At 37.6% G+C, this 72,089-nt stretch overlaps 1 long non-coding RNA gene across 1 annotated transcript; it reads left to right on the top strand.

Annotated features, from left to right (window-relative positions):
• Positions 1-39,654: 39,654 nt before the first annotated feature.
• On the top strand, positions 39,655-55,237 carry LOC116527005. The gene is made up of 3 exons (XR_004258343.1): positions 39,655-39,687; positions 51,885-51,891; positions 55,130-55,237. It is a non-coding gene; the product is annotated as an uncharacterized LOC116527005 (long non-coding RNA).
• The last annotated feature ends 16,852 nt before the right edge of the window (positions 55,238-72,089 follow it).

The raw sequence follows: 72,089 nt of genomic DNA, 5'->3' as shown, positions 1-72,089 counted from the left end.
CTTCATTAGCATCACTGTCTTTCCTGGGTCTTGAGACTGTCAGCTCATACTACAGATTTTGCCTTGCCAGAGTCCATAAACACATGAGCCAGCTCCTTTCATCTCTCCCTCGTTTTGTCTGTCTGTCCATTTGACTCTAAGAGTGTGTGTGTGTGTGAGATAATACATCTCCTATACATTCTGCTTCTCTGAAGAACCCTGACTGATGCTGTAAATTACATTTTATACTTTAAGCACATTTCAATTAAATTAAAACTTCAATTTCTTAGTTGCCCCAGCCACATTTTAAGTGCTCAATACTCATAGGTGAGTAGTGGCTACATAATAGTCGAGAGAAAGCATTGGCAAAATTTTTCTATAAAGGACAAGATAGTAAATATTTTAGGCTTTCTAGGTCATATGATTTCTGTTGCAACTACTCACTCTACAATTGCAGACCAGATGCAGCTGTAGATAATATGCAAATAAATGGGTGTGACTGTGGTTCAATGAAACTTTATTTACAAAATCTGACAGTAAGCCACATTTGTCCCAGCCAGCTGTAGCTTGCCAGCTAATGCTCTAAAAGAATTCAAGCAATTGGCTGGGCACGGTGGATCACGCCTATAATCCCAACACTTTGGGAGGCCGAGGCAGGTGGATCAAGAGATAGAGACTATCCTGGTCAACATGGTGAAACCCCGTCTATACTAAAAATACAAAAATTAGCTGGGCATGGTGGCGCGCGCCTGTAGTCCCAGCTACTTGGGAGGCTGAGACAGGAGAATTGCTTGAACCCAGGAGGCAGAGGTTGTGGTGAGCCAAGACTGCACCATTACACTTCAGCCTGGATAACTCTGTCTCAAAAAAAAAAAAAAAAAAAAGAATTCAAGCAATTTTCTGGCTTTATAATTCTATGATTTAAAGATAGCTTTTGCATTTCATTAAATAAAGTACTTGTCCTGAAAACTATCCTTTCAAACTCCCATGCAATTTTATTAGGTTTATCTTGTTTTATTGAATATCAAATAGACTAAACGTTTATAAAGACTAATGAAGTCAACTTGTATATAAATAGAGCATTTAGAAATGCTAACATACTCAAGAATATTGATTTATAATAAATCGACATACTAATTCCATCAATAATTTGGGTGTTGAAATTTCAGGTCAAATAAATGGGTTCTAGATAATCAAGGAATGGTCTGGTAAAGGACTAACAGTCTTAGCAAGATGGACATTGTATATGAGCATTAATTTTATCTGTTTTTCCTAACTTTTATTACAATGTGTCTGTAGAGTATTTAAAATTATGCTGCTTACATTACATTTCTGTTGGACAGTAATAGAAATACTCATAGTTTCATACTCAGCCAGTCAGTTTGCGTGACATCTATATTTATTTTACAAGCTCATGGAGAGCTGACACAAATTCAAGAGGCATGTGACTTATAGTTATCTGTAATTTGGTTGTTCTTGCTCCTGTTGTTTTATTTTTTGCTCAAATCAGGGAAACAAAAGTTATCTGAGAAGTGTCATCCTGGAAACAACTGAATTAATTTTTAATCAGTTAATTGAATATATATTTATTTTATATCTAACTATATATATAATAAATTATATATGCCTTAGATATAATGGACTACACTTTACTAAAGACATCTGACTGTAAAAAGCCATGACCTTTTGGTCTAAGGCATACTTTATGCCTTTAAATTTCATACTTTCACTATAAATTTCTCTAGATTGTCATTTTTACATTTCAAATTTAGTATATTAAGGTCTATTAAATATAATAAAGTCAATTCATTTTAAATAAACAGTTTGACTCACATTGGCATATGAATATACTGATGCGACCATTACCCCATCAAGATATATAAGTTAGGCAGAATTGTAGAGAGTCTCCCCCTTTCGCATGGAGAGCCTCATCTCCTGGCTATTCAATCAAACACTAATCAGGTATTTCTGTGAAGGGCCTTTGCAGATGTAATTAATATTAGTAATCAGCTGAGGGAGAGGCGCTTGGCTTATCAGGTGGGCCCAATTCAATCACAGAAGCCCTTAAAAGTAGAAGAGGAACGCGGAGCAGGAGGTCAGAGAACCGAAGTATGGGAAGGACTTAACTTAGCTCTGATATTTTGAAGCTTCAACAAAGATTCTTTTCTTGAAAGAGGGAGTCATAAGACACAAAATGCTTCTTGAAGCTGAGAATGACCACTGTCTGGCAGCCAGCAAGTAAATGGGGCTTTATTCCTACAGTTGCCTGATACTGAATTCTTCTGAAAATCTGAATTGACTTGGAAGTGAATTTATCCTCAGGGCTTCCAGAAAAAAAACATAGCTTTGCCAACACCTTGATTTCAGCCTCGTGAAATGTGGAGCAGAGAATTGGATAGCCATGTCATACCTACACAACTGTGAAATAAGTAAGTGTTGCTTTATTTTGCTGCATTTGTGATAATTTATGTCAATAATTGCAGGAAAATAATACAATATAGAGTGCTTTTCTCTCTTTCCTGCCCCACGGTAATAATTCTAGTTCATCTCTGTCTAAGGCAACCACCGTTCTACTTTGCTTCACTTCAGGTTAATTTTACTTTTAATAAGATTTCTTGGCCGGGCGCGGTGGCTCACGCCTGTAATCCCAGCACTTTGGGAGGCCGAGGCGGGTGGATCATGAGGTCAAGAGATGGAGACCATCCTGGTCAACATGGTGAAACCCCGTCTCTACTAAAACTACAAAAAATTAGCTGGGCATGGTGGCACGTGCCTGTAATCCCAGCTACTCAGGAGGCTGAGGCAGGAGAATTGCCTGAACCTAGGAGGCAGAGGTTGCGGTGAGCCAAGATCGCGCCATTGCTCTCCAGCCTGGATAACAAGAGTGAAACTCTGTCTCAAAAAAAAAGATTTCTTATCAATGAAATTACGTAGTATGTATATTTTGCCATTTGATTTACTTGACATATTTACTTTGAAACCCATTCATCACATGTATTTCTTTTTATTGCTGAGTAGTATTTTGCAGTATGATTATATCACAGTTTTTATCTATTTATTTGTTGAACACTTGTTTTCAGTGTTTGGTTCTGTCAAAGCTGCAATGAACATTCATGTTCAAATCTTTTTATGGACACAGAATATCTGTCTCAGGAAAATATCTTGTAGTGGAAGTGCTATGTCATATAGTTAACTTTTAAACAAGTGCAAAACTGACTTTTACAATAGTTCTGTCACTTTACATTCTCATCAGCAAAGTATTAAAAAAAAAAAAAAACCTCAGTAGCTCTATACCCTTGCCAATGCCTAGTATGTTGATCTTAATTTTAGCCACGTAGTGGGAATTAGAAAAATATACTGTTAAAATTATCTTAACTTACATTTTCCTGATGATTAATGATGTTGAATAGCTTTTTTATGTACATTGGTCTTTTTTGTATGTTCTTCTGTAAAATGTCTGTTCAAATATTTTGCCAATTTGTAGTGGTTGGTTTGTCTCTCATAGTTGCAATGTAAGAGTTTGTATTCAAAATAGAATCTCCTGCCAATTATATCTAAAATGCGAGTGTTTTCTTCCAGTCTGTGTTTCATGGTTTTATTTTTCTTAACCATATCCTTAATGAGCAGACTGTTGCCTATACCAAGGTTGCAAAGAATTCCAACCATATCTACTTAGAGATTGTATAGCTTTAGTTTCTGCATTTACTTCTATGACCTACTTCAAGTCAATTTTGTTATTAAGATAAGGTAGGTGTTACATTTCTTTCTGGGTTTTTTTTTTTTTTTTTTTTTTCCCCTGAGTGCCAGATGTTCCACTTTTTTTTTTTCCATTAAAGTAACTTGGCACATTTATTAAAAATCAACTGGCAATATAAGTTTCTTTTTTCTGGATTATGTTTCATTGATCTACATGTCTAACAATAGCACGCAGTTTCTATTAGCATAGCATTATAGCAAGTCTTGGAACTACGTATGGTGTCATACTTCTTTCACCTGTGTCGAGACTATTTTGCCTATTTTAGATCCTCCTGTACACATTTTAGAACCATATTCCAATAGCTACAAGTTGGAATTTTAATAAGGATTGTGGTGAATCGACAGATGAGAAAAAAATCTAACATTTTCACAATTTCAAATCTTTCTAGCCATGAAAATATTCCTTTGTTTATCTGATCTTTACTTTAGCTCAACTATGTTTTGAAGGACTTTTTGGTTCAGATACTTCAAATATTGTTTACTTCTTCCTAAGTATTTATACATTTTTTTTACTTTTTAATCTTCTAAATATTTATAGCATATGGAAGTTTAATTTCTTTTTGTTTATATACTAGATATTCTTGTAATTTGTTAAATTTACTTTTATCTAGTATCCTTGGAGATTGAAGTTTTCTTTCCACATGATTGTCAAACGCAAATAGGACATTTTACATACCCTACTCAAAGAGAAATGTATGGCTATAGTTTATTTGTTTTGCCTTATGGCACCAGCTAGTATATGTAGTATAATGTTGAATGCAAGTGAAAAAGGGATATTCATGCATTTTCCCCCCTGGACTTTAGAGAAAAACATTTGGTTTTCACCAACCAGGATGTTATCTTTAAGTTCTTATGGATGCCCTTTTCTTGATTGAGAAATTTCTCTTCTATTTCTAGTGTGCAGAGAGGTTTCTCATGAACCAGTAGTGGTTTTTACCAAATGCCTATTAAATTATTGCGTGATTTTTCTCATTTATTTTATTGTGAATTGCATTAATTGGCTTTCTACCTGTTAATTGAGTCTTACATCCCTGAGACAAACACTGGTTTATATTTTTATTTTTACATACTGCTGAATTTGATTTGTTATTTTCTTAAAGATGTGTGTGTCTATGTTGAAAAGCGATATTGGTATGAAGTGGTTTTTTTTCTTTTAGTATCTTTTATATATTTCAGTATCAATGAAATGCTAGCTTCCTAAAATGAGTTAGAAGTTATTCCCTTCATTAAAAAAAAATATATTTATTATACTTTAAGTTCTGGGGTACAAAAAATTATTCCCTTCACCACCATTTTGTTCAAATAATTTGTGTAAAATTGATAATATTTCATTCTTAACTTTTAATAGAATTCACCAGTGAACTTTTCTGGGTCTGAAATGTACCTTTGCAAAGGTTTGTTTCTTTGTTTAATTGCAAATTCAAATTTGTTAAAAAAAAAAAAAAGCAGTTTTTTTAAAAAAAACATTTCTCATGGTAACTTCAGTAATTTGAGTTTTTCAGGAAATTTGTTTAGCAAAAAGATTTATGATGTCATTAAATTGTTATAAGTAATGATGTCTTCTCTCAATGACATCAGTAATTTGTACTTTTTTTTTCATTGTCCTGATCAGTTTTCAGTGTAGGTAAAACCTGTTCAGTGTAGATAAAATGTCAACAGTTTTTTACCTGTTGTATTGATTTTTTTTCAAAACCAGTTTTTGTGTTTCTTCATTTATCCTGTTACGCCTGTATATCTAATTTTATCAACTTCTAATTTTATGTTCCTTTTACCTGTCAACTTTGGATTTAATATTTTCATTTTCTTCTACCTTACTAAGATAGAAATTTAGATCAATACTTTTAAATCTTTCTTTTTAAATGCAAGTATTTAAAAATATAAACTATCTTCTGTGCACTGTTTGAAGTACATCACATAAATTTTTACATCTTACATTTCACTAGCATTTATTAGAAACAAATATCTTTATTTGTATTTTTTCTTGGACCCATAGTTATTTGGAAGTATGTTTTTTTATTATCATGTATTTGGTGACTTTTTCACAAAATGTTATTCATTTATAGCTTAATTTGCTATTTAAGAGAAGACATACTTTGTATAAATTTATTTCTTTTCACTCTATTGAGTTTTGTTTTATGGCCCATAATGTAGTCTAATTTAAATATTTTGTGCATTTAAAAAGAATAAATATTCTGTAGTTGTTTGGAATGTCCTAGAATAAAATGTCAATTAGGTCAAGTTGACTGGTAGTGTTGTTAAATTCTCTTATATTCTAACTGATTTTTCATCTTTTTTTCCTATAAATTACTGAAAAGTATTGAAATATCTAATTGTAACGGTGGGTTTACCAATTTCTTATTTCAGTTCCATCAGTATGTTGTTTCATGTATTTTAAAGCTCTGGAATTAAGGGCATATACAGTTAGAATAATTATTTTCTTAAGGAATTAATCATTTTGTTATGACGAAAGGCTTTAAAAAAAAATAGTAACATTCTTGATTCCAAAATCTGTTTTTACAGATATTAGTATAACCACACCAGCTTTCTATTCAATAAGATTATCAAGGTATATGTTTTTGATTCTCTTGTCTTTCCTCTATTTGGGGCTTTGTAGTTAAGATAGATTTAGTTTTGTCTCCCTTTGTTCTTCAGTCAAATGTTTGACCTTTTACTCTGAATGTGTAGACTATTTAAATTTAATGTGTCAGTGCGATTTTTGTTTAAGCCTGTCATGATTTGGATTTTATGATTACATTCTATTTGTCTCATCTGTTTACTTTGTATTCTCTCTGGCTTTTTAAAAAATTAACTGATCATTTTTAGTATGCCATGTCATCTCTTCTACAAGCTTATTTGCTATACTCCTTTAACAATTTTTGGTGATTTCTCCGAGTTTACAAAATAAGCCTTTAACTTAACATAGTCTACCATTAATGTTATGCCAACTCTCCCATAGTCTGAGAAACTTATTGAGTATTTTTTTGTTTTTCCCATACGTTGTCATATGATCACGTAGGATTTTCTACATATCATAAACCCCTCAATGTACTGTTGTTGACTTTAAGTAGTCAAGTAATCAGTTGTGATTTTTAAGCAATAGAAACACCTATATTTACTCACGTCTATGCCACTTCTGATGTTTTCATTTCTTTGTGAGGATCCGAATTCTTACTGGCTGATATTTCATTAAATATGTTTTAACATTTGTATAGTCTGACTGCTGATGACAGATGTTTCTCAGATGTTATGCTATATTAATTTAAAAAGACCCAATGGAAACTCTATTAGGACTTCCAGAGCACTTTCTCTGCCTATGTCCTGAATGGTTTTGCCTAGGTTTTCTTTTAGAGTTTTTTTTGGTGTTAGGGCTTTATTATTGTTATCATTATACTTTAAGTTCTGGGGTACATGCACAGAATGTGCAGGTTTGTTACATAGATAAACACGTGCCCTGGTAGTTTGGTGCATCCATCCCCCAGTCATCTACATTAGGCATTTCTCCTAATGTTATCCCTCCCCAATCCCTCCAGCCACATACTGTCCCTCACCTAGCCTCCCCCACCCCCTGACAGGCCTCAGTGTATGATGTTCCCCTCCCTGTGTCCATGTGTTCTCATTGTTCAACACCTACTTATAGGTGAGAACATGTGACGTTCGGTTTTCTTTTCTTGTGTCAGTTTGTTGAGAATGATGATTTCCAGCTTCATCCATGTCCCTGCAAAGGACATGAGTTCATCCTTTTTTATGGCTACATAGTATCCCATCATGTATTTGTGCCACATTTTCTTTATCCTGTCTATCACTGATCGGCATTTGGGTTAGTTCCAAGTTTTTGCTATTGTGAACAGTGCTGCAGTAAACATACATGTGCATGTGTCTTTATAATTGAATGTTTTATAATCCTTTGGGTATATACCCAGTAATGGGATTGCTGGGTCAAATGGTATTTCTAGTTCTAGATCCTTGAGGAATTGCCACACTGTCTTCCATAATGATTGAACTGATTTACACTCCCACCAACAGTGTAAAAGTGTTCCTATCTCTCCACATCCTCTCCAGCATCTGTTGTCTCCTAACTTTTTAATGATTGTCATTCTAACTGGCATGAGATGGTATCTCAATGTGGTTTTGATTTGCTACTCCCTAATGACCAGCGATGACGAGCTTTTCTTCATGTAGTTGTGGGCTACATAAATGTTGTCTTCTGAGAAGTGTCTCTTCATATCCTCTGCCCACTTTTTAATGGGGTTGTTTTTTCCTTGTAAATTTGTTTCAGTTCTTCCAGATTCTGCACTTTGTCAGATAGGTAGATTGCAAAAATTTTTTCTCATTCTGTTGGTTGCTGGTTCACTCTAATGATGGTTTCTTTTGCCATACAGAAGCTCTTTAGCTGAACTAGATCCCATTTGTCTATTTTGGCTTTTGTCTATTTTGTTTTAACATATTATTATATGTTAAATTCTGTGGTACATGGGCAGAATGTGCAGGTTTGTTATATAGGTATACACGGGCCATGTTGGTTTTCTGCATCCATTCCACCGTCATCCTGAAGTTACCTCTCCTGAATCTCCCTACCCCCTGCAGTACCTCCCCTAGACATCACCCCACAGGTCCCAGTGTGTCATGTTTCCCTCCCTGTGTCCCTGTGTTCTCTTTTTTTCAACACCCACTTATGGGTGAGAAGATGCTGTACTTGGGTTTTGGTTCTTGTGTGACTTTGCTGAGAATGATTGTTTCCATCTTCAACCATTACCTGCAAAGGACACAAACTCATCTTTTGTTATGGCTGCATAGTATTCCATGGTGTATATGTGCCACATTATCTTTATACAGTCTATCATTGGTAGGCATTTGGGTTCCAAGTCTTTCCTATTGTGGACAGTGCCACAGTAAACATATATGCATGTGTCTTTATAATAGAATGATTTATAATCCATTGGGTACATACCCAGTAATGGGATTTCTGGGTCAAATGGTATTTTTAGTTCTAGATCCTTAGGAATTGCCACACCATCTTTCATAATGGTTGAACTAATTTACACTCCCACCAACAGGGTCAAAGCATTCCTATTTCTCCACATCCTCTTCAGCATCTGTAGTCTTCTCATTTTTTAATGTCACCATTCTAACTTGCGTGAGTGGAATCTCAATGTGGTTTTGATTTACAATTCTCTAATGATCAGTGATGATGAGCTTTTTTTCATATGTTTGTAGGCTGCATAAATTTCTTCTTTTTAAAAGTGTCTGTTCATATCCTTTTCCCACTTTTTGATGAGGGTGTTTGCTTTTACTTTGTAAATTTCTTTCTGTTCTTTGTAGATTCTGGATATTAGCCCTTTGTCAGATGGGCAGATTGCAAAAATATTTTCCCATTCTGTCTGATGATTCACTCTAATGATACCTTCTTTAGCTGTGCAGAAACTGTTTAATTTAATGGGATCCTACTTGTCTATTTTGGCTTTCCTTGCCATTGCTTTTGGTGTTTTGGTTGGGAAGTCCTTGCCCATTCCTATGTTCTGAAGGGTTATGCCTAGGATTTCTTCTAGGGATTATATGGTGTTGGGTCTTTCATTATTATAATACTTTAAGCTCTGGGGTACATGTGTAGAACGTGAAGGTTTGTTACATAGGTATGCACGTGCCATGGTGGTTTGCTGCATCCATCCATGGTCATCTACATTAAGTATTTCTCTAAATGTTATCCCTCCTTATCCCCCGACCCCCTGCTATCCCTCCCCTAACCCCCTAACGCCAGACAGGCCCTGGTATGTGATGTTTCTTGCCCTTGTCCATGTGTTCTCAATGTTCAACACCTAATTATAGGTGAGAACATGTGGTGTTTGATTTTCTATTCTTGAGTCAGTTTACTGAGCGTGATGGGTTCCAGCTTCATTCATGTTCCTACAAAGAACACGAACTTATCCTTTTATGTGGCTGCATACTATTCCATGATGGATATGTGCCCTGTTTTCTTTATTCAGTCTAACATTGATAGGCATTTGGGTTGTTTTCAAGTCTTTGCCACTGTGAACCTTGCTGAAACAAACATACATGTGCATGGGTCTTTATAATAGTTATTTATAATCCTTTGGTTATCTACCCAGTACTGGGATTCCTGAGTCAAATGGTAATTCTATTACTAGATCCTTGAAGAATCTCCACACTTTCTTCCACAATGGCGTAACTAATTTACACTCCCACCAACAGTATAAAAGTGTTCCAATTTCTCCTCATCCTCTCCAGCATCTGTTGTCTCCTAATTTTCTAATGATTGCCATTCTAAACGGCATGAGATGGTATCACAGTGTGGTTTGGATTTGAATTTGCTAAAGACCAATGATGATGACCATCTTTTCTTGTAAATGTCTTGAAGTGCCTGTTCATATCCTTCACCCACTTTTTATAGGTTACTTTCTTTGTTTCTTGTAAATGTTTTTAAGTTCTTTGTATATTATTGATATTAGTCCTTTGTCAGATAGATTGATTGCAAAAATTTTTTTCCCATTCTGTTGGTTGCCAATTCACTCTAATGATACTTTCTTTTGCTGTGAAGAAGCCCTTTAATTAGTTAGATCCCATTTGTCTATATTGGCTTTTGTTGACATTGCTTTTGGGATTTAGTCATTAAGTCCTTGCCCATGCCTATGTTCTCAGTGGTTTTGCCTAGGTTTTCTTCTAGGGTGTATATGGTGTTATATCTTTTATTAGTAGTATTATAATACTCTAAGCTCTGGGATACATGTGCAGAATGTGCAGGCTTGTAACATAGATATACACGTGCCATGGCGGTTTGCTGCATCCATCCCATGATCATCTGCATTAGGTATTTCTCCTAATGTTATCCCTCCTCAATACCCTGAGCCCCTGCTACCCTTCCTCTATTCCCCCAACCCCCAACAGACGCAGGTGTGTGATGTTTATCTTGCTGTGTCCATGTATTCTCACTGTTCAATACCCACTTATGGGTGAGAACATGTGGCATTGGTTTTCTGTTATTGAGTCAGTTTACTGAGCATGATGGGTTCCAGCTTCATCCATGTCCCTGCAAAGGATAAAATCCACATGACATGAACTAATCCTTTTATATGGCTGCCTAGTATTCCATGGTGTATATGTTCCACATTTTCTTTATCCAGTCTATCATTGATGGGCATTAGGGTTAGTTTCAAGTCTTTACTGCTGTGAACAGTGCCACAACAAATATACATCTGCATGTGTCTTTCTAATAGAATGATTTATAATCCTTTGGGTATCTACCCAGTAAAGGGATTTCTGGGTCACATGGTATTTCTGATTCTAGATCCTTGAGGAATCGCCGCACTTTCTTCCAAAATGGATGAACTAATTTGTAATCCCACCAACAGTGTAAAAGTGTTCCAATTTCTCTGTATCCTGTGCATCATCTGTTGTATCCATCTGTTGGACCCATGATCACCATTCTAATTGGCATGAGATGGCATCTTAACGTGGTTTTGATTTGCATTTCTCTAATGACCAGCGATGATGACCTTCCTGTCATGTGTTTGTGGGCTGCATAAATGTTCATATTCTTTGTCCACTTTTTTGTTTTTTTCTTGTAAACATCCTTTGGTTATTTGTAGATGGTGTATATTAGCCCTTTGTCAGAGGGGATTGCAAACTTTTTTTCTCCTTTCTGTTGGTCGCCAGTTCACTGCAATGATAGTTTATTTTGCTATGTACAAGATCTTTAATTTAATGAGGTCCCATTTGTCTATTTTGGCTTTCGTTGCCATTGCTTTTGGTGTTTTAGTCGTGAACTCCTTGCCCTTGCATATGTTCTGAATGGTTTTGCCTAGGTTTTCTTCTAGGGTTTATATGGTGTTGGGTCTTCTATTATCATTTTTATTATTATTATACTTTAAGTCTGGGATAAATGTGCAGAACATGCAGGTTTGTTACGTAGCTATACATATGCCATGGTAGTTTGCTACATCCATCCCATGGCCATCTAAATTAAGTATTTCTCCTCATGTTATCCTTCCCCAATTCCCTGACCTCCTGCTATACCTCTCTTATGCCCCCAACCCCTGACAGGCCCCAGTTTGTGAGCTTTCTCTCCCTGTGTCCATGTGTTCTCATGGTTCAACACCCACTTATAAGTGAGATCATGCACTGTTTGGTTTTCTGCTCTTGGGTCAGTTCATTGAGAGTGATGGGTTCCAGCTTCATCCATGTCCCTTCAAAGGAGATGATGTCCTCTTTTTATGGCTGCATCATATTCCATGGTGTAGATATGCCACTTTTTCTTTATACAGTCTATCATTGATGGGCATTTTGTTAGGTTCCAGGTCTTTGCTATTGAATAGTGCCCCAATAAACATATGTATGCATGTGTCTTTACAAGAAAGATTTATAATTCTTTGGGTATATACCCAGTACTAGGATTTCTGGGTCAAATGGCATTTCTAGTTCTACATCCTTGAGGAATCACCACACTTTCTTCCACAATGGTTAAACTAACTTGCAATCCCACCAACGGTGTAAAAACATTCCTATTTCTCCAAATCCTCTTCAGCATCTGTTGTTTCCTGATATTTAAATGATTGCTATTCTAACCGATGTGAGATGGTATCTCAATGTGTTTTGATTTGCATTTCTCTAATGACCACGGATGATGACTGCCTTTTCATGTGTTTGTGGGCTGCATAAATGTCTTCTAGTGAAAACTGTCTGTTCATATTCTTTGCCCAGTTTTTGATGGGATTGTTTATTTTTTGTAAATTTCTTCCAGTTTTTTGTAGATTCTGGATTTTAGCCCTTTCACATGGGTAGATTGCAGAAATGTTTTCCCATTCCGTTGGTTGCCTATTTACTTTAATGGTAATTTCTTTATCTCTAAAGAAGCTCTTTAATTTAATGGAATCCCATTTGTTTTCAGCATCTGTTGTCTCCTGATATTTTAATGATTGCCATTGTAACCGGCATGAGATGGTATCTCAATGTGTTTTGATTTGCATTTCTCTAATGACCAGTGATGATGACCGTCTTTTCATGTGTTTGTGGGATGCATAAATGCCTTCTTTTGAGAAGTGTCTATTCATATTCTTTGACCACTTTTTGATGTTTGTTTTTGGTTTTTGTTTGTTTGTTTTGTTTTTTTCTTGTAAGTTTCTTTCAGTTGTTTGTAGATTCTGGATATTAGCCCTTTGTCAGATGGGTAGATTGCAAAAATTTTTTCCCATTCTGTTTGTTGCTGGTTCCCTCTAATGATAGTTGCTGGTTCCCTCTAATGATAGTTTCTTTATCTCTGCAGAAGTTCTTTAATGCTAACCCATTTGTCTGTTTAGGCTTTTGTTGTCATTGCTTTTGGTGTTTTAGTCATGAAGTCCTTGCCCATGCCTATGTACTGAATGGTTTTGCCTAGGTTTTCTTTCAGGGTTTTTATGGTGCTAGGTCTTTTACTATTCTTCTTCTTCAAGTTCTAGTGTACATGTGCAGAATGTGCAGATTTGTTATGTAGGTATACATGTGCCAATGTATACCTACATCCATCCATCCCATGGTCATCTGCCTCAAGTATTTCTCCTAATGTTATTCCCCTTTATTCCTTTAACCCCCTGCTCTCTCTACACCATTCCCCAAACTGGCCTCGGTGTGTGATGTTTCTCTTCCTTTGTCCATGTGTTCTCATTGTTTAACACCCACTTATAGGTGAGTATGTGCAGTGTTGGTTTTCTGTTCTGTAGTCAGTTTACTGAGAATGATGGGTTCCAGTTTCATCCATGTCCCTGCAAAGGACGTGAACTCAATCTTTTTTCATGACTCCATACTATTCCATTCTGTTTATGTGCCACCTTTCTTTTATCCAGTCTATCATTGATGGGTATTTAGGTTGGTTTCAAGTGTTTGCTACTGTGAAGAGTGTTACAATAAACACATGTGTGCATGTGTCTTTATAATAGAATGGTTTATAATCTTTTGGGTATATGCCCTATAATTTGATTTCTTGGTCAAATGGTATTTCTAGCTCTAGATCCTTGAGGAATAGCCACACATTCTTCCACAATGGTTGAACTAATTTGCAATCCCTCCAACAGTATAAAAGCATTCCTACTTCTCCACATCCTCTCCAGCATTCTTTGTCTCCTGATTTTTTTAATGATTGCCTTTGTAATTGGCATGAGATGGTATCTCAATGTGGTTTTGCTTTGCGTTTCTCTAATCAACTGTAATGATGAGTGTCTTTTCATGTGTTTGTGGGCTGCATAAATTTCTTCCCTTGAGAAGTGCCTGTTCTTATCCTTCACCTATTTTTGATGAGGTTGTTTGATTTTTCTTGTAAATTTCTTTCAGTTCCTTATAGATTTTGGATATTATTCCTTTGTCAGATTGGTAGATTACAGAAATTTTTTCCCATTATGTTCATTGCTGATTCACTCTAATGAAAGTTTTTTGTTTGTTTGTTTGTTTTTGCTGTGCAGAAGCTCTTTAGTGAGATCCCATTTTTCTATTTTGGCTTTTGTTGCCATTGCTTTTGGTGTTTTAGTCATGAAGTCCTTGTCCATGCCTGTGTTCTGAGTGGTTTTGCCTAGGTTTTCTTCTAGGCTTTATATAGAGTCAGGTCTCTTATTATTATACTTTAAGTTCTGGGGTACATGTGCAGAATGTGCAAGTCTGTTACGTAGGTATACGTGTGCCATCGTGGTTTGCTGATTCCATGCCACAGTCATCTACATTAGATATTTCTCCTATTGTTATCCCTCTTAAATAACCTTACCTCCTGCTATCCCTACCCTATTTCCCCAACCCCAATCAGCCCCAGTGTGTGATATTTCTCTCCCTGTGTCCATGTGTTCTCATTGTTCAACACTCACTTATGTGTGAGAACATGCAGTATTGGTTTTCTGTTCTTGAGTCAGTTTGCTGAGAATGATGGGTTCCAGCTTCATCTATGTCCATCCAAGGAACAGGAACTCATCTTCTTTTATGGCTGCATAGTATTTAGTGGTGTATTCGTGCCACATTTTCTTTTTCAGCCTATCATTGATGGGCATTTGTGTTGGTTTCAAGTTTGCTACTATGAACAGTGCCAAAATAAACCGACTTCTGCATGTGTCTTTATTATAGAATAACTTATAGTTCTTTGGGTATCTACCAAGTAATGGGATTTCAGGGTAAAATGGTATTTCTAGTTCTAGATCCTTGAGGAATCCCACATTTTCTTCCACAATTGTTGAACTAATTCACAATCCCTCCAACAGTGTAAAAGTGTTCCACTTCTCCACATCCCCTCCAGCATCTGTTGTCTTCTGATTTTTTATGGTCACCATTCTAAGGGCATGAGATGGTATCTCAATATGGTTTTTATTTGAATTTCTCTAATCACTAGTGATGATGACCTTCTTTTCATGTGTTTGCCACTTCATAAATATCTTCTTTACAGAAGTGTCTGTTCATATTCTTCACCTACTTTTTGATGGAGTTTTTTTTTTTTTTTCTCTTATAAATTTCTTTCAGTTCTTTGCAGACTCTGGGTATTAGTCCTTTGTCAGATGGGTAGATTGCAAAAATTTTTTCCCATTCTGTTGGTTGCCAGTTCTCTGTAATAATAGTTTGTTTTTCTATGTAGAAGCTCTTTAATTTTATTAGATCCCATTTGTTTATTTTGGCTTTTGTTGCCATTGCTTTTCATGTTTTACTCATGAAGTATTTGCCAATGCCTATGTTCTGAATGGTTTTGCCTAGGTTTTCTTCAAGGATATTTATGATATTAGATCTTTTATTATCATTATCATTATCATTATTATTATACTTTAAGTTCTGGGGTCATGTGCAGAACATGCAGTTTTGTTATGTAGGTATACATGTGCCATCATGGTTTGTTGTGTCCATCCCATGGTCATCTACACTAGGTAATTCTCCTAATGTTATCACTCCTCAATCCCCGAACACCTGGAATTCCTCCTTTATCCCCTAAATCCCTGATAGGACTTGGTGTGTTATGTTTGCCTCCCTGTTTCATGTGTCCTCATTGTTCAACACCCACTTATGGGTGAGATCATGCACTATTTGGTTTTGTATTATTGAGTCAATTTGGTGAGACTGATGGTTTCCAGCTTCATCCGTGTCCCTGCAAAAGACATGAACTCATCTTTTTTTATGACTCCATAGTATTCCATGGTATATATCTACCAAATTTCCTGTATACAGTCTGTCATTGATGGGCATTTGGGTTGGTTTCAAGTCTTCTCTACTGTGAAGAATGCCACAAGAAACATACGTGTGCATGTGTCTTTATAATAGAATGATTTATAATATTTTGGGTATATATCCAGTAGTGGGATTTCTGAGTCAAATGGTATTTCTAGTTCTAGTTCCCTGAGGAATCGCCACACTTTCTTCCACAATTGTTGAATTAATTTGTAATCCCACCAACAGTATAAAAGCATCCATATTTCTCTGCTTCATCGTATGTTTTCTTCTGATTTTTTAATGATTGCCATTCTAACTGGCATGAGATGGTATCTAATGTGGTTTTGATTTGCATTTCTCTAATGACCAGTGATGATGACCTTCCTATCATGTGTTTGTGGGCTGCATAAATGTCTTCTTTGAGAAGTGTCTGTTCATATTATTTGCTCACTTTTTGATGGGATTGGTTTTTTTCTTGTAAACTTCGAGTTATTCGTAGATGGTGTATATTAGCCCTTTGTCAGAGGGGATTGCAAACGTTTTTTTCCCGTTTCTGTTGGTTGCCAGTTCACTGCAATGGTAGTTTCTTTTGCTGTGCAGAAGATCTTTAATTTAATGAGGTCCCATTTGTCTATTTTGGCTTTTGTTACCATTGCTTTTGGTGTTTTAGTCATGAAGTCCTTGCCCATGCCTATGTGCTGAATGGATTTGTCTAGGTTTTCTTCTGGGATTTTTATGGTGTTAGGTCTTTTATTATAATCATTGTTATTATTTTACTTTAAGTTCTGGGGTACATGTGCAGAACATGTAGTTTTGTTATGTAGGTATACACGTGACATGGTTTGCTCCATCCGTCCTATGGTCATCTACATTAAGTATTTCTTCCCATGTTATTCCTCCCCAATCTACAGCCCCCAGCTATCTTTCTTCCATGCCTCCAAGCCCCCAAAAGCTGAAGTTTGTGAGGCTTCTCTCCCTATGTCCATGTGTTCTCATTGTTCAACACCCACTTATGGGTAAGAATATGCAGTGTTTGGTTTTCTGTTCTTGTGTCAGTTTGTTGAAAATGATGGGTTCCAGCTTCATCCATGTCCCTTCAAAGGACATGATCTCATCCTTTTTTATGGCTGCATAGTATTTCATGGTATATACATGCCAAATTTTCTGTATATAGTTTATCATAGATGGGCATTTTTTTTTGGTCCCACGTCTTTGCTATTTTGAATAGTGCCACAATAAATATACCTGTGTATGTGTCTTTACAATAGAATGATTTATAATCCTGTGGGTATATACCCGGCACTTCAATTTCTGGGTCAATTGGTATTTCTAGTTCTAGATCCTTGAAGAATCACCACACTTTCATGCACAATGGTTGAACTAATTTGCAATCCCACCAACAGTGTAAAAGTGTTCCTATGTCTCCACATCCGTTCCAGCATGTGTTGTTGTCTGATTTTTAATGATGGCTATTCTAACTGGCCTGAGATGATACCTCAATGAGTTTTGATTTGCATTTCTCTAATGACCAGTGATAATGACCGTATTTTTATGTTTTTGTGGACTGCATAAATGTCATCTTTTGAGAAGTGTCTTTTCATATCATTTCCCAACTTTTGAATGGGGTTTTTTGTGTTTTTCTTGTCAATTATTTTCAGTTATTTGTAGACTCTGGATATTAGCCCTTTATCAGATGGGTAGATTGCAAAAATTTTTCCCCATTCCTTTGGTTGCCAGTTCACTCTAATGACAGTGTCTATTGATCTGCAGAAGCTCTTTAATTTAATGATACCCCATTTGTCTATTTTTGTCTTTTGTTACCATTGCTTTTGGTATTTTAGTCATGAAGTTCTTGCCCATACCTACATTCTGTATGGTTTTGCCTAGGTTTTCTTCTAGGGTTTTTATGGTGTTAGGTCTTTTATTATTACTATTACTATTATTATCATCATTATTATCATACTTTAAGTTCTGGGGTACATGTGCAGAATGTGCAGGCTTGGTACATAGGTATATACATAACATGGTGGTTTGCTGCGTTTATTCCATGGTCATCCACATTAGGTATTTCCTCCAATGTTATCATTCCCCAGTCACCCAACCGCCTGCTGTTTCTCCCTTATCCCCTTAATCCCGACAGTCCCTGATGTGTTATGTTTCCCCTTCCATTGTCCCTGTGTTCTCATTGTTCCACAGCCACATATGGGTGAGAACATGCAGTGTTGGTTTTCTATTCTTGAGTCAGTTTGATGAGAATGATGGTTTCCAGCTTAATCCATGTCCCTGCAAAGGGCACGAACTCATCTTTTTTTATGGCTGCAAAGTATTCCATGATGTATATTTGCCACATTTTCTATATACAGTCTGTAATTGATGGGTATTTGGGTTGGTTTCAAGTCTTTGCTTCTGTGAAGAGTGTTGCAATAAACCTACCTGTGCGTGTGTCTTTATAACAGAATGATTTATAATCTTTTGTGCATATGACTGTAATTAGATTTATTGGTCAAGTGGTATTTCTAGTTCCAAATCCTTGAGAAGTTGCCACACCTTCTTCCACAATGGTTGAACCAATTTGCAATCCCTCCAACAGTGTAAAAATGTTCCTATTTCTCCACATGCTCTCCAGCATCTGTTGTCTCCTGAGTTTTTAATGATCACCATTGTAATTGGCCTGAGATATTATCTCATTGTGATTTTGATTTGCGTTTCTTTAATGACCAGTGATGAGCATCTTTTCATGTGTTTATGGGCTACATAAATTTCTTCCCTTGAGAAGTGTCTGTTCATATGCTTCGCTCACTATTTGATAGAGTTGTTTGATTTTTCTTGTAAATTTCTGACAGTTTTGTAGATTTTCAATATTAGTACTTTGTCAGATGGGTAGATTGCAAAAATTATTTCCCATTCTGTTGGTTGCTGATTCACTCTAATGATAGTTTCTTTTGCTGTGCAAAAGCTCTTTAATTTAGCGAGATCCCAGTTCTGTTTTGGCTTTTGTTGCCATTGCTTTTGGTGTTTTAGTCATGAAGTCCTTGCCCATTCCTGTGTTCTGAATGGTTTTGCCTAGGTTTGCTTCTAGGGTTCATACAGTGTTAGGTCTTTTGCTATTATTATTATTAATATACTTTAAGTTCTTGGGTACGTGTGCAGAACGTGCAGGTTTGTTATGTAGCTACACATGTGCGATGGTGGTTTGCTGCATCCATCCAATTGTCATCTATTAGGTATTTCTCCTGATGTTATCCCTCCCAAATCTCCTGGCCCTTTGCTATCCCTCCCATTTTCTTTCAACCCATCAGGCCATGGTGTGTGATGTTTCCCTCCCTTTGTGCATCTGTCCTCATTGTTCAACAGCCACTTACAGGTGAGAACGTGTTGTTTTGTGTTCTGTTCTTGAGTCAGTTTGCTGAGAATGATGGTTTCCAGCTTCATCCATGTCCCTGCAAAGGACATGAACTTATAATTTTTATGGCTGCATCATATTCTGTGGTATATATGTGCAATATTTTCTTTATACAGCCTATCATTGATGGGCATTTAGGTTGGTTTCAAGTGTTTGCTACTGTGAGCTGTGCCCCAATAAACATACATGTGCATGTGTCTTTATAATTGAATGATTTGTAATCTTTTGGCTATATACCCAGTAATGGGATTTCTGTGTCAAATGGTATTTTCTAGTTCCAGCTCCATAAGAAATTGCCACACTTTCTTCCACAATGGTTGAACTAATTTGCAATCCCCCCAACAGTGTAAAAGCATTCCTATTTCTCCATATCCTCTCCACCATCTGTTGTCTCCTTTTTGATGATTACCATTCTAACTGGTGAGAGATTTTACATCAATGTGGTTTTGATTTGCATTTCTCTAATGGCCAGTGATGATGACCTTCCTATCATGTGTTTGTGGGCTGCATAAATGTCTCCTTTTGGGCAGTGTCTGTTCATATGCTTCACCCACTTTTTGGTGGGGTGGTTGTTTTTCTTGTAAATTTCTTTCAGTTCTTTGTAGATTCTAAATATTTGTTCTTTGTCAGATGGGTAGACTGCAAAAAATTTTTCCCATTCTGTTGGTTGTTGGTTCACTCCAACAATGTGCAAATGCTCCTTAATTAAATGCTCCTTGCTGTGCAAGTGCTCCTTAATTAAATGCTCCCTGCTGTGCAAATGCTCCTTAATTAAATTCCATTTGTCTGTTTTGGCTTTTATTGCCACTGTTTTTGGTGTTTTAGTCATAAAGTCCTTGCCCATGCCTATGTACTGAATGATTTTGCCTAGCTTTTCTTTTAGGGTTTTTATGGTGTTAGGTATTGTCATTATTATTACTATAATTATTATAGTTTAAGTTCTGGGGTACATGTTCCGAATATGCAGGTTTGTTACATAGGTATATACGTGCCATGGTGGTTTGCTATGTATATCCCCCCCATCTACATTAAGTATTTCTCTCAGTATTATTTCTCTACAATCCCCCTACCACTTGCTCTTCCTTTCATAGCCCTCCCATCTCCTGACAGGCTCCAGTGTGTGATTTCTCCCTTGCTGTGTCCATTGTTCAGCACCCACTTATGAGTGAGAACATGCAGTGTTTGGTTTTTTGTTCTTGTGTCGGTTTGCTGAGAATGATGGTTTCCAGCTTTATCCATTTCCCTGCAAAGGACATGAACTCATTTTTTTAATGGCTGTATTGTATTCCATGGTGTATATGTGTCACTTTTTCTTTATACAGCCTATCACTGATGTGCATTTCGATTGGTTCCATGTCTTTTCTATTGTGAACACTGCCACAATAAACATTTGTGTGCATGTGTCTTTATAATAGAATGATTTATATTTATTTGGGTATATGTCCAGTAATGCGGTTGCTGAGTTAAGTGGTATTTCTAGTTTTAGATCCTTGAGGAATTGCCACACTGTCTTCCACAACAGTTGAACTGATTTACACTCCCACCAACTCTGTAATAGCATTCCTATTTCTTCACATCCTTTTCAGTATCCGTTGTCTCCTGATTTTTTAAGGATTGCCATTCTAACTAACCTACAATTGTATCTCAATGTGGTTTGGATTTGCATTTCTTTAATCACCAGTAATGATGACCTTTTTTTTTTTTTTTCATGTGTTTGTGGCTGCATAAATGTCTTCTTTTGAGAAGTGTCTGTTCATCCATTTTGCCCACTTTTTGTTGGAGTTGTTTTTTTCTTGCAAATTTCTTTAAGTTCTTTGTAGATTCTGGATATTAGCCCTTAGTCAGATGGGAACATTGCAAAAATTTTTTCCCATTCTGTTGGTTGCCGATTCACTCTAATGATACTTTATTTTGCTGTGCAGAAGCTCTCTAGTTAAATTAGATCCCATTTGTTTATTTTGGCTTTTATTGCAATTGCTATTTTTGTTTTAGTCATGAAGTCCTTGCCCATGCCTATGTCCTTAATGATTTTCCCTCAGTTTCTTCTAGGATTTTTATGGTGTTAGGTCTGTGTTCTTAGTATTATTATAGTTTAAATTCTGGGGTACATGTGCAGAACAAACTGGCTGGTTACATAGGTTTACATGTGCTATGGTAGTTTGCTGCATCCATCCCCCCATCATCTACATTAGGTATTTCTCCAAATATTATCCCTCCCCAATCTCCCCATGCCCTGCTGTCTCTCCCCTAGCCCCCAACTCCAGCCAGCCCTAGGTTTGTCATGTTTCTCTCCCTTTTCCATGTGTTCTCATTGTTCAACACCCACTTATGAGTCATAACATGCGGTGTTTCATTTTCTGTTCTTGTGCCAGTTTGCTGAGAATGATGGTTTCCTACTATGGTGTTAGGTCTTATGTTTAAATCTTTAATCAATTTGGAGTTGATTTTTGTATAAAGTGTAAGGAAGGGATCCAGTTTCAGCTTTGTGTATATGGCTTCTCAGTTTTCCCCAACGCCATTTATGAAATAGGGAATCCTTTCCCCATTGCTTGTTTTTGTCAGGTTTGTCAGAGATCAGATGGCTCTAGATGTATGGCGTTGCTTCTGAGGCCTCTGTCCTTTTCCCTTGGTCTATATCTGTTTTGGTACCAGTGCCATGCTGCTTTGATTACTGTAGCTTTGAAGTACAGTTTGAAGTCAGGGAGCGTGATGCCTCCAGTTTTTTTGTTGTTGTTTTGTTTTTGTTTTTTTGTGTTTTACTTTTGCTTAGCATTGTCTTGGCCATGAGGGCTCTTTTCTGGTTCCATATGAAATTTTAGGTAGTTTTTTCCAATTCTGTGAAGAAAGTCAATGGTAGCTTGATGAGGATAATATTTAATCTATAAATTATTTTGGGCAGTATGGCCATTTTCAAGATATTCTTCCTAACCATGAACATGGAATATTTTTCTATCTGTTTGTGTCCTCTTGTTTCATTGAGTAGTGGTATACAGTTGTATACCTAAGTATTTTATTCTCTTCACAGCAATGATAAATGGGAGTTCACTCACAATTTGGCTCTCTGTTTGTCTATTACTGGTGTATAGGAATGCTTGTGACTTTCGCACATTAATTCTGTATCCTGAGACTTCCCTGAATGTGCTTATTAGCTTAAGGAGATTTTGGGCTAAGATGATGGGATCTTCTAAATATACAATCATGTTGTCTGCAAATAGGGAAAACTTGACTTCCATTTTTCCTAGTTGAATACCCTTAATTTCTTCTTCTTGCCTGATTGCTCTGACAAGAACTTGCAATACTATGTTGAACTGTAGTGGTGAGAGAGGACATCTTTGACTTGTGTCAGTTTTCAAAAAAAATGCTTCCAAGTTTTGCCCATTCTGTATGATATTGGCTGTGGGTTTGTCATAAATAGCTCTTATTATTTTGAAATACGTTCCATCAATATGTAGTTTACTGAGAATTTTAGCATAAAGCACTGTTGAATTTTGTCCACAGCTTTCTCTGCATCTGTTGAGTTAATTGTGTGGTTTTTGTCTTTGGTCTGTTTAAGAGATGGATGGTGTTTATAGATTTGCATATGTTGAACAAGTCTTGCACCCCAGGGATGAAGCCAACTTGATCATGATGGACAAACTTTTTGATGTGCTGTTGGATTTGGTTTGCCAGGATTTTATTGAGGATTTTTGCATCAATGTTCACCATAGATATTGGCCTGAAATTTTCTTTTTTAGTTGTGTCTCTTTTAGGTTTTTTGTTATCAGTCTGGCGTTGATCTCATAAAATGAGTTAAGGAGGAATGCCTCTTTTTGTATTGTTTGGAATACCTTCAGAAGAAATGGTACCATCTCCTCTTTGTACCTCTGGTAGAATTTGACTGTGAACCTGTCTGGTCCTGAACTTTCTTTGGTTGGTAGGTTATTAATTGCTGCCTCAATTTCAGACCTTGTTATTGGCCTATTCAGGGATTCAACTTCTTCCTTATTTAGTCTTGGGAGGGTGTAAATGTACAGTATCGATTTCTTCTGGATTTACTGGTGTATTTGCATAGAGGTGTTTGTAGTATTTTCTGATGGTAGTTTGTATTTTTATGAAATCAGTGGTGATATCCCCTTTATCATTTTTTATTGCATCTATTTGATTCTTCACGCTTTTGTTCTTTATTAGTCTGGCTAGCAGTTTATTTATTTTGTTGATCTTTTTAAAAAATCACCTCTCCTGTTTGAGGTGTCTGTCAGCCCCTGCTGGGAGGTGTCTCCCTCTAAGGATAATTGGGGGTCAGGGAGCCATTTGAGGAGGCAGTCCATTCCTTATCAGAGCTCAAGTGCTTCCCTTTGTGTGTAACCTGAATAACCTGACCTTTCTCTCTGGCTGTCCTTGGCATTTTTTCCTTCATTTCAACCCTGGTGAACATGATTATGTGTCTTGGCATTGTTCTTCTCAAGGAGTATCTTTGTGGTGTTCTCTGTATTTCCTTAATTTGAATGTTGGCCTGACTTTCTAGGTTGGGGAAGTGCTGGGAGATCCATTGCTTCCTTTAGAGCTGCCAGGCAGGGACATTTAAGTCTGCTGAAGCTGAACCCACAGCCACCTCTTTTCTCCGGTGCTATGTTGCAGGAAGGTGGGAGATTTATTTATAAGTCCCTGACAGGCTGTTGCCTTTTTTCAGAGATGCCCTGCCCAGCCAGAAGGGAGTCTAGTGACAGTCTCCTGCAGAGGTGTGGCTGAGCTGTGGTGGGCTCCCCCCAGTTTCTGTGTAAACTTCCCAGGGACTTTGTTTACACAGGCAAGGTTAAATCTCCCTACCGGAGCCTCAGCAATGGCTGACGCCCCTCCCCCCAGCAAGCTCCAAAGTCCCAGGTTGAGCTCAGTCTCCTGTGATGTCTGTGAGAATTTCAAGCCCGTGGATCTTAGCTTGCTGGTCTTTGCGGAGGTGGGACACACTGAGCCAAATCACTTGGCTCCCTGGATTCAGCCCCCTTTTTCAGGGGAATGAGTGGTTCTGTCTAGCCAGTGGTCTAGGCACCACTGAGGTATGAGAAGAAGAAAAAACTGTTGCGGCTAAAACGGCCACCGAATTTTGTGCTGGAAACCTGGAGCACTGGTGTTGTAGGCACTGGAGGGAATTTCCTGGTTTGTGAGTTGTGAAGACCATGGGAAAAGCACAATATCTGAGTCAGAGTTCCAGAGGTCAGAAAAAATCCCTAATAGCTTATCTTGGCTATGAGAGAGAGTTCTCCAATCCCTTGCACTTCCCAGGTGAGGCGACACCCTACCCTGCTTTGACTTGCCCTCCTCGGGCTGCACCTGCTGTCTAACCAGTCCCAATGAGATGAACCTGGTACCTCAGTTGGAAATGCAGAGATCTCCCCCATTCTGCATCATTCTCACTGGAAACTGTGCACTGGAGCTGTGACTATTCCACCATATTGGCAGAAATCCAGTCCTCCCTGCCAAGACTCTGGTTTCTCTTCACATCATATAAATCTTTTACCTTTTACTAAGGTCATTCTTGAATATCACAAAGCATTCTACTTTCTGGTTGGTTTTTGTTCTTGTGATCCACCTAGAGTTTTGAGGGTTTTTCCTTCCTACCTTGGATATGTTTATTGTCTGAGCAACTCTGATTAGCACAACTATCCTCGGGTGCCTATGTTTATTCCTCAGTATACTATGTATCTTAATTTTGGATTGCAAATAAGGACTGTCTTCAGTAACCCTAAACATGTATAATTTAAATGTGATGAGATATACACAAAATAATACATAATATCATAACCATCTTTGATCTCCGTTATGCCAATCACTAAATGAGGTAGAGATAAACTTCATGTCGTTTTCCATTTCCAACAAAAACTTCACTACTTACTTTAATATTCCGTATACCCATCTTTTATTCATCTTATGAAAATATACTGCCTGAAATTTCATTCAAACTGTTGGGACTACCTATAATAATCTTCAACACCCAGTTTCTCCAGTTACTAATTTTCATGCACATTCTAGTCAGTCAATGAGTTGAGTTTGTCTGTTCAAAGTTAATACCAATTCCTGTATATAAACCCAAAGCCTTATATTTCCTTCAGGATTATTCTACCTCCTTACCTTTTAGTATCTCCAGTTTTAATTCTCAAGTTTCTTGTCCATTAACTATAAACTATGCCCAAGTTTTTCTTCTTAAAACCGTTTATTTACCTGTCTTGTACTCATTTCTTTCTCATTCAAATATCTCAAAAAAGTTGTCCATCCTTACTTTTCCCATTGCGTTAACTCATATTCATGTTCAATCCCTGGTAAAAATGAAAGCCAGATAACTAGCTGACCCAAATACCTACTAATTAGTATCATAAGAAGAGTAGAGGTTCAAGAACTGTGCAGAAGACAGTTTCAAGATGCTACAATTTCTGAAGTGTTTGCTAAATTAGAAAACTATAATATGATTAGTAATTATGTATTTGCCATGTTCCTAAGCTCTAAGGAATATTTTTATTCTAAAAATGGAAAGGAATCCATTAACTTTGGGAATATGGAAACCATTGACAATATATTGGAGGCTATTAATCAAAAAGATGCTGCTACTTCTAGGAAGCTGTAGTAAACATACTTGTCCATGTTTCTCTCTCAATTACAACTTAAAACTGTGGTTATGATATATAAAGCCAATGTAAGGTGCAATAAAATGGAAAGAAGGCACATTGCCTAAAGAATGTGGGACTAGAGCAATGAAGTGATGAGTTCTCTGGGTATTTTTTGGCCTCATATGTCCTACCTGTGTCATTGGATAAGGTGACACTCTAGAAATGCTAAGAGGTGCAGATACAGGAAAATTAAAATGTTCCAATAAAAATCTGCTGTCTCTAGCCAAATAACTAGGAAAGGGCAGCCCCACAAGATGAAATATTAGTAGAAAATAACAACTCAGTGTTCAGTCCAACAGCAAAGAAAATACTTTGGAGCCCACCCATGCCAACCAAGGTTGGTTGGAGATCTTAGATTTTCACTCTCATGAGGCTATAACAAAGTACCCCAACACTCTTACTGTGGTATTACCAAAGAAGGCTATGTAGGGACCCAAAATATTCATCTTCCATGTCAAATTATAAGCACACTCCTATCCCTAACAATGTCAGTGGAGATAATGTGGAAATCCTGAACTTCCATTCATATTCAGCAGTAGAGAAGTGCTCCCTCTCTCACTGCTTGGGTGGAATTTGAGGAAGTCTAGTGAAAATCCAGGATTTTCACTATTACCAGGTAGTAATAAAGTCAACTCCTTTGTAGAGTCAGAGATGATATGAAGAACAGGAATTCAGCAGTAATGAGGACCTCCCTCCTTCAAGCATCACCGATGGCCAAATGTAGGGCCTAGACTTCTACTCCTACCTGACAATGACAAATCGGTTCTCTGCTCCCTTTCCTCTGTCAGAAAAAGCCAGCTAAAAAATCAATTAAATAAGATTCAGAGTATCACATAACGTAATTTAAAAGACCGATTTTTAATGAATCATTTGCCATGTGAAGAGCCAGAAGAATCCAAGTGGAATGGGGGAGATGGGAGCAAGTAGGAAATAAATAGCAATATTGAAAGGGCAGACAGGTCAATTATATCACAAAGTTTACAGAGTTGCCATGATCAAAATGATTCAACTAGGAATTATAATCCAGCTTAAAAAATAGAAAATTAAGTCTCACTAGAGAAATTGAAAGGCTCAGCAAGTAAATATGAGATATAAAGAAAGACCAAATTGAAAGTTCAGAACTGAAGAAATAAATAACCAAAATAAAATGTTTAGCAAATGGGCTAAACTTCAGAATAAAGAGGACAGAGGAAGAAAGATCAGTGAGATGTAAAATAGAACAGAAATGATACAACTTGAACAACAGATAAAATAGGCTGAATAAAAATAGGTAATAACATACAGTTTCAAATAGCTACAAAGATATTGAATGCTCCCAATACAAAGAAATGATAAATATTTGAGATGATGGATATGCTAATTACCCTGATCTGATATATACATTGTATGTATCCAAGCATCACAGTATACCCCATAAATATTTAGAATTATAATTGTTAAAAACGGTAACAGGGATCTGTGGGACTATAACAAAATGGCATTCATGTCATTAGAATACTTGGAGAGGAGGAAAGGATGAGGCTAGAAAATATGCAGAGATAATGACTGAGAGAAAAGGGACACCCAGAGCATCCTGCTGCTGAGCCAAGTTGGCTGACTTGATGCAGCCAAGAAGAGCTTTCTTCACTGAGAGACCAGACCATCAGGAAGACTAGCCCACTCTGAGCAGATCTTTAAAAGAAGGCATTGAGAGTAGATGGAGGGAGGTTGCAGACCTTGGGCTGGAGAAAGAAGGAGCTATGAACTCTGCACAAAGTTTCTGAGCACCAGGACTCATTCCTGGCCCTGAGCAGCTTCTGGGGAAAAGGTTCACTCTCACCACAGACATCCAGAATCCTAGCTGTGGAGACCCCACAATCCTCATGGACATTTTAGTTGACAGAGCTCCTCAGGGAGTTGACAGAAACAGGATTCCAGCCTGTGCAGAACCCAGAGTGTTGGGTGCCAGAATGTTTGCATTGGAGCACAGCCAGGGTTACCCAAACCTAAGGCTTGCCACCCTCTTCAAGGTGGCATTGGCTTTTGTTGACTGTCAGATCTGGACAGAGCAAGGTGGTCTTGCCTTTGAGATGGGGCCAGTCTGATCTTAGTGCCTCATTGCCTGCCAACCTCTTCCAGGGTGCCTTCCTGGCTGTGCCTGCTTATAGCACAGCCTCAATGACAAAACAGGGTACGTAGGCATGAGGACCAGCCCAGGACTGTGAGGTTAAGTTGTTTGGATAAAAAGACTACAGGTCCTGGGTCTGGCTCCTGTGTAAGAACTCTAACAGCACAGCCTTTTATTTTTGATGTGTAAAAAGAGAAGGGTTGAGAGGAGTTGGGGAGTGCTAAAGTAGAAGCAGTCTCTAAGGCCTTTTTTAGAGAATGAAAGGAAGAATGGGGGAAGGATTTTTTGTCTACGAGGTCAGCTAAGTTTCCTTTTGTAAATTCATAAAGTGGTTTGGTTAGGGGGCAAAATCTGGCATTCAGAGGCGAGAGTATCCTAGGAAGGAGAGAAGCTGTTGTTTTGTGGATGGGGCTGGGGTTTGGGAAATTAACTGGATATGGTTGGCAGGGAGATTAACTGGATATGCTGGTGAAGGATAATGCCAGGTGGGGAGGAAACTTGGGCTTTAGAGGAAAACGTTTTTGTGGTCAAAAACAGAATAGTGAGTTGTGGAAGGGGGTATGAAAGAAAGCAGGGTATAGGGTTTTGGTACAACCACGTAGATGGAAAGTACAATCTGATTGATGAAGCAGAGGTCTTGGACTAGTTTGTAGGGTTTGCCTGGTTTTTGGACAGCTAGAAGAAGGAAATTGTAAGGAGAGTTTGTAGGAATTCAAAGACGGGTTTGTTGCAATAGACGGGTGATAATAGCCTTTAGGCATTTTAAAACCAGTTGTGGGATGGGGTACTGGTGCTGAGCAGGGTAAGTGTGGTTAGGTTTTAAGGGGATGATGAGAGGTGAGTGACTTGTAGCAAATGAGGAATTTGAAGGAAAACAGAGAGCGGCGAAAGACTTGTCTCCAGTTCTCTAAAGGAAAACAGGGAGGGGTGGAGAGACTTGTCTGCTTTTCTCTAAAGGAAAAGAGAGAGAGAGGGGGAGAGACAAGTCTCAGCCCCTCGCCTTCTCCAGCTTTATGTAGTTGCCCCTGCTACTTAACTCACACCTCGGAAAATCTGTTTCTTCTGTTTTCTAACTGTCCTCGAATTCACTGTACTCATTTACTTCTACATGCCCTGATTTTGTTTAAGTTGCCGGTTTACACTTTCCCTCCAGACAATTCACTCTTAATCTCACTCCCATTCTCTGCTCCTAGCAATCATGTTAATGAAAGTGAGTGGTTACTTATAAATACCACATGCTTTCTCATACACCATGAAAATCATGAAAACTCTCCCTCCACACAGTTACCCTACCAAACCCGCTACAACCTTTAACAGCCACAGCCCTTGCTGGCTCCTTGGCATTTGGGTCCAAGACCCCAGCCCCTCAGGACACTTTCTCACCTTTTCAGTTTACATTTTCAGTTCTGTCCAAGCCAAGGACCTTTTTTTCCTCTATGGTTCTTATTCTTACATCTGCCTTCCCACCAACTAGACAGGCGCTTATACAGTAGTTTTCCTTACTGCCAAAATTCAGTTTGTCAACAGAAATGGAAGCCTCTCTGTTCCCCTTGTGATCCCAACACAACATAAATAGATCCTTCCATTGATCCCCTTACTTGTAGGGTTAGGAATTATTACTGCACTGATCTCAGGCATAGCAGACCTTACCATTTTAATCATCACTTTCTGTAGCCCCCCTAATGATTTCTCTGCTCATATTGCAGAATTAACTCAATCACTATCTCTTCTTCAAGCTCAAGTAAATTCCCTAGCTGCAGCTGTCCTCCATAACTGAAAAGGTCTTGATTTGCTGACTGCTGAAAAAGGATAGTCTTTGCCTATTCCTAAATGAAGAATGTTGTTTTCATGTAAGCCAGTCTGGCCTCAATGCCATCAATAAATGAGAAGACAGAGCCCAAAAGCTCACTAATCAGGTAAATGGTTATTCTGGACCTGGCTGGATGACTGGATACTCCCTAACTGGGAGTCAAGGCTTCTTCCAATCCTTAATCCTGTGATACCCATCGTTCTCTTCTCTTATTTGGACCCTGTGTTATTCAATTAATCTCTCAATTCCTACGAAATTGTATGCAAGCAATAACCTATCAGTCAATACAACAAATTTTCCTTCTAACAATGCCACAATATCAACCCTTTCCCTGAGATTTTCCAGCAGTCTAAATTCTTTCCCATTTTAGTTTTCTGTGCCACCCCCAATCCTGCTCAGAGAAGCCCTGAGAAACATCACCCCAAGAACTCATCTGGAGTGTCCCTGCATGTCACAGAGGTTAACATGGCATCCAAGAGGCCATCAGTCTGCCTGAAAGTCCTTACATTTCTGTCTTTTTATATTAGTAATATAAAAGAAAAAGAAATGAAGAGTGGAGGGCAGTGGAATATTAGGAAGGCAGGCACAGAGGGGTGATGGGGTGATGTTTTGTCAATTATTTCTTTTTCTGTGCAGAAGTTTTTAAATTTGTTGTAGTCCTACTTGTTGATTTTTGCTTTTGTTGGCTAAGTTTCAGGTGTGATATACAAAAAATCATTGCCAAGGCCAGTATCAGAATTTTTCTCTTATTGTTTTTCTCAAAGTTTTGTGGTTTCAAGCCTTACGTTTAGAGCTTTATCCATTTTGAGTTGATGTTTGTGTATGTTGTAAGATAAGGGTTCAATTATATTCTTTTACATGTGACTGTGCAGTTTTCCCAGTACCATTTATTGAAGAGATTATATTTCCTCACTGTATGGTCTTGGTGGCCTTGTTGAAAGTTCTGACATTGCATTCCATCTGCTAGGAATGTACCAAAAAGAAATGAAATCAGCACCTCACAGACATACTTGCACGCCCATGTTTGTTGGCCACATGGTAAACAGTAGCCAAGATACACAACCTGAAAGAAACACAAACACTCCATAGAAGGACAAATACTATATGATCTCACTTTTATGTGGAATCTAAAAAAAAAAAGAAGTCAAATATGTAGAAACAGAATAGAGTACTTATTTTCATGGGTGAGGAGAAGGAGGAAGGGGATATATATAAGCCAAAAGGTACAAATTTGCAGTTAAATATGATGCATAACTCTAGAGATTTATACATGAGGATTATAGTTAATATTGTATACTGAACATTTGCTTTAAAAATAGATTTTAAGTGCACTCAGCACAATAAAAACTTTTTTTTTTTTTTGAGATGGAGTCTCCCTCTGTCGCCAGGTTAGAGTGCAGTGGTGCAATATCGGCTCAGTGCAACCTCTACCTCCAATTCCCTTGCCTCAAACTTCCCAGTAGCAGGGATTATAGGTGCATGCCAGTACACCCAGCTGATTTTTGTGTTTTAGGAGAGATGGGGTTTCACCATGTTGGCCAGGATGGTCTCAATCTCTTGACCTGTGATCCACCCACCTCAGCCTCCCAAAGTGCTGGGATTACAGGCATGAGTCACCACATGCAGCTACAAAAACTTTTTTCTAATTGAGGTGATGTGATGATCACATCAAGTGATGGATGTGTTAACTTGTTTGACTAGTAATCATTTCATTAATATAAATCAAAATATATTCTATACCTTAAATATACAAACAAGACATAATTTTGAAGAAAAAAATCACTAGAGGTAAATAAAAATGTAATTGTAGAAAATAGTCAAGCATCCCAGAGGAAGTAACAGAAAAAAAAAAAAAAAACGCAAATATAACTAGAAAAGAGTCAATAAATGGACAGGCTTCTGCCTTAATGTAACAAAAATTAAATAAGAATGGTGGAAATATATCAATTAAAAATATATAAATCATAGAGAAGATTACAAAACATCAACTATATGCTGTCTGCAAGAATTTTATAAATATATAGGCAGATTGGAAGTTTGAGAAATGTATCATGCAAACGTGAATAAAAGGAAAGCATGAGTATCTACGTAACATAAAAACGTAGACATCAGAACAAAGAAAATTGCCATAGACAGATTATACAAAGTTGTAAAGTCTAACCCTCAAGAATCTAAAGTAATCTTAAATGAGTATGTACCAAATAAGAGCTGTAAAATGAGTGGATCCTAATAGGATCTAACAGACATTAATAGAATACTACACCCCCAACCAACAAAAAATGAATATACATGACCACAGAACGTATACCACAATAGATCATATCCTGAGTTATAAAAAAACTTAATATGAAATAGTTGAAATCATAAGGTGTTTTATCTAATCATGATGAAATCAAACTCTAAATGAATGATAAAAAGCTAAGAAGAAAATTCCCAAAAACTTAAAAATAAATAATGCACTTCTAAATAGTTCATAGATCAGGAAGAAAAATAAATTACATTGAAATAAGTAAAAGGGAAAATACAGCACAACAAAATTCATGTCATAAAACTAAAGCTGTATTAAGGGGGAAATTTATAGGACTGATTTTATATGTTAGATTAAGAGGAAAAGTCGCAAATAGGTAATCTAGAATTCCACCTTAGAGACCTAAAAAAAGGAAAGCAAAATCAACCCAAGTTATGCAGAAAGAGAAAATAACAAAGATAAGAGCAGAAACCAATAAAATTGAAAATAGAAGAAGGTCAATGAAACAGAGCTGGTTGTTTGAAAGTTTTAATAATTTCAAAATTATCTGGTAAGACTGACAAAATAAGGTAAAAACTACCAATATCAGGAATGAAACAGTTATAACTATAGAACCTGCAGATAAAAAGTGGGTAATAAGGGGTTACTTTGGGAAGTTCTTTATGACTATATCTGACAACTTAGATGAAATGAACTACTTCTGGAAAAACAAACTACCATATTTACTCAGTATGAAATAGATAATTTATATGGATAACTCTGTAACTATTAAGAAATTTGAATAATTTAAAAATCCCCCTCCCAAGCTCAAAATTTTCAGTCCCACATGAAATCACTGGAGAAATGTACCAAATGTTTTAAAAAAAACTGCTAAACCCAGTTTTAAACTATTTCTTCCAGGAAAAAAAAAAAGGAGGAGAAAATATTTTCCAGTTTATCTTATGAATCTAGTATATATTTGATACTAAAATAGAAAGACCGTACAAAGAAAAAGATTAAATATTAAAAAGATTAAAGAACAATGTCACTTAAAAATATACAGAAAATATTTACAAACCACCCATATTTTTATAAAAATATATAAGAATTAGAAATAACATATTAACAAATAGAATTTAGCAATACATAAACATAATTTAAAATCATGATAAAGTATTATCTGTTTCAGGGTCCAAAGCTGGGTAAATAGTCAAAAAATTAATCTATGCAAATCACCGTGTTAACAGGCTATAGAAGAAAGATTATGTGATGATATCAATTAATGCAGAAAAATCACAATCAACCCTGATTCATAATAAAAACTCTCAAAAAAGTAGAAATAGAGAGTAATTCAACTTAATGAAAAGTGACTTCAAAATATCTACAGGTAACATTTTATATATTGATGAAAGACCAAATATTTTGCCCTAAGACTGTGAATAAGACAAGGATGCCTTCTATCACTTCTCTTATTTAACATAGTTTTATGAGTCTCTAATAGCACCAGAAAAAAGCAAATCAAAGACATTCAAATCAGAAAAAAACAAAACTTTTCTAAGTTTCATATAGTACACTTGTCTACAGAGAAGATCCCACACAACCTACAAAAACATTTTTAGAGATAATAAGTGAGTTCAAGTTTGCAGGGTAGAAGATAAGCATTAAAAAATTTTATTTTATTTCTGCATGCTAGCAAGAAATACATGGACAACTAAATTCAAAGCATACCACATATAAATAGCTTAAAAATGATTCTTCGGTGTAAATGTAATAAAACCTGTATAGGACTTGTATTCTGAAAACTATACATTCATGAAAAAATCAAATAAGATATAAATGAAAAGCGATACTATGTTAATGGATTGAAAAAAATCAAGCCAGCAAACATATTCTCCCCAAAAGGATATACTGGAAAGTCTGATATAATTATTTTCAAAATACTAGCAAGATTATTTTAGATATAAATGGGATTGTCCTGAAATTTATACAGAAAAAACATAGAACTAAAGTAAGTAAAACGCTTTTATTTTTAAAAAAGTACAAAAAGGCCAGGTAAGGTAGCTCACGTCTATAATGCCAGCACTTTGGGAAGCCAAGGTGAGCAGATCATGAGGTCAGGAGATCGAGACCATCGGCTAACATGCTGAAACCCCATCTCTACTAAAAATACAAAAATTAGCCTGGTGTGATGGCATGCTCCTCTAGTCCCAGCTACTCAGGAGGCTGAGACAAGAGAATTGCTTGAACCCAGGAGGCAGAGGTTGCAGTGAACCTAGATCATGCCACTGCACTCCAGCTTGGGTAGCAGAGTGACACTTCATCTCAAAAAAAAAAAAAAAAAAAGAGAAAAGAAAACTCAGACTACTTCATTTAATGCTTACTCTACAACTATAATAATTAGTAGCATGTGGTATTGTCAGAGAGACACATAAATTGATGAGCAAGTAGAGATCTCATAAATAGACCCATACCAGATTGCCCAACTGATGTTCACATCACCAAGGCGCAAAAGGAAGGCAATGGAGGAAAGACAGCCTTTCTAACAAATGGTGCTGAAGTAATTAAACATCCATGGCTTCCCCCCAAAAAATATATAATTTGCACTAAATTCATAAAAATTAACAAAGTGAATCATGCACTTAAATGTAAAAGTTAAAGCTATATAACTTTTAAGAAAAGAAACCAGGAAATTTCCACGATACAGGATTAGATAAAGAATTTACAAACTTTGCGCAAAAGAATGATCCATAATAAGAAAAATAAATCAGATGGTCTTCATTAGCTCATTACCTTCATTACTTTTGTGGTGAGGAAAAGGTCTTGTTGAAAAAGATAAGCTAACATAAGAGAAACTACTTACAAGCCACCTAGTAAACAACGAAGAGCAAGACTATGTAACTCAAATCACAACAGTCAAAAATAATCTCATTACACAACTGAGCAAAAGACATGAGGATACATTCCACTCCACTGGATTTACAGATGGTTAATAAACACATGAAAATAGGTTCATCATTAACCACTAGGGAAATGTGAGTTAAAACCACAATGAGATGTCTCTACACATCAATCAGAATGGCCAGAAAAAGCAATAGTGACAATGTAAAATGCTAGCAAGGATTCACAGAAATTGGATCACACATTGCTGAGGAAAATGTAGCTCTTAAAAACACCTTGATTGTCTCTTAAAAAAAAAATAAATATGAAACTACTATACAACCCAGAAACTGTATCTTAACCATTTGTTCCAGAGAAATAAAAAACTGTGTTCACACAATATTTATATGAGATTTATTCCTAATTGTGGTGGGAAAAAAGCATAGAAATGAAAGTCTCACACTGGTGAAAGGTAAAACGGACTGTAATATCCGTAGCATGGAATACTACTCAAATAATACAAAGGAACAAACTTTCCATACCTCTAACAACCTGAATCTCTAGAGATTATGTTGTGTACCTAATCCCAAAATGCCCCATCCTATAAGATTCTATTTGTGTATAACATTCATGAAATGACAAAATTAGAGCAATGGAGAATGTATTGGTACTTGCTTGGAGTTATAGAGGAGTTGATAGTGAAAGGGAAACTGGTTTGGCTAAAAACAAGAAAACAACACGAGAACACTCTAGTAAAGGAAATGTTCTGTATCTTGACTATTATCAATGCTAATATCCTGGTTGTGTTAGAGTTTGTAAGATTTTGCTATTAAGGAAAACTTGGTAAATGACACATAGGATCTTTTTGTATTATTTCATACAACCACATGTGAATCAGCAATTATCTCTAAATAAAAAGTATAATTAAAAAAAAAGTTTATTGAGTACAAGATGCCAGATTATAGTGTGTTATAGAATTTGGAGGGTGGTAGGGAACTACATATGGGCAAATACTATGTCATCCCCTAAGGCAAATCTGATATTTATTGGTTACATTTATAGATGTCTGTTTCTCTGCTTACTACTCAAATGTTATTTACTCCAATTCAGTGTTCAGTTCTATGCTCTTTTCTAGGCACTGAAAGAACTCATACGTTCTCATGGTTTTAACTGCCTGTATGCTAACGATTTCCAAACTGACATTGTCAGTCTTTTTTCTTCAAACTTCAAATTCTTACAGTCCATTGCAGAGCAGACATGTTCATGTGGATGTTCTGCAGACACATTATTCAGAACAGAATTCCTCACTTTTCTCCTCTTGCAGTCTCTGTTTCAATTAGTGTCACAACCCTCCAACTGTGCTGCCTAATTAATAACCTGGAAACTATTCTTGACTCCAGTATAACTTTCAGACCTCTAGCCATTCAAGCACCAAGTTTAGACACTTTATTTTCACATCTATTTTTTACCTTGCTCAGGTTCTCATATTTCTCTCCTGCAAACTACTGCTGTATTTTTCTAACTAGTTTCCCTTCCTTGAGATTTGCCAGCCTCATTAATCCTTTGCTTATCTTCCAGAGTTTTCTTTTTTTTTTTTTTTTTTTTGAGATGGAGTTTCACTCATGTTACCCAGGGTGGAGTGCAATGGCACGATCTCGGCTTACCGCAGAGTTTTCTAAATTGCAAATTATCCATGCCATTCCCAACTGTCCACAGAATAGAACTTAAAATCTATGTCAAAATATAAAAGCCCTCTTTGATCTGGTCTCTTCTACCCCTCAAACTCATTCAGTTCTTTCTCTGCCTGAAATTTGATGCCCCAGGAGCACTGGATTGTAGGCAACTACCCTATGTCATATTTCTTGTCTTTTTTGTAATCACCCTCTGGTAGTAAGATGCTATACCTTTCCTTACCCAACCTTCCCAGAGATGACTCTCCACTCTCCTCTATCTGCTTTATTGTTTAATATTTCAAACTCTTATTAAGCATGAATTCCTCATCGTGACCTTAAAGGATCGCATGATTGTCTCCCATCTTCTCACAGCACCCTGTGTAAATCTTTACCACGGCCTCAGCTATATGCTAGCTAGATAGCCAGTTTCCCCAGTATACCAAAGGGAATATTCAAGGGCAAGAAACATGCCACACTACAGAATAATGATGCCAAGTAGATGTGGAGCCTTTCAAAAACTATCTCTGCCTTCATTTTATAAAGCTCACTTTTTATAAACTCTCAGAACTGAAAATTTTAGGAAGATGTGTACTTGTTCATTCATTTATTCAACCAATAGGTACTAATGGACAATTGCTGTGCCGAGGCTGGGAATATAATGATGAGAAGGCAAACTTCACGTCCTCAAGCTTATAGTAAAGTGTCATGTCACTCTGTAAAATGTTGTGCAATGGGAAAGACAAAATTCTAGCATTCGTTTCACATAATCAATACAATGATTGGAGGAAAGGGGTGTTAACGATATTACAGGAAGCCAAAGACTCAAATATCAGAGTTAGGCCAAGTAATCACCAAGAAAAGGATCCTAACGTAGACACAGTAGTAGGTGCAGAAATAAACATTTGGGGTCAGTGTGGTGGAAAGAATTGAGAGTTTAGTTCAGAGCAAATAAGGATATCGGGTGAATGACTTTAAAAAAAATGCAGACATACTTGGCTTGATTTTATGATTTTAAAATGTGGGACGTAGGTGATGCCAATTCTAAACAACCTGCAGAGGATTTGCCAATGTGTCCTTAGAGTATCTTACTAGACTCCACATTAGTGAGTGAGGCTTTGCCTCAATGACCTTAGCGGTATGTTAGGCCGTTCTTGCATTGCTATAAACAAATACTTGAGATTGGATAATTTATAGTGAAAAGTGGGTTAACTGGCACATGGCCCCACAGGCTATACCAGCATGGCACTGGCATCTGCATGGCTTCTTCTGAGAGAGCCTCAGGAGCTTGTACTTACGGCAGAAGGGGAATTGGCAAAAGGAGGAGCAAGAGAGTGTGGGGCAGGTGCCACATCGTTTTAAACAACCAGATGTCACAGGAACTCGCTGCCACGAGAAAGCACTACCGTGAGGATGCCAGTAAGACACAAGGGATCTGCCCCCATGACCCAAACACTTCCTTCCAGGCCCCACCTCTAAACTTGAAAATTACATGTCAATGTAAGACTTGGGTGGAGACAGATATCCAAACTTTATCAGGGGGATTCTGATCCCTATTATTTTGCAGAATAAACTTCCTTCTAACAACCAGATTACTCCCTAGATATTGTCAGTCCTGACTCTCTAAATTGTGAAAGTCAAAAACCAAATAAAATCCTAGTCATCTCATCCCAGCACTGAGCCAGAAGACTACATAGCTTCTACAGAATATAAGATCAAGAATCTCTTCTATCCTAGGTCACGTTACTATCAAGTCCCTCTGTTAAGTGAGTTCAGTTGTACCAACTCAGAGTCAAGAAATCGGGTCCATGACACCTGGGTGTTCTCAAGAAAGATACCTGTTTATCCTCTCAGGTTCTTTTATGTCATAAATAGAAATTCTTACAGTGATACCTGTTTTACCCTAGTTCCCAGCTCAACTCTAGCCCTGCTTAGAAACTTTGCCCACGCTGTTCTTTTACACTTTGTTCTTGTTCTGTCTTTGAAGCAATTATGTTCTCCCAGGATTCAGAATGTTTCCCTGTCCCTTTAGGGGCTGCTAAGTTTTAGCTTCATGAGGTATGCATTCACTATAACACAATGAATGTGGTTAGAAACAGAATCAGGAAATAATAAGGAACCACCCAAAAGACCATGATCCCTGACTCCACGGCCATATCTACAGAGTCTGGGAACTCTGCAAATGACAGAATTCACAAGCAGTCTTTTATTAATCAATTCATTTTTATTCAGCAACTCTGTATAAAACCCCTACTATGTAGCAGATGTTAAGTGCTTAGTTTCTGCTTCTGTAGATCTTTCAGTCTAATGGGCTCTGACCATTTGGTTTACAAATTACCTCTTAGTCTTAAGTCATTCACACTGAGAGGGCATGCACAGGGGGCCGCCAGCAGCCTATCCTTCTCTAAAAAATAAGTGTACTTCGGGGTTTATTGCTTCTTACTCTCTTGCCTGAAAACCTTGGGTTTAGCCTCCCCACCTCACTCCTGCCCTGCCCCCCCACCCCCCAAGGTAGAGTCTCCTGTCACCCAGGCTGGATTGCAGTGGTATGATCTCAGCTCACAGCAACCTCCACCTCCCAAGTTCAACCAATTCTCCTGCCTCAGCCTCCTGGGTAGTTGGGATTTTAGGCACCCCCCACCATGCCCAGAAAACTTTTGTATTTTTAGTAGAGACAGATTTTCATCATGTTGGCCAGGCTGGTCTCGAACTCCTGACCTCAGGTGATCCACCCACCTTGGCCTCCCAAAGTGCTGGATTGTGGGCGTGTAGGCTTTTCTTTTTAAGACCTCCAACGCCTTCCTGAGTGAATCTGAATAGTCATTTCCCACTTTCTACATCCAGTATATTAAATAATTCAAGCTACGACATAGCTGTAGCTACAGTAGTACCTACCAATATAGAGTCTACCTAAGTAGGGTTGATAATCTCACTGCTATCATTTCCATGTCTGATGTGCTTCAGGGTAAACTAGAACACTGCAGTGTTCAAAAGAGCTTAGCTCTTCCCTACCCCTCTTTTATTGGTCTAGCACTTTCCACTTCAGTTTCTCCTTCAAGCAGAAGTGGTCTCTTGAATTCCAATCCATTTGCCAAGGGCCGTAATTCCCTTCCAAGCTCTGACCAAATTCATCCACAGGAGAGCATTTGATATTTACCCATACATTTACCAGGGTTCTTCCTTCAATGGACAATTCCTCTGAAATACCACTATTCTGCTCACCTCCTGCTCCTACCCACCTGACTTCAGGTGCTCCCACCAGCTGCAGCCATGCTGTTATGCCAAGCCATCAGTTCTGCATTTTACCAAGCCCTGGCATCCCTCCAGCCACAATTATTATGCACAGGTCGTTCAAGGGTAGATTGGGACTGCCATCTTTCTTGTGATATTTCTTTCCATAGGACAGCTAGAAAATTCAAAATTAAGCAGTAGTACAATAAATTGAAATAATTTACAGATATTTTTAATGCTGGATAAAAAAATAATGATCCGATTAAATCTTCCCCTAAGAAATCATTATTCTATTGAGTTCATCCAAATAGTAGGGTATGATTTTAATTATTATAATGGAACATAATTGTCACTAAACTGAGGAGTTAATTATTCTGAAAATAATTGTGTCATTCTTCTACAAATAAAATGGTATGAAAATGTATTTTGTGGCTCTGAGTTTTGAATAATACCAACACAGCCAACATATTTACTACTCATGTGAAATTTAAGCAATGGTCACTTGTGATTCACCCAATTTTCTCCCAAGAGTTGGATTTGCAATGTTAAAGCTGCAAATTATATGAAAACTTCATTATTCTCCAATGGGAAACACAAGATTCTTACAGGATTGCCTCAGAATTGGCATTTGCCATCTATCTTAAATGCTACCATCTGGTTGGAGTGTTGTTATAGGTCTCACTAATACTGTCTAGTTGTTTTTCTTTTCTATTTTATAACTCTTGATCCATGGTTAATTTTCAAACAACACAGCAGAGAACCAAAGACATGAAATTATCAGACATTCCATTATGCTGAAATGAAGGCCAAAATTGTATCCCTGGAGAAAAATGGTCAGTATTCTCAAGGTTAAGATTGGACGGTGGCTCTCAGGGCAGACTCAAAAGAGTCTTAGGCAAAAATAATAGAGTAGAAATATTTGGTAGCATAACATTTTTTCCTTACCTGGGATTTACTTCAATTAATTTAAGAATCATGTTTCTAGATTTATTTTTGCTGGTATATCTGAACTTGCCTGCCTTTTCCATCATACCACCCATCACACAGCCCATATTCTGGGGCCTTGGGCCCCTTTACCTGTAGTATTAATGGTTTAATGAGAGTCTTACTCTCTTATGAAACCTGTCCTGCGAGTACTTGAATCAATTGGAGCCATTAGTATGATTTGCTATCATAAAAGTCTTATAATGTAAAATTATTCTTCAACTGACAGATGTCATAAAGTCAAGATAAGAGGGGGGGAGATAAATAATTTGGAACTGGCCCCAAGAGATCTGTCAGAGAGGAGAGGGCCATATGGACAGAGTGGAATTTAAGCTTTAGGAGAGTCAATTAAAGATTAAGTGAATACAAAGTTTCCATTGGGCTTCACTGATGTGGGTATTTGCTATCATGGTAAAAAAAGACTACATACTCAGAATTCAAACACAAGACTCTATTTTTTTTTTAAGAACTAGAATGCAGGAAGGAAGAGGGGCTGAGACCAGTGCACCCTACATCCTTGGTACATCAAAATTATAGCATTTCATTTATTAATTTAGATTTTATTCTAGTATTTGCCTAGTGGTTAGCATGATGTAAGAACGTCATGACGCTCAGGTAGTAAAGATGAGAAAATGTAGCACTGAAATGCACAGTGTGAGTGGTCGGCAAGAGAAAGGAAAAAAATATGCAGGAAGAGGTTTGTTAAGGAAACTCAGGAAGTATTCAGTTGATGCAAAAGTGACTATGGGTTTTGCCATGACTTTCAATGGCAAAAACTGTAATTAGTTTTGCACCAACTTAATAGAATGTTTTCAGAAAGAGAGGTCAACAATATCAAAGGTTTTTCAGAATCAAACTGAGAAGAGAAAAAATGCTCATTGAATTTAACAATCTGCATGTTATTGGTTACTTTAACAAGCTGATTTTGTGGAAAGATGAGGTTAGAAAATGATAGAGAGGTAAGTGGCATGAATGCTGACTATTATTATAGACAACCAAAGAGGAGACAGAAGGTATGGGGAAGAGGGTAAGAAGGAAGATTCGTTTATTTTTGCTTTTGTGTTAATTGGGAGAACTCCCAGGTGTGTTTAAAAACAATTCAGCTGAGAGGAAGTAAATGAATACGCACAAGAGAGAGAAGGGATTAAGCAATACAGCATGGTCTTTGATCAGGCTGGCTTCAAGAGACCAAAGCATTCATGAGACCAAAGCAGAAATTCAATAGGAGGATTGGCCTCAGATTACAAGAGGAGCAGTTCTCAGCTCTGTCATTAACTCTTAAAAGCAACCCCAGAGGTTAGTAATTCCTTTTTCTCAGTTGAGACCTGCTTCTCTCTTTGTGAATTACCAACAGCATATTTAAGGTTTGATTTCTGAGAGCCTTTTCAAATTAGAGATGGTGATTGCATTATTTTTACAATGATGAGAAGCCTGAAACTCCACCTGCTTCCAGATAGGGAACGCTAGCTTAAGACAATACTACAAGTGTGTAGTGCACTCCCTCCAGGGTGTCCCTAACCATCAGTGACAGCTTCTGGTTATGTTGCTTATAGATCCTAATCCTGGGAGCAGAGACTTGAGTCACTTATTAGTAGAGAATGGAGAAAAACTAGGTTGAGATACATTCTAAGTGTCAACTCAAAAATGTGTTTTTTAAAAAAAAGATTAAAAGGGGAAATAAATTTATTTTTGCCCTACTTTTGGCCCATGTCATACCATTGACACAATGGTCCTGAGATTGCGGAGTCTCACAAGAATAAAGTAAGCTGAAAGGGGAAGATCCTTAACAGGGCTCCATAAACTAAGCCCACAGATCCTACATAAATTTTATTTTTGTAAAAAAAAAAATTCAAATACAGTTATGCCTGGTAATTTATGTATTCTCTATGGCTATGTTTGTACGACAATGGAAGAGTTGAACAGTTGTTACAGAGACCATATGACTCTCATAGACTGAAATAGTTATTCATCCCCTTTCAGAAAAGAGTTGGAGCACTCTTTGCCTTGAGGAATAGAGGAGTTATGTAGGCAATGACTCAGGCTATTGAAAGAGAAGAAGGTGAGAGTTGGAGGAGCTGCTCTCAGACTGATCTCACAGGCAGAACCCACAGACCAAGATAGAGGGCTGGATAGCAAAGACAGTGCCCAAATCCTCATAAGTGTTCAGAGGTCAAGCTCTTCTCTTTTTTTTAGAGGACTGCAATTCCAAGGGGACATTGCTTACGGAAGCAATGCAAACCCCAAGAATTAAGACAGCAACAGAAGGCTAAGATAGAAGCCATAACACTGGCTTTGGGTCACTTTACAGTCAAAAGTCTGGTGGTACTGACCCTAAGGCAGAAGAGGCTGGGCAAAGGGAGATGCTCACTGTGTTCAAACAGAATCCAGTAGACAAGATCCGTGGCAGCTGTAATTAAATTAAAATAATAAAGCCTGGCCTTGACTTCATTAGTAATAATAATAGCTTAGCTAACATTTCATAACTACACATTATACCAATGTGCACAGCACAGTATTGTTATTTTTTTAAAATTTTAAGTTCTGGAATTTGTGTGTTGAATGTGCAGGTTTGTTACATATGTATACATGTGCCCTGGTGGTTTGCTGTACCTATCAACCTGTCATCTAGTTTTTAAGGCCCACATGCATTAGTTATTTGTCCTAATGCTCTCCACCTCAACCCCCGCCCCATCCCCATACCTCCCAAGAGACCCAGGTGTGTGACGTTTCCCTCCTTGTGTCCATGTGTTCTCATTATTCAACTCCCACTTATGAATGAGAAAAAGAGGTATTTAGTTTTCTGTTCCTGTGTTAGTTTGCTGAGAATGATGGCTTCCAGCTTCATCCATGTACCTGAAATTGACACGATCTCATTCTTTTTTATGGCTGAATAGTATTCCATGGTGTATATGTACCACATTTTCTTTATCCAGTCTATCTTAATGGGCATTTGGGTTGGTTCCAAGTCTTTGCTATTATGAATAGTGCTGCAATAAACATACTTGTATGTGTATCTTTATAGTAGAATGATTTATAATCCTTTGGGTATAAACTCAGTAATGGGATTGCTGGGTCAAATGGTATTTCTGGTTCTAGAACCTTGAGAAATCACCACACTGTCTTCCACAATGGTTGAACTAATTTATACTCCCACCAATGGTGTAAAAGTCTTCCTATTTCTCCACAGCCTCACCAGCATCTGACTTTTTTTGAAACAGGCTTGCTGCATTGCCCAGGCTAGAGTGCAGTGGTACCATCTCATCTCACTGCAACTGCTGCCTCTTGGGTTCAAGCAATTCTTCTGCCTCAGCTTCCCATGTAGCTGGAACTACAGGTGTGTGCCACCACGCCCATCTAATTTTTTGTATTTTTAGTGGAGATGGGGTTTTATCGTGTTAGCCAGGGTGTTAGTCAGGATTTCCTGACCTCAAGATCTACCCACCTTGGCCTCCCAGAGTGCTATGATTAAGACATGAGCCACCACGCCCAATCTGTTTTCTGACTTTTTAATGATCACCAGGCTGGATAACATGAGATGATATCTCATTGCGGTTTTGATTTGCATTTCTCTAATGACCAATGATGTTGAACTTTTTTTCTTGTGTTTGTTGACCACAGAAATGTCTTCCTTTGAGAAGTGTCTGTTCATATCTTTGGCCACTTTTGATGGGGTTGTTTGTTTTTTTTCTTGTAAATTTGTTTAAGTTTCTTGTAGATTATGGATATTAGGCCTTTGTCAAATGGGTAGATTGTAAAATTTTTCTCCCATTCTGTAGGTTGCCTGTTGACTCTGATGCTAGTTTCTTTTCCTGTGCAGAAGCTCTTTAGTTTAATTAGATCATATTTGTCAATTCTAGCTTTTGTTGCCATTGCTTTTGGTGTTTTAATCATGAAGTCTTTTGTCCATGCCTATGTCCTGAATGGTATTGCCTAGATTTTCTTGTAGGATTTTTATGGTTTTGGGTTTTACTTTAATCCATCTTGAGTTAATTTTTGTAAAAGATGTAGGAAGAGGTCCAGTTTCTGTTTTCTGCATATGAATAGCCACTTTTCACAGCATCATTTATTAAATAGGGAATTCTTTCCCCATTGCTTATTTTTTATCAGATTTGTCAAAGATCAGATGGTCATAAATGTGTGGGGTTTTCTCTCAGGTTTCTGTTCTGTTCCATTGGCCTACATATCTATTTTGGTACCAGTACCATGCTGTTTTGGTTACTGTAGCCTTGTAGTATAGTTTGAAGTCAGGTAGCATGATGCCGCTAGCTTTGTTCTTTTTACTTAGGATTTTCTGGGCAATACAGGTTTTTTGGTTCCATATGAAATTTAAAGTAGTTATTTTTTTATTCTGTGAAGAAAGTCAATGGTAGCTTGATGGGAATAGCATTGAATCTATAAATTACTTTGGCCAAGGTGGCCATTTTCATGATATTGATTCTTCCTAACCATGTAAATGGTATGTTTTTCCATTTGTTTGTGTACTCTCTTACTTCTTTGAGCAGTGGTTTGTAGTTGTTCTTGAAGAGGTCCTTTATGTCCCTTGTAAGTTATATTCCTAGGTATTTTATTTTCTTTGTAGCAATTGTGAATAGCAGTTCATCGTAATTTGGCTTTCTCTCTGTTGTTGGTGTATAGGAGTGCTTTTAGTTTTTGCACATCAATTTTCTGTCCTGAGGCTTTGCTGAAGTTGCTTATCAGCTTAAGGAGTTTTGGGGCTGAGACGATGGGGTTTTCTAAATATAGAATCATATTGTCTGCAAACAGACAATTTGACTTCCTCTATTCTTACTTGAATATCCTTTATTTCTTTCTTTTGCCTTATTTCCCTGCCAGAACAGCCAATACTGTGTTCAATAGGAATGATGAAAGAGGTCATCCTTGTCTTGTGCTGGTTTTCAAAGGAAATGCTTCCAGCTTTTGTCCATTAAGTATGACGTTGGCTATGAGTTTATCATAAATAGCTCTTATTATTTTGAGGTATGTTCCATCAGTACCTAGTTTATTTAGAGTTTTTAATATGAATGGTTGTTGAATTTTATGGAAGGCCTTTTCTGCATCTATTGAGATAATCATATGGTTTTTGTTATTGGTTTTGTTCATGTGCTGGACCAAGTTTACTGAGTTGTATATGTTTAACCAGACTTATATCCCAGGGATGAAGCTGGCCAACTTGATCATGGTGGATAAGCTTTTTGATGTGCTACTGGGTTCGGTTTGCCAGTATTTTATTGAGGATCTTTACATCAGTGTTTGTCAGTGATATTGGCCTGAAATTTTTGGTGGTGGTGTGCCTCTGCCGGGTTTTGGTATCAGGATGATACTAACCTCATAAAATGAGTTAGGGAAGAGTGCCTCTTTTTCTGTTGTTTGGAACCGTTTCAGAAGGAATGGTACCAGCTCCTCTTTGTACCTCTAGTAGAATTCAGCTGTGAATCCATCTCGTCCTGGGCTTTTTCTGGTTGGTATGCTATTAATTATTGCCTCAATTCCAGACTTGTTATTGGTCTATTCAGGGATTTGACTTATTCCTGGTTGGGACAATGTATGTGTCCAGGATCTTATCCAATTTTTTCTAGATTTTCTAGTTTATTCATGTAGAGGTGTTTATAGTATTCTCTGATGGTATTGTGTATTTCTGTGGGATCAGTAATGTTATCCCCTTCATCATTTTTTATTGTATCTATATTATTTTCTCTCTTCTTCTTTAGTAGTCTAGCTAGTATTGCATCTATTTTGTTAGTTTAAAAAAAAAAACAGTTCCTAGATTCATTGATTTTTTTTTTTTTTTGAAGGATTTTTCATGTTTCTATGTTCTTCACTTCTGCTCTGATGCTAGGTATTTCTTGCCTTCTAGCTTTTGAATTTGTTTGCTCTTGCTTCTCAAGTTCTTTAATTGTGATGTTAAGGTGTCAATTTAAGTTCTTTCCAGCTTTGTGATCTGGGCCTTAAGTGCTATTAACTTATCTCTTAACACTGCTTTAGTCTGTCCCAGAGATTATGGTAAATTGTCTCTTTGTCCTCATTGGTTTCAAAGAACTTCTTGATTTCTGCCTTAATTTCGTTATTTACCCTGAAGTCTTTCAGGAGCCAGTTGTTCAACTTTTATGTAGTTGTGCAGTTCTGAGTGAGTTTCTTAATGTTGAGTTCTAATTTGATTGCACTGTGGTCTGAGAGACTGTTACAAGTTCCATTCTTTTGCATATGCTGAGGAGTGTTTTATTTCCAATTATGTGGTTAATTTTAGAATAAGTGTCATGGCATGCTGAGGATAATGTATATTCTGTTGATTTGGGGTGGAGAGGTCTGTAGATATCTATTAGATCCACTTGATCCAAAGCTGAGTTCAAGCCCTGAATATCATTATTTTTCTTTCTCATAAATCTAATATTGACAGTGGGGTGTTAAAGTCTCCCACTATTACTGTAAGGTAGTCTAATTCTCCTGGTAGGTTTCTAAGAACTTGTTTTATGAATCTGGGTGTTCCTGTATTTGGTGCATAAATATTTAGTTCTTGTTGCATTGACCCCTTTAGTATTATGTAATGGCCTTCTTTGTCTTTTTTGATCTTTGTTGGTTTTAAGCCTGTTTTATCAGACTGGGATTGCAAACCCTGCTTTTTTTTTTTTTCTTTTTCTTTCCATTTGCTTGGTAAATATTCCTCCATCCCTTTATTTTGAGCCTATTTCTCCAATCCTTTTATTTTGAGCCTCTATGTGTGTATTTGCAAGTGAGGTAGGTCTCTGAATACAGCACACAGATGGATCTTGACTCTTTTTCCAATTTGCCAGTCTGTGTCTTTTAATTGGGGCCATGTAGCTCATTTGTGTTTAAGGTTAATATTGTTATGTGAATTTGCTCCTGTCATCATAATGCTAGCTGGTTATTTGCCACATTAGTTGATGCAGTTTCTTCACAGTGTCATTGTTCTTTATATTTTGGTGTGTTTTTGCAGTAGCTGGTACTGGTTTTTCCTTTCCATGTTTAGTGCCTCCTTCAGAAGCTCTTGCAAGGTAGCCCTGGTGGTAACAAAATCCCTCAGCATTTGCTTGTCTAAAAAGGATTTTATTTCTCCTTCACTTAGAAAGCTTAGACTGGTTGGATATGAAATTCTGGATTGAAAATTCTTTAAGAATGTTGAATATTGGCCCCCACTCTCTTCTGTCTTCCAGGTTTTCTGTAGAAATCTGCTTTTAGCCTGATGGGCTTCTCTTTGTAGTTGACTCGACCTTTTTCTCTGGCTGCTCTTAACATTTTTTCCTGTATTTCAACCTTAAAGAATCTGATGATTATGTGTCTTGGGGTTGATTTTCTTGTGGAGTATCTTAGTGGTGTTCTCTGTATTTCCTGAATTTGAATGTTGTCCTGTCTTGCTAGATTGTAGATGTTCTGGATAATATCCCAAAATGTGTTTTCCAACTTGTTTCCATTCTCCCTGTCACTTTCAAGTACACCAATGAATCGTAGGTTTGATCTTTTTACATAGTTCCATATTTCTTGGAGGCCTCGTTTGATCCTTTTTATTCTTTTTTCTCTGATCTTGTTTTCATGCCTTATTTCAGGAAGGTGATCTTCATTCTCTGATACTTTTTCTTCCAATTGATCAGTTAAGCTATTGCTGCTTGCATAGGTTTCATGAAGTTCTCAAGCTGTGTTTTCAGCTCTATCAGGTCATTTATATTCTCACTAAACTGATTATTCTAGTTAGCAGTTCCCTTAACCTTTTATTAAGGTTCTTAGCTTTCTTGCATTGGGTTAGAACATGCTCCTTTAGCTAGAAGGAGTTTGTTATGATCCACCTTCTGAAGCCTACTTCTGTCAGTTAATCAATCTAATTCTCAGGCAAGTTTTGTGCCCTTGCTGGAGAGGAATTGTGATAATTTGGAGAAGAGGCATTCTGGCTTTTGGAATGTTCAACATTTTTGCACTAGTTATTTTCTCATCTGTGGATTTATCTACCTTTGATCTTTGAGGCTGATGACCTTTAGGTGGTGTTTTTGTGTAGGAGCCTTTTTTGTTGGTGGTGGTGGTGTTTATTTCTGTTTATTAGCTTTCTTCTAACACTCAGGCCCCTTTTCTGCAGGTCTGATGCAGTGTGCTAGAGGCACACACCAGACCCTGTTCACCTGAGTATCATCAGTGGAGGCTGTAAAACAGCAAAAATTGCTGCCTGCTTTTTCCTCTGGAAGCTTTGTCCCAGAGGGGCACTGGCCTGATGGCAACCACAGCTCTCCTGTATGAGGTGTCTGTCAACCCCTGTTAGGAGGCCTCTCCCTATCACGAGCCACAGGAATCAGGGACCCACTTGAGGAGGCAGTCTGTCCCTTTGCAGAGCTAGTGAGCTGTGCTGGGAGAATCCCCCTTGTCAGGATCAGCCACTCTCTTCAGAGCTGGCAGGCAGGAAAGATTAAGTCTGCTGAAGCTGCGCTCACAGCCACCCCTCCCCTTACGTTCCAGGAAGATGAAGTTTTATATGTAAGACCCTGACTGGAGCTGTTGCATTTCCTTCAGAGATGCCCTGCCCAGTGAGGAGAAATTTAGAGACGCATTCAGGCCACAGCTGCATTGTCTCACTGTGGCGAATTCCACCCAGTCCAAACCTGCCAGTCTCCTTAGCATGTCAGGGGAAAACTGCCAACTAAACCTCAGTCATGGTGGGTGCCCCTCCCCGTATCAAGCTGGGTCTTCCCAGATAGAATCCAGACTGCTACGCTGGCAGTGAGAATTTTAAGCCAGTGGTTCTTAGTTTTCTGGATTCCATGGGAGTAGGACCCACTGAGTGAGATCACTTGATTCCCTGGCTTCAGCCCCTTTTCCAGGGGAGTGGATTGTTCTCCTGTCTCACTGGGGTTTCAGGCACCACTGGAGTATGAAAAAAACTCTTGCAGCTAGCTCAGTGTCGCCCAAATAGCCATCCAGTTTTGTGCTTGAAACCCAGGGCCCTGGTGACGTAGGTTCACAAGGAAATCTGATCTGTGGTTTGCAAAAATCCGTAGAAAAAGCCTAGTACCAGCATGAGTAGCACAGTCCCTCATAGCTTCCCTTGGCTGGGGGAGGGAGGTACCCAGCTCCTTGCATCTCCTGGATGAAGCAACACCCTACCCTACTTCTGCTTGCTCTTTATGGGTTGCACCCACTGCCTAATTGTTCCCAATGAGATAAACTGGGTACCTCAGTTGGAAATGCAGAAGTCACCCGCCTTCTGTGTGGGTCTTGCTGGGAGCTGCAAACTGGAGCTGTTTCTATTCAGCCATCTTGGGCCCTCTGTGATAAGATCAGTATTAAGTTTTTTACATAAATTTTTAAGATGTAATTCTTATAGCAATCCTATAAGGTTGTCATGCCCAATGTCACATAGCAAATAGCTGAGCTATCTTATAAATCCAGGCAGTCTGAATTGAAAGTTTATATTTCTAACCACTATTTTTTAAAATATGTCATGGGGCAAAATCTAATATAATTACCATACTCCCTTAAATAGGAATTACATGCAACTGCCCAATGGGTTCATTTTGCCTGATATTCAGATACAGCCAATTCATCAAGACAGGGGAATTGCAAGAGAAAAGGGGTTTAATTTTTTCAGAGCTGGCTAAGCAGATAAGGTTTTATTATAACTCAAATCAGCCTCCCCCAAAATTTGGAGGCTAGAATTTTTCAAAGATAGTTTGATTGACCAGGGAATTGGTGCTGCTGAGTGGTTGAGGATCAGTCTTAGGGCAATAAAAAATGGTCTTTTTGTGGGCTGAGTCCACTGCTAAGTGGGGCAGAGAAGTGGTTGTTGAATCCACGTGGAGCCATCAGTGGTCTGAAATGCAAAAAACTGAAAAGATATTTCTAAAGACCACTCTTACATTCTACAATAGTGATTTTATCTATAGGAGTGATTAGGGAAATTGCAAATCTTGTGACCTCTATTGTAATGTCTGGTTATCATTCCAGCTATACCTTAGCAGAATTCAGTCACCTTCCATTCTCTTAACATAGGGCATTTTCTTAGCTTTACAAAAGTCAAGCTATTAAGGTCTTAGCTTTTGGGGAAGGGCTGTCATCATTTAAACTATAAAATAAATGTCTCACAAAATTAGCTTGACCCAAACCCAAGAATGTTTAAGGGCAGTTTGGCAATTAAAGGCAAGATGGGGGTGGTTAGATTATCTCTCTTGCACTGTCATAGTTTTCTTCCTGTTATAACTTTCGCAAAGGTGGTTTCAAGTGATTTATTTAACTTACTAAATGAACTATGTATTTACCTTATGTAGATTACTAGGTTAACCTCACTAATGAACTTTAGTGCTATTTTTTCCATTTTATTGTTCCTTTATATACCACTGTTTGTCTTGGGAAATATATCATTTTGAAGATAGAAATGTCAAGAAAAAAATAACTCTAAAGCCACAAATAGAAGAGAATGTAACATTCATATTATTTAGAAGTTTTAAAATTCTTAAAAGCAGAGCTTATTAGAGAAGTCCATTGTATCAACCTACCATTCATATTGATCTCAATAAATTAAAAAAATCTCCACTAGAGTTTCTCCTTTGAGTTAACATATTATTTCTATAAAAGGAATAAAATTTTCCAATTTATTATATCTGTGTATATGCTGAAGCCTTTGAAAAAAAAATTAATAAAAAAATTTGGTTTTTGTTTTTATTTATTTATCTATTTTGAGACACAACCTCTTTCTCTCACCCAAGCTGGAGTGCAGTGGCCTGATCTTGGCTACCTGCAATCTCCGCCTCCCAGGTTCAAGCGATTCTCCTGCGTCAGCCCCCCAAGCAGCTGGGACTACAGGTACATGCCATCATACCTGGCTAATATGTATATACATATTTTTTGTATTTTTAGTAGAGACCAGGGTTCACCATGTTAGCCAGGATGGTCTCAATCTCCTGACCTCATGATCCACCCGCCTCGGTCTCCCAAAGTGCTGGGATTATAGGCATGAGCAACCTCGCCTAGCCTTTTTATTTTTTTAATTTTTAAAAGATTTTCTGGGTACAAAGTAGCTATATACATTTATGGGGTACATGAGATAGTTTCATACAGGCATACGGTGCAAAATCACATCACAGAGTATGAGGTATCAATTATCTCAAGCATTTAACCCTTGTGTTACAAGCAACCCATTACACTCTTACTTATTTTAAAATGTACAATTGAGTTATTGACTATAGTCAGTCTGTTGTGTTTATCAAATAGTAGGTCTTATTAATACTTTCTAATTACATTTTTTGGTACCCATTAACCATTCCCACATTCTCCCCCCAACTTCTCTGGTATAATCCTTCCATACTCTATATCCCATCTTTCACTGTGTATATGTACCAATGGATACCATTGTACCAATTGTATTTCATGGTGTATATGTACCAGTAGATATTAATGAATGAATGGATTAAAAAAAATGGATACATTATTTACCCATTCATCTTTTTTTTTCCATTTACTTTATTGCATTTTAGGTTTTGGGGTACATGTGAAGAACATGCAAGATTGTTGCATAGGAACACACATGGCAGTGTGATTTGCTGCCTTCCTCCCCATCACCTACATCTGGCATCTCTCCCCTTGCTATCTCTCCCCAAGTCCCCACCCCCTACCACCCCTCCCCTATTTCCCCCCAACTGACCCCAGTGTGTAGTGCTCCCCTCCCTGTGTCCATGTGTTCTCATTGCTCAACACCCGCCTATGAGTGAGAACATGCGGTGTTTGATCTTTTGCCCTTCCGTCAGTTTGCTGAGAATGATGGTTTCCAGGTTTATCCATGTCCCTACAAAGGACACAAACTCATCATTTTTGATGGCTGCATAATATTCTATGGTGTATATGTGCGACATTTTCCCTGTCCAGTCTATCATTGATGGGCATTTGGGTTGGTTCCAGGTCTTTGCTATTGTAAACAGTGCTGCAATGAACATTCGTGTACACGTGTCCTTATAGTAGAACGATTTATAATCCTTTGGATATATACCCAGTAATGGGATTGCTGGGTCAAATGAAATTTCTATTTCTAGGTCCTTGAGGAATCGCCACACTGTCTTCCACAATGGTTGAACTAATTTACACTTCCACCAACAGTGTAAAAGTGTTCCTATTTCTCCACATCCTCTCCAGCATCTGTTGTCTCCAGATTTTTTAATGATCGCCATTCTAACTGGCGTGAGATGGTATCTCAATGTTGTTTTGATTTGCGTTTCTCTGATGATCAATGATGAGCATTTTTTCATATGTTTGTTAGTCTCATGTATGTCTTCTTTTGTAAAGTGTCTGTTCATATCCTTTGCCCACTTTTGAATGGGCTTGTTAGTTTTTTTTTCTTGTAAATCTGTTTTAGTTCTTTGTAAATTCTGGATATCAGCCCTTTGTCAGATGGGTAAACTGCAAAAATTTTTTCTCATTCTGTTGGTTGCCGATTCACACTAATGACTGTTTCTTTTGCTGTGCAGAAGCTGTGGAGTTTGATTAGGTCCCATTTGTCTATTTTGGCTTTTGTTGTCAATGCTTTTGGTGTTTTGGTCATGAAGTCCTTGCCTACACCTATGTCCTGAATGGTTTTGCCTAGATTTCCTTCTAGGGTTTTTATGGTGTTAGGTCTTATGTTTAAGTCTTTAATCCATCTAGAGTTAATTTTAGTGAAAGGTGTCAGGAAGGGGTCCAGTTTCTGCTTTCTGCACATGGCTAGCCAGTTTTCCCAACACCATTTATTAAACAGGGAATCCTTTCCCCATTGCTTGTTTTTGTCTGGTTTGTCAAAGATCAGATGGTTGTAGATATGTTGTGTTGCCTCCGAGACCTCTGTTCTGTTCCATTGGTCTATATCTCTGATTTGGTACCAGTACCATGCTGTTTTGATTACTGTAGCCTTGTAGTATAGTTTGAAGTCTGATAGTGTGATGCTTCCCACTTTGTTCTTTTTGCTTAGAATTGACTTGGCTATGCGGGCTCTCTTTTGGTTCCATATGAAGTTTAAGGTGGTTTTTTCCAGTTCTGTGAAGAAGGTCATTGGTAGCTTGATGGGGATAGCATTGAATCTGTAAATTACTTTGGGCAGTATGGCCATTTTCACGATATTGATTCTTCCTAACCATGAACATGGAATGTTTCTCCATCTGTTTGTGTCTACTCTTATTTCGTTGAGCAGTGGTTTGTAGTTCTCCTTGAAGAGGTCCTTTACATTCCCTGTTAGTTGTATTTTATTCTCTTTGTGGCAGTTGTGAATGGCAGTTCGTTTTTGATTTGGCTCTCTTTAAGTCTGTTATTGGTGTATAGGAATGCTTGTGATTTTTGCACATTGATTTGGTATCCTGAGACTTTGCTGAAGTTGCTTATCGGTTTCAGGAGCTTTTGGGCTGAGACAATGGGTTCTTCTAGATATACAATCATGTCATCTGCAAATAGAGACAATTTGACTTCCTCCTTTCCTATTTGAATACCCTTTACTTCTTTTTCTTACCTGATTGCTCTGCCTAGAACTTCTAGTACTATATTGACTAGGAGTGGTGAGAGAGGGTATCCTTGTCTAGTGCCAGATTTCAAGTGGAATGCTTCTGGTTTTTGCCCATTCAGTATGATATTGGCTGTTGGTTTGTCGTAAATAGCTTTTATTATTTTGAGATACGTTCCATCAATACGTAGCTTATTGAGGGTTTTTTGCATAAAGGGCTGTTGAATTTTGTCAAAGGCCTTCTATGCATCAATTGAGATAATCATGTGGTTTTTGTCTTTGGTTCTGTTTATGTGGTGAATTACGTTTATAGACATGCATATGTTGAACCAGCCTTGCATCCCCAGGATGAGGCCCACTTGATCATGGTGGATAAGCTTTTTGATGTGCTGTTACAACAGCTTGTCAGTATTTTATTGAAGATTTTTGCATCTATGTTCATCATGGATATTGGCCTGAAGTTTGCACACGGCTGGCCAGGCGCTTGATGCCAGAAGCAAGAGCCCCTTGGGGCTCGCCCCCCGTCACCCCTGCCTCACAGGGTAAATGAAAAAATGATCAGAATAGTGGTATTTCACTGGCAGCCCGCAAGGCCGGCAGACCCCGCCCCACACCCTCGCAGGGACGGGGGAACACCAGGGGCCTCCCACTTTATTCTATACCTCTCATGTCTCTTCACTGTGCTAGACTAGATTCAAGCTCAACAGGGTCTTCTTTTCCCGCTGATTCCACCAAGCCCATTCCCTTGACTGTGATTTCACTGGATAGTAGATAGGGACAGTGGGAATCTCATTCATCCATTTATGCTTGTCACTAATTAGATGACAGGGCATTTGGCTACCTTAAGAGAGTCATAGTTACTCCCGCCGTTTACCTGAGCTTCATTGAATTTCTTCACTTTGACATTCAGAGCACTGGGAAGAAATCACATCACGTCAACACCCGCCGCGGGCCTTCGTGCCATTCATCTGTTGATGGACACTTGGGTTGCTTTCAAATCTTGGCTACTGTGAACAGTGGTGCAACAAACATGGGAGTGCAGATATCTCTTTGATATACTGATTTTCTTTCTTTGGGTTATATTCCCAGCAGTCGAATTTCTGAGTCATATAGTAGCTCAATTTTTAGTCTTTGAGCAACCTCCAAACTGTTCTTCCTAGTGGTTTTACTAATTTACATACTCAACAACAGTGTAAGAGTGTTCCCTTTTCTCCACTGAAAGTATTTGTAATTGCTTATATTTTGGAATAAAAGCCATTTTAACTGGGGTAATATATCTCATTGTAGTTTGGATTTGCATTTCTCTGATGATACATGATGTTGAGTACCTTTTCATATGTGTGTCTGCCATTTGTTTCTTTTGAAAAATGTCTGTTCAAATATTTTGCCCATTTCTTGATTAGATTGTCAGATTTTTTTTTTTCGATAGGGTCGTTTGAGTTCCTTATATATTCTGGTTGTCAATTTCATCTTAGATGGGTAGTTTGTAAATATTTTCTTCATTCTGTATGTTGTCTCTTCACTCCGATTATTTCCTTTGCTGTGCAGAAGCATTTTAACTAGATGTGATGCCATTTGTCCATTTTTGTTTTGGTGACCTGTGCTTGTAGGTTATTGCTCAAGAAATTTTTGCACAGACGAATGTCCTGGAGAGTTTCCCCCAATGTTTACTCATAGTAGTTTCATGGTTTGAGATCTAAGATTTAAGTCTTTAATCCATTTTGATTTGATTTTTGTATATAGTAAGAGATAAGGGTCTAATTTCATTCTTCTGCATATGAATATCCAGTTTTATTAGCACCATTTATTCAAGAGAGTGCCTTTTTCTCAGTGTTAAGTTCTTGCAACATTTGTCAAAAATGAGTTCACTGTAGATGTCTAGAATTATTTATGGATTCTTTATTTTGTTCCCATTGGTCTATGTGTCTATTTTTATACCAGTACCATGTTGTTTTGCTTATTATAGCCCTGTAGTTTAATATGAAGTCATGTAATGTAATTCCTCCAATTTTGTTCTTTTTGATTAGGATAGCTTGAGCTATTCTAGGTCTCTTGTGGGTTTGTATAAATTTTAAAATTATTTTTTTCTATTTCTGTGAAGAATGTCATTGGTTCTTTGGTTTTTTTTAGGGATTGCATTGAATCTGTAGTGTTAACATTTTAACAATATTGATTCTTCCAATCCATGAATATGAAATATTTTTCCTTTGTGTATCCTCTTCAATTCCTTTCATCAGTGTTTTCTAGCTTTTATTACAGAGATCTTTCACTTTCTTCATTAATTTCTAGATATTTTATTTACAGTTATGATAAATGGGACTGCTTTATAAATTTTTTTTTCAGATCATTCACTATTGGCATATAGAAATGCTAGTGATTTTTGTAGGTTAATTTTGTATCCTGCAATTTTATTGTTTATTTAGAAGTTCACATCGTTTCTTTATGGGGTTTTTTGGTTTTCCCAAATATGAGATTATATCATCTGCAAACAAGGATAATTTGACTTCTTCCACTTCAATTTGAATGTCCTTTATTTCTTTCTCTTCTCTGATTGCTCTAGCTAGGACTTCCACTGCTATGTTAATAAACAGTGGTGAAAGTGGGAATTATTTTCGTGTTCCAGATCTTAAAGGAGTTCAGTTTTTCCTCACTGGTATCATATTAGCTTTGAGTCTGTTGTATATGGCTTTTATTATGTTGAGGTATGTTTCTTCTTTTCCAAGTTTTTTAGGGTATTTATCATGAAGGAATATTGAATTTTATCAAATGCTTTCTCAGCATTGATTGAAATGGTTGTATACTTTTTTACATTTCCGTCTTTTGCTATGATATATCACATTGGTTGATTTGCATATATTAAACCATCCTTGCATCTCAGGGATAAATCCCACTTGGTCATGATGAATAATCTTTCTAATGTATTGTTGAATTTGGTTTGTGATATAATTTGGCTGCATGCCCATGCAAATCTTATTTTGAATTTCCATGTGTTGTGGGAGGCACCCAGTGGTGGGTAGTTGAATCATGCGGACAGGTTTCTGTCGTGCTGTTCTTATTATAGTTTATAAGCCTAATGAGATCTGCTGGTTTTATAAGGGTGACTTTTTCTGTATAATCTCTCTCTTTTCGCCTGCTGCCATCCATGTAAGATGTGACTTGCTACACCTCGCTTTTCTCCATGATTGTGTGGCCTCCCCAGCCACGTGGAACTGAAGTCCATTAAACCTCTTTTTTTCCACAGTCTCAGATATGTCTTTATTAGCAGCATGAAAACACACTAATACAGTAAATTGGAACCAGTAGAGTGGGACACTGCTGACAAGATACCCTAAAATGAGGAAGCAACATTGAAACTGGGTAAGAGAAAGAGGTTGCAATGGCGTGGAGAGCTCAGAAGAAGACAGACAAATGTGGGGAAGTTTGTAACTCCCTAGAGACTTGCTGAGTGGCTTTGGCAAAAATGTCTTTGTGAACAGTGTGAAAATGGACTAATATGGTTTGCTAGTATTTTGCTGAAGATTTTTGCATCAAAAATTAAGATTTTAACAATATTGATTTTTCCAATACATAAACATGGACTATTTTTTCATTTTTTAGTGTCTACTTCAATTTCTTTAATCAGCATTTAATAGTCTGTATTATAGAGTCCATATTTCTCAGGGATATTTGTCTTTAGTTTTCTCTTTTTGACATGTCTTTGCCTGGTTTCAGTATCAGGTTAATACTGGCTTTGTAGAAAGAGCTTGAAAGTAGTCTCTCTTCCTCTATTATTCAAAATGTGAGTTTGAATAGGATTGGTATTATTTCTTCTTTAAATGTTTGGTAGAATTCAGCAGTGAAGCTGTTGGGTCTTCAGCTTTTCTTTACTAGAACATTTCTATTATTGCTTTAGTCTTGCTACTTCTTATTGTTCTGTTTAGATTTTGGATTTCTTCCTGGTTCAATCTTGGTAGTTTGAATGTGTGTAGGTATTTTTTCATTTCTTCTGGATTTTTCAGTTTATCGACATATAGTTGCTCATAGTAGTCAGTAATGTTCCTTTGAATTTCTGAAGTGTCTCTTGTAATGTCTCTTTTTTTAAATTTTATTTATTAGTATATTCTGTATGTTTTTCTTAGCCTGACTAAAGGTTTGTCAATTTTAGTTTATTCTTTCAAACACCAACTTTTGTTTCATTTATCTTTGCTATTTTCTTTATTTCAATTTTATTGATTTTTGGTTTGATCTGTATTATTTCTTCTAATTTTAATTTTGGTTTGCTCTTGATTATTTAGTTCTTTAAAATATCTCATGGGATTATTTATTTGAAGCTTTTCTTTAAAATATAGGCACTTATACCCATAAACTTTCCTCTTAGTAATGCTTTTACTGTATCTCTTTGGTTTTGATATATTGTCTTTCCATTATCATGTTTCAAGAAATTTTCTTCTTTCTTCATTGATTCTGTGGTCAATCAGGAGCATATTGTTCAATTTTCATTTATTTGTATAGTTTCAAAAATTCCTCTTGTTAATTTCTTGTTGTATTCCATTGTGGTCAGAGAAGATGCTTAATATTTTTTTCAGTTTTTCTGAATGTTTTAGGATATGTTTTGGGACCTAGTCTATGCTTGAGAATGACTCAGGTGCTGAGAAAAAGAACATGTCATCTGCAGCCATTGGAGAAAATATTCTGTAAATATTTATTAGATCCATTTGGCCTATAGTGCAGTTAAGTCTGATGTTTCTTCTGTCCAATGCTGAAAGTGATGTGTTGGAGTCCCCAGCTATTATTTTATTGGGGCCTTCCTCTTTAGCTCTAATAATATTACTTTATGTATCTGGGTGGTCCAGTGTTAGGTGTACATATATTTAAAATTGTTATATCCTCTTGCTGAACCCACTTTAACATCATTTAAAATTGTTATATTCTCTTGCTGAATCCCCTTTAACATTACATAGTGACTTTCTTGTTTCTGCTTGTAGTTTTTATCTTGAAACTTATTTGTCTTATGAATGATAGCAACTCTTGCTTTTTTGGTTTCCTTGCATAGAAGATCTTTTTCCATACTTTTTATTTTCTATGTGACTCTTTATAGGTGAGCTATGTGTTTTTTTGTTTGTTTGTTTTGTTTTTTTTTTGTTTTGTTTTTGTTTTTTACTATGTTTCTTATAGGCCAACAGATCAATGACTCTTGTTTTGCTCATCCACTCAGCTATTCTGCCTTTTGACTGGAGAGTTTAGTCCATTAACATTCAATTTTATTATTAAGTAAAGGCTTGCCCCTACCATTTTGTTATTTATTTTGTGATTATTTTGTTGTCTTTTCTCCCTTTTTTCTTCTAGTCTTCCTTTAATGAAGGTGATTTTTTTTTACTTGTGATTTAAAAAAATAAAAATGAAAACTACATAAAAAGTAGTTTCTTGCTTTTAATTTTTTCCTCTCTATTGTAAGTTTTTGGGTTGGATATTATCATGAGGCTTGCAAATACTATCTTATAACCATTATTTTAACCTGCTAACAACTAAATATTGTTTGCATAGACAAACGGAAAGCAAATAAAAACTCTACACCTTAATTTTGTTCCTAGACTTCTTAACTTTTTTTCTATTCATATCTTATTATGCTATCAATGTCTTAAAATGTTGTTTTAGTTATTGTTTCGTAGTTTATTGTTTGTTCTTCCTACTTAGGATAAGGGTAGTTATACATCACAGTTACATTGTAAGTTTCTGTGATTTTCTGTGTACTTACTACTACCAGTGAATTTTTTTACCTTCAGGTGACTACTTGTCACTCTTTCCTGTTCTTTTATATTTGATTGGGGTACTCCATTTAGGATTTCTTGAAGGACAGGTATGGTATTAATAAAATCCTTAAGCCTTTGTTAATTTGGAAAAGTCTTTATTTCTCCATCATGCTTGATGCATATTTTTGCCAGATATGCTATTCTAGGGTAAAGGGTTTTATCTCTCTGCACTTTCAATATATCTTGCCACTTTCTCCTGGCCTGTAAGGTTTTCACTGAAAATTCTGCTGGCAGATATATTTGCACTCCATTGTCTATTACTTGTTTCTTTTCTGTTCCTGCTTTTAGAGTCCTTTCTTTTTCCTTGATTTTTGGGAGGTTGATTATTAAATGCCTTGAAGTAGTCTTCTCTGGGTAAAATCTGCTTGGTGTTCTGTAGCCTTCTTGTACTTGGATATGGATTTTCTAGGTTCAGAAAGTTCTTTGTTATTATTCCATTGAATAAACACTCTACCTTGATCTCTGTCTTCCTACCTGTAAAGTCAAGGCTAATCATCTTAGCTTTTTTTTTTTTTTTTTTTTTAACTATTCACTAGGTCCTGTTGGCATGCTTCATTGTTTTTCATACTTTTTTCTTTTGTCTCCTCCCAACTATGTATTTTCGGATAGCCTACCTTCGAGCTCACTAATTCTTTTCTTTTGCTTGGTCAGTTCTATTAAAAGACTCTGATGCATTTTTCAGAATACTAATTATTTTTCAGCTCTAGAATTTCTGCTTGATTCTCTTTAATTATTATTATTATCCCCACTGGGGATATGTTAATTTCTCCTACCCAAGTAGTTACATTGTTAGAGGCTGGGAATGGGGAGTCTGCCCAGGTATAACAGGGAGAAAGAAACGTGGATCTAAAAGATGAGCCCAATAGAGTGTAGCAGGTACAGATTGAACTCAAATTGAGGGCATAAAAAAGATCAATACTCTACACAAGTTGCAATATACAACAGAGAGCATAACAAGGAACAAATTATCTGGAGTGAATGGTGTCTGCATCCAGAGCTGGATTTGCTCAGCCTCCTGAGTTGCCTTCTTCAGAATCCCCCAGATAATGTCTGGGGCTTGTGTCATCCAAGAAAGTCACATTATCCAGGGATGCATGTCTGGCAGGGTCATCTTCTATATCTCTGGTACCGGGTTGGCTCCTAGCTATGCCATGGTATGGTTTGAGGCATTGTGCTGGAATCCAAAGAGGACCTGAGGGGGTGTGAACACAAGCATATTCTCTTCCCCATGTTAGCAATTCATTTAGACCATACCATTCATTACTATTTATATCTTTACAAAAAGCTGCAGGTTTTATGTTTTGAGAGGTTTTAGCAAAGTGCTTTTCTGTAGCTGATTGAAATTTATCAACAAAATCTAAGAAATTAAGGCTAAACAATGCTTGTTCTAGTTCTGTTGCAGGGTCCTTATCTATACTCCTTTTTTGTTTTCTGAGCATATTTTTAAGGGTGGAGTGGGTACATTCTATGGCCTGTCCTTGGGGGTTGTACAGGATGCCGGTGGAATGTTGGATGTTCCATGTCTGACAAAATTGTTGAAATCATGAGCTGGCATAAGCTGGATCATTATCAGTTTTAATTTTTGTGGGCTACCTCATAAATGCAAAAGTTAAAAGAAGACATTTAATGAAATATTGAGTGGACTCCCCAGGAAAAGCATGTACGCTAATTAGGTTAGTGTTGTTATCAACAGATACATATGCATATCTTAGTTTTCTAAATTCAGGTACATATGTAACATCTGTTTACCATAACTGATAAGGTTTTAGTCCTATAGGATTGACACCTGTTGAAGGAGGAGATGTGCCTGTGAGCTGGCAACCTGGGCATTGCAGGATGATTTGTTTGGCTAGTCTTTGGGTAAGTTGGAATTGTTAAGTTTCTCCAGTTTTGCTGGAAAAATCGATGTGATTGGGTGGCTTGGTCTAGCAGTGATGGTCATAACTTGCAGATTTGCTTGACCATAGCCATAAGCCGGTGGGCCAAGCAGTGAGTTGTGGGCTAAAATATGTGTGATAGAAATAGGATATGTACGTTGATCCAGCAATCGCTAAGGCCGAAGAAGAAGAAGAGCACACAGGATAGGCTTGAGAGTAGACTTAATGAGGGCTGCCCCAGGGCTCTACAATAAATAAACAGAGTCAGTAACAATATTGATGGGCTGAGTGGAAAATGTTTCCAGGGCCGATATTAGGGATTCATCCTCAGCTCTCTTAGTGCTAGTAAATTGGGATTGAATGAGGAAATTATGTGGCTCCCATCAGACAGCTGCTTTACCATTCTTACTAGAACCATCAGTAAACAGCATTAAAGCATTTGGTATGGGGGAGTGAACCACTTTCATAGGCATAACTACAGGAGTACAAGATAGGAACTGAATTAGTTTGTCAGGAACGGTGTGTCCTAAATGGCCTGCATAATCAGAGTGCTCTCTGAAGATCTAAAGAGAGGGACAATATTGTTTTGAATTGCATTTTACTCAAAGAAATTCTTATGACATCAGGGTCATAACCTAGCAACTGATTGCATTGTCTGAGGCCCGTATAGAGTATAGATGAATTTACTAACTAGCTGGACATAGGGAGATAATGTTTTAGTCCTAGTATGTGAGCAAAAAACTCATTCTAGGAATCACAGTCCTGAGGCCATTTGTCCTATTGATCCTGATGAGGAACAGATAGTGGGAAAAATAAATAATTGAACTGAATATCCTGGGTCTATCTGATCTAGTTGCCTCTGAGAGATAGCTAGTTCATTTTCTCAATTTCCCTTTTGCTGCAGGAACTAAATACCTGGGAGAATCCTGGGCAGTTTGTCTTTTAATATAGAAAACAGGCTTTGCAACTTATGAGTAGTTATGCCCCATAGTACTCATGAGTTGCAAAACCTGTGGGGCAAAGCCAGTTAACATTGCCCAGTAAGTTTTAATAATCATTTAAGATATGTAAGTTGCTAGTATTTGATTTAACATTTTGAGCCCTTATTGTTTGGGAAGTTAGCATTTATCCAAGATATTTCCAAGGAAAAGACATTTGTACTTTTTTAGGTGCCATGATTCAACCTCTTAACTGTATATTCCTTTCGACAAAGGCATATACACTTAAAAGTACTGGCTCATTGGGGCTGTCAGTAAAATATCATCCATAAAATGAATGATCTTGCAATTAGGAAATTCTTTTCTACTGGGGAGCAAAGCCTGATTTACATCATACTCAAATGTTGTAGGACTGTTCAGCATTCCTTGAAGAAGTTCTTTCTAATGACATTGGCAAACTGGCCTTTCATTATTGATAGGTGGTATTGTAAATGCAAATTTTTCTCTGTCCTGTTCTGCAAGGGTAATAGCATAAAAGCAGTCTTTTAAGTCAATAATGATTATAGAACAAACATGCGGAATCACCACGGGAGAAGGGAGCCCCTGTTGAAGAGGCCCCAAAGGTTGCAGATTAGCATTAATAGCCCATAAGTCATGCAAGTCTCCATTTGCCAGACTTTTGGGGAATGACTGAAATGGGCAGATTCCAAGGGCTGTTTGATGGTTGTATATGACTGGCTTTTAATTGCTTGTCAACTAATTAATGAGCTTGCTGCAATTTCTCCTTCTGTAAAGGTCACTGTTCTACTCAAACAGGACTTTGAGAGGGCCACATCTAGGGTAGGGGAGGAAAAACAGGGCCATTATTAGAAAAGGGTTTGCTGTTCACATAATTCATCAAATTCTGCCTTCCAGAGGAGGTACTGAGTGGTACATAAAGTTGTTTTAGCTAGCACTGACTAGTCTCTGAACTCATATAGAAGTTGTTTGCTATGGCCTCTATTAATCCTTTCGTAAATGGGCTAGTGGCTCTGTTTTCTCTAATGCTTTTTCTTACCTCTTTATAAGCATACACCTGATTGCCTTGTTGATTTTGCATCACCAGGCAGGCCAAGGACTCCCCTTCTAATGCTGCTTGCCTAAGACAGGGTCCCATAGCTTTAGTGTATCCCTTGTCTGTTTTCCAATTTATTGTGGGAGTGGGCTCAGGGAGAATTTCTTTCTCCTCTGTGGCACTTTTACCTGGTAACTGCTTTGCTGAGGGAGGTGGAGAAGGTGGTAAGGTAGGTGATGTTTCCTTTTTCCTTCCCTTTTTAGGGTCTTCTGTTTGTAGCAGGGTCAGAGCAGCCTTAACTAAGGCCGATAACATTAGAGATGTTACTGAGACCCACCATTGCCCTTGTGCATAATTGCATTTCTCTCCATTTGTTTCCAGAGCTCTATATCTAGCAGGGGAACAATGGGCTTTGGGAAACAACAGTTTGCTTTAGGTCCCTTAATTGAGCCTGTGAAGCCATGGTTTCACTAGCTTTAAGCAGCTGTTTTAATACTTGTACATATTATTTCTGTTGTGCTGATAACCTTTGTCCCAAGATGAAACCCTAGCCTAAACAATTCCCTCAAACTTGGAAATTCCGAGCAGCCACCAATTACTTACCAACTTACTGACTTATTGACTTACTGACTGTCCAGTCTCTTCACCTTCATTTTCAAGGGTTCTATTGCGATGTGTGATTTATTACAGTGTCCTCACACAGGGGCACCAACTGTCAAGTCTGACCAGCAAACTCTGGCCAAGCAACAAGTGGAAAACATCTACAAACAGAATTTTTGCCTGTTCACATGGCCAGAGGGCTCAAGGCTTACTAACCTGGAGGGGGATGCCATGACCCAGATAAGTCAGTGATCCTCATACTTCATTAGTACAGGTTTAATGACAAAGGTCCTGAGTAAATACATTTGTGGGTAATTAACATTGCCAACCCCCCAGGTAGTGAGCAGTTTTGCCTGTGGATGATCAAAGGTTGGTTTCTGGAGAAATAGGTAAACAAGCTATTTAGATAAACTCCTCTATGTTTCCTTGTTATCTGCTTTACACTATTAGCTCAAGGTAAGAGGATTAGGCTGCCTTCAGCCATAACTCTCTCCCAAGGCTTTTGCAAAACTTTCTGTCCTTCCTAGAAGGTTTGCATCTCCTACATATCTCAAGCCCAGTAACAATATGGTTCTTGCAGATTTGTAGAAGTACTTCCTTGACAGTCTTTGGCATTATCTGGAAGAATTATCTGGATTACCAGACAGAGACTTGTTCTCTTCCCTTAGTTTCTCCCAGTTTCTTTCTCTGTTCTGAGCCACCTAAATCTGGAAGTAGAGTGACACAGGCACCCCCATGGTCACCATCACTGTGATTGTGGTGGGTCAGACCTGAAGCCAGCACAGTACTGGGTCTTGCCCACAGCTTGCTGTTACCACTCCCTGACTACTGCCCATGTTTCTTCAAGGCCTTGAAGCTCTACAGTCAGCACTTGGCAAGGCCAGCCATGCCTGTGTTCTTCTCTTTGCATTGGTGAGTTCCCACAGGCCCTGAGTGGATCCAGAGGTGCTGTCCAGGATTTAGGGACCAGTGTCAAAACTTTAGAAGTCTACCTAGTGTCATATTGTACAGTGGCTGAGCTGGCACTTAAACAACAAGACATGATCATTTCCACTCTTCTGTTCCCTTTCCAAATGCAGAGGAAGCTTACCCCATAGCCACCACCATCACAGGCCATGAGGAGTACTGCCAGACTACCACTGATATTTCTTTAAGGTCCAAGGACTCTTAAGTCAGCTGGGTAAATGCTGCCTGACCTGAGATTCACCCCTCAGGGAAGTGGCTTGCCTCTGGCCCAGGGCAGGTCCAGAAATGCCGCTTAGGAGCCAAGTTCTGGAATTAAGGACTCCAGGAGCCCACTTGGTGCCCTACCCTTCTGTGTTCATGATGGTACAGGAAGCCAGTAATTCTCAGAGGCTCACCCAACGTCCTCAATATAGTACTTGGGTATTGCTGCTGGTTAGTCAGGGCTGAAGGGCTCTTCAGTTGGCATTTGATGAATGCTGCCAGAACTGATTCTTTCCCTTAAAGGGAGAGGGTTCTCTTCTGGCACAGGGTATGTCTAGAAATGTAATCTGTGAGTTAGGACCTGAAACAGAGGCCTTACAACTATGACCATGCCCTATCCCACTGTGGCTAAGCTGGTAATCCAAGTTGCAAGACAAAGTTCTCCCCACTCTACCTTCTCTCCTAAAGCTGAAAGAAGGGGTCTCTTTCGAAGCTGTGCAGCCTGAAGTTAGGGGAAGGATGATGTCAGTACACTCTTAGTCACCCAGCTGGTGTCTTAGCATATTGTATATACTGCTTCTATGCACTGTCTTTGGGCCCAGTTCAGCACCAGAACTCACCTAAGAGTTGCAGTCCCTATGGCCTAGACTTAGAGAACCACAGCAAGTTAGTCTCAGCGACGAGATTTGTGGAAAGTTAAGTTTGGACCACTAGGATCTGTGGTTCCCCTCTAGCCTGGGCTGGTTTAAATGCTTTCTCCATTGGTAAGCATCAGCTGACTTTGGCATAATTTTTGTTTCTGCACTAGCAGGACAGCAGTGAGTTCAATGACTCACAAATGCTGTGCTCTTCCTACTTGAGTGCTCAGAGGCACTTTCCACATGAGGCAGCTGCTGCTGGGTGGGGGTTGGTGGGTGTAGAGGAGGGATGGTGTCAGAAATTCGAGACTATTTTTTCTGTATCTTCAGTGCCTCTTTCAGTGAAACAATGTTAAAACCAGATTCTATGAGGACTCACCTCATTTTTTGTTTTATGAAGTGTTTTTTTGTTTGTTTGTTTGTTTCCTGTGTAGATAGTTCTTAAGTTGGTGTCCTTGCTGGGGTTAGGGGTTGGGGATGACTGGGGGAGATTTCTGTTCTACCATCTTCCTCTGACCAACTCCTCTGAAGATTTTTTTTATACTTTACTTTGGCACAAACATCAATACACTTGCTTTCTAACATCCTCCTAAAACATATCAACTCCTTTCCTTGGCTTTCAAGGCAGCCCCCAGATAGACCCCATCTACATCTCTACACTTGTTATTCCTAAACCAGCTACTCTATTTGTGTTTATCTTCTCATGATCCGATTATAAATCTCTCTCCTTTTCTGTGTTTTCCAACATGTTGGGGTACCTCCCCTGACTGTCATTCATCTCTTCACTTCCATGTAGACCTCTACTCAAAGAACAATAGAACTGAAACCTTCCTGACCTTATCCCTTTTTCTTAAACTTCTTCAAAAATCTATTAAAGCACTTATCATTTTGCCAGTACGATTTTTTTTCCCTAATTTATATTATCTTCAATTTTTGTAAGTATTATCTTCTTAATTAGATGATTATTTCCATAAAATTGGGAAATTTTCCACTTTCTTTTCTACCTTTTCTACATAGCCCTGTCCTGGGTGACAAGTTTACTACTGGCCTTATATCAAATGGTCATGAATTTGAATTTTAGCTTCTGTGAATTCAGCTATTTGAGCTTGAATAAGCTTTTTAAACTTTTACAAGCCCCAGTCCTCATCTGTATCAGAATAATGAGCATTATTTTCCAAACTATTTTTATAAGCACCCTTAAATCAAAAATATTGTTCATCTGTTTCACTACTGCATACTAGCACACACAAAGAATAGTACTTGGGAAACAGGGATTGATAAATATTTAAATAAATATAAAGACAATGTAAAATAATATTTATCAAGTTTATAACTGGCACAAAGAAACTCAATATATGTCCACACCTTAGAAGCATTCATTTGTCAATTGGCTTTATAAATGAGCTTAGCTGAGAATCGGTGATGGAAACCTTTTTTTACACTTCATTGGGGATAACAACAGCTTCCTTGCTGAGCATCACAAGACATTTGGAAGATGAGAGCAGTCATAGAGCTCACAGGAAAGGTGTTAGAAAGGTCATTGAAGTGTTCTACAAATATGAGATGTGACTCTTATTCTATCTATAAAGATAATGTGCAGATCACAATGTCAAGTGTCACCTCATCTCATGAAACTCATGATTTATGAGATTCTCACATTCAAAAAAATATTTAACAACTGAGATTAAGTCCATCAAGTTTTGTCCTAATTTCTGCATTTGGGGTTTAGAAGTTTTACATGTTTTTATTGGCCTAGTTACATAGGTAGAATCCCAACAAGCCCTATGAAGTACAGAATGCAGCACAACCAGACTTCTTGGATGTTGTCCAAAGTGAATTGTTAATAAAGTTTAAGGAAATGTTTTTTGACCCTCCCATTACTGTTTAATTCTTAAATGTCTCACTGACATTGCAGGGCATAAATGATTCTCCAGCAGTTTAGTATTCATTGTAGGTTGAGAAAGAGACAGTTGGAGTTCTGATAACATGAAAGCATCTTTAGAGGTTCCAAGGACATGATAGAAAAGGTGACATAATGTAAAAAGTCTGAGCTTTGGCACCAGACTAAATTGTATTCGCATACTGGCCTTTCAGAAATTTGCTGCATGAATTTGAAAAACCACTTAACTCTTTGTGTGTCCTTTTCTTCATCTGTAGAATAAGGATAAACAACAGCTGCGTTTTAGGTTTGTTGTTGAAATTACATGGAATGAAAGTGATTGTGATATTTTACTTTGAATTTCAAAATCCGTCTCATTGGGGATCAAGCACCTTCTATGAACAAGATTACGGAAAGGGGAAAAATGAAATCTAAGAAAGCATCCTGGAGTGTAATGCATTATAGAGCTAAGTGGCATATAAATTAAGATAATACTTGCTTCTGTAATAGGTAAATCCCCAGAAATCATAGTGGTTTACCATAATAAAAATTAATGTATTGCTGACAACTCAATGAGAAAGGTCAGTAGGTGAACTATCACAGGGTGATTTGGGGGCCCACTCGTTTCCATCTCATGATCCCACCATTTTTCAGGACTTCTAAGTCCTTCACTGTCAACCAGTGGCCAGAAAAGAGTAAGGTGGTCTGAGAGGTTTTTATAAGCCTTGACTGAAAGAGAAAGCCATCACTTCTACCACATTTCAATGTCCTCAGGCGTATGGTCACATTAAGCAGTGAGAGACGCTGTGAGATACAGTTTAGCTTTATGCCCAGAAGGAGAAGAGAGTGGTTGTGGTAAACAGTTAACAATTTATACCACTAGGAGTGAATACCGGTCAGCAGAGGAATCTATTACTTGGAAGAGGGATGCAAACGTCAAATATACAAACTATTAAACTCTGGGGGGAAAAAACTTTGCCAGTTATTGAGACATTAAGAGAAAGTTAATTCTTATGAAGAGAACTGGGAGAACAAAATGGGAGAGAAAATACAGGGAACTTGAATGGTTGTGTATTACTTTAACCACAAAAGTGAAGGTAACCAAGAACCAGAAGAAATGTAATCAAGAATTTAAGGTCTCATTCCATGCTTTAATTTAGAATATTAACATTCCATTAAAAATTCATACATGCAAGTAACATTAATCAATGGCAAGGCCTAACGTTACCTAGTTAGTTTCACCTGAGAGGAATTTTGGATTAGAAAGGAAAGAATTAAAGAAGATTATATTCCGCAGATTAAAAAAGAAAGAAAAGACTGTGTCATAATGAAGAAAATTAAATCTCAGGAATTAAAGGTTATTAAAAGTTAAATGAGTATCATATGCCTCAGATAATTTTCGGTGCTGCTGATTTTAATCCCAGTAAGTATTTGCTGCTATAACATACGGCTTCAATACACCTTGTTTTCCTGGTCTAGGCTGGCATAGCTGTTAGGAAAGAAATCCTCTATAACATGAATCCTAACTAGGAAAGTGACACTCAGTGTCCCCACAATTTGGAGTGATTTCACAATCTGCTGTTTGAATTGCTTTTCCCACCTTAACAGTGGCCTGGAGGGTCAAGCTAACTCAGAGCAACAAGTCTTTAAAAATGAGAAGGAATTGCATATTGATCTCTTTCTCAACTGACTTTTCTTCCTGCTCAGGGGATTTTGCTTTTAACAGTGGAGGCTCAGGGGGCATTGAATGGCCTCAAAACCAGAGGGAGATTTTAATTTATCTGACATTGTGTCCATCCTGGGTTCATCCCCATCCTCGCCATCATGTTCTGAACCAAACATCTCATTTGCTTTATCCTTTCGTCTCCAGCTCCCTCCACTCTCTCTTGGTTGTAATATCAAAGTTTAGATCTCTGCCAAACCAATAATAAAGTCAATGAGAAATTCAAGTAAGACAGAGCCAAATATCAAAGGAGAAACCTTCAGAGTTTATGAATAATCTAGGTTAGCAAACTGCAGCCTCTGGGCCAAATCCAGCCTGCTGTGTATTCTGTACAGCCCATACACCCAGCCATGCTAATCCACTCAGTACTGTCTATGGCTGATTTTCCACAACAGTGGCAGAGTTTGTGCATTTCTGGGCCCCAAAGACTAGGATGTTTATCATCTCGGCCTTTGTAAAAAGTAAAAATAAAAAAGCTACTGAATCCTTACCTAGATTGTCGTAGATGCAATTGAAGGATATGCCAGGTAGTAAGGAATAGAGATATTGTGGCAGAGAGGCAAATATGAGCAAGCTATGCACAAGTAGATTATAAATTATATTAAGTAAACGTTAAAAACACACACACACAAACACACACACACACACACACACACACACACACAGAGAGAATAGGTGAAGAGAAGTATTCGCTCTTTGAGAATAACAATCTTATGCTTTACATTTTTTATTTTTAATCCTTCCCACTACTTACAGCAAGGAGACAGTAACAACATTGCTAGTTTACCAAATGTATTTAGCTTCAAAAGGCTTTATGACTGCCCACGTCTCTGTCTCTAGGTACTTAAATCTGTTGTCAGTTTGTCTTGGCCAATATCGGCTGTTTTAAAATGGAAATTCCTAGAGGAACTCCCATTTACCCCTGCTCAGTTAATGAATAGAGGACATTCTCTATTCTTCTACAGGGTCACTAAACTGGAACTTGTCTTGAGAATTAAATGTTCTTTAATTAAAGCTTCAATATAACAAGAATTTTGCCACTTTACATATTTTTCTTGTGGCCAGGCATCAATGATAATGAGACTAAGGTCATGGACTTGATTCCCATGTAGCCTACTTACCTCTGGTCTATTCCAAGTTAACAAACATTATGAAGCTTCTACAATGTGCCAGGCACTGTGCATGTCATTAAGACTATGAAATTGAATAAGATACAGCTGTTCTCTTGAAGAATCCTAGAGCTTAGTGGAAAAGATTGGATAGTCTTCTATCTAAGTGACTGGAGTTACAAGTAATGTTATAAGAAATACAGATAAATTGCTTTGCTGCAATAATTTAAAAAAGGAGAAAACAGGGAGGATTATTTTTTAAAAAATGGAAATAACCTGTGTTTGCAGTATGCTTCAAAGCTATAAGCCATTTTTTAAGGTAAAAGAATGATGACAAGGAGCCTTATCAATATAAAGTATATATACAGCACTGAAAAAATGTGTGCTTATTTAGCAAGCACTACTAGATTCCAATTTGCTCAGAATACAGGACATACATATGGGAGTCAGGATTAAATGTTTGTTGAGGGTCTGAAAAGTCAAACTTAAAAATGTAGGTTTAATTTGCTAAACTAGGAAGCGCCCTGGTAGATTTTAAGCAGTGAATAATTGGACAGTGGCTAAGAAGAGCAGACTGGCAGTTTGCATAGAATCAGCTGGAGTTTGAAGACTCGAATTAGAGGTGAGAGGAGAGTTAAAGGTCTATTGCAGCAGTTCCAGGAGAGACATCAATGGTCCCCAAGTAGAATGCACGTGGTGAAGATGGAAAAGAGATAGACTTGAACAACAGTACAGGGACCAAATCTAGAAGACGTAGATTATAATTTGCACGCTAAGAGGAAAAAAGTTATTTTAAAAAATCCTTTGTTTGCAAGCCAGAATGCTCTTTAAAAAAACTATTAAATGGAAAATATAGTGAAAGAAAAAGCTAGTTTATGGTGATTTAAGGGGAACTATGAAAAGTCTACACTTGGCGTGTTTGTTTAAGGGTAAGGTGAAGCCCGCAATAAAGTTATCTGGTAGGACGGGATTTGGAAGAGTGATTCAGGATAAACAGAAAGATCTGAAATTTTCTTAAACAGAAGTTGTTTAC

This window comes from Sapajus apella, unplaced genomic scaffold (assembly GCF_009761245.1).
Source record: "Sapajus apella isolate SASKATOON/1434 unplaced genomic scaffold, GSC_monkey_1.0 scaffold52, whole genome shotgun sequence".
Lineage (NCBI taxonomy): Eukaryota > Metazoa > Chordata > Mammalia > Primates > Cebidae > Sapajus > Sapajus apella.
The sequence above is the reverse complement of the archived record's forward strand: the minus strand, read 5'-3'. Positions and strand labels throughout refer to the sequence as shown.